The sequence below is a fragment of the Sturnus vulgaris genome, chromosome 2 (genome assembly GCF_052056855.1).
Source record: "Sturnus vulgaris isolate bStuVul1 chromosome 2, bStuVul1.hap1, whole genome shotgun sequence".
Lineage (NCBI taxonomy): Eukaryota > Metazoa > Chordata > Aves > Passeriformes > Sturnidae > Sturnus > Sturnus vulgaris.
The window spans coordinates 118210005-118268127 of record NC_142244.1 but is presented as its reverse complement, the minus strand read 5'-3'; the positions used below and the strand labels follow the sequence as shown (position 1 = coordinate 118268127).

Sequence of the window (58123 nt, the reverse complement as noted above, 5' to 3'; positions counted from 1 at the left end):
GGCTCTGCTGCCAGGGAACAGGGACAGGACAAGGGGAAACGGCGCCGAGCTGTGGTGGCTTCGCTGTGGCGGCTGCACAGCCCTGCTGCAAAGGGGTTCCCAGCACGGTTCTCTCTCAGCCGGGCTCCGCGGGCGCCTTTCGTTTGCCTGCAGAGAGCAGGGACAGCCCTGCCCTGCCGGCCCAGCCGGGAACTCTCCCGCTGCCGCTGGGGCTGAGCAGTCACTGCTCACAGGGGACTCCGTGGCACTGAGAGTGAAAATGCAGCAGCACCTCGGAGACACAGCAAACGAAATCCGGACACTCTTTTCTTGTGTCTTACAAACTTTATTGGAACATACACTAATTCTACACTAACTGGAACAGACTTAGGACCTTATCATGTATCTTAACTACAACCTATTGTATCATATACTGTAATGCAAACATACAATACTTAATAAAAAAAATTTGCTAATTTTACTTAGTCCTTAAATTTTATCTTCATTCTTGTATTCTTCAATTATTCTTCTGGTTGTTATTCTTCGTCTTCTTACTACTTTTTCTTACTACTCTTCTTCTTTGCTTCTTCTATGTATTTTTAAATTCTTATTCCTATTCCTATGCTTATTCCTATTCTTATTTCTATTCTTATTCTTCTTATATATATTTCTAAATCCTTATTACTCTTCTTCTTCTTAAATGTACTTTTAAATTCTTATACTTATTCCTATTCTTCTTCTTCTAAGTGTTCCTAAATTCTTATTACTATTCTTCTATGTATTCCTAAATAAGTCTTCTCCATCTTCTTTGTCTTCTTAGTCGGTCTTCTTCCTGTTCTTCTTTGTCTTACAGTTCTTCATTGTCTTCATCTCCTTCATCTGCGATGTTGTCTTGTCTTCTCTGTATTGTTTGTCTTCGTGGTCTCCGCCTTCCCTTTTCATGGCTCTGCCCGTGGCCTCAGGCAGGGGCAGCGGAGCAGCCCCCGCAGCGCCCGCAGCGCCCGCCTGAAGCGTGAGCGCCGTTTGCTGGGGACACACGGCTCCAGGGCCGGTTCCTCAACCCACGCCTCGCGAGGGACGGGCACTGGGAGCCCATCTGCAGCAAAAGCTTTCAGTTTTTGCTCTTTGTCCTCTGGTGGCAGCTCCAGGACACTCACATCATCCAATTTGTCATCGTCTGGGCAGAAGAGCTTGGTCTCAATGCTGGGCTTGATCTTGTCTTCCCAGTTCTGCAGGGGCTCCTGGTCGTTCTTGTCTTCCAAGGTGGAGTTTGCTGAGGTTCTGCTGCCATCCCCTCCTGTTACAATTTGGCCAACGGGTTCTTCCTGTGATAATTGATAAAAGATTGGTGTTAATCACAAAAGCATTGGGGTTTGTATAAACCAGAATACTAAGCTCTGAAGTGAAGCCTGGACACTAAATAAAGGAAATTATATGATTAAATCATTCTGTTTAAAATCACCTTGTTATGTTATATTATGTTGTATTATGGTACATTACATTATGCTGTATTATGTTATGTTTTTCAAATAAGTTGTATCAGCTACCAGCTTGCAAAATCGGATTTCCCAAAAAGCCCTTCCTGCCTTTGTCTGATCAATACTGCCTATCCCAAAAACCAGACTCCCAGAACTTCTCTGGTGGTCATCTCCAAGGACCAGATGGCAATCTGTGACTGATTATCACCCAAAGGCTTTGTGAATTTGTGGACAACAAGGAACCCCAGTATAAGAAGAGGCTGCAAACCAAGGTTGGGTGGAGCGTGGAGTGGGCAGTGACCCCTCACGTTCCCCAGCACTGCTGGCTCTTTCTATATCAAATAAAGCAATCTAAATTTTGCTGAATGTCGAGACTTTTGTCTCTCATTTATAACATTCCCAGCCAGAAATGTCCTCACAACTGATGACATCTCCATCAGCCAGCCCTTGTTCAATGTATTCTTCCCATTTGGAGGGGTCTTGGGAGCTGCTGGCTTCTCCCTGGGACAGATCTTTCTCCGTGCATTCTTCCCTGTCAGAAACTTCCTGGGACAGCTCTGGGTCACTCACCAGGGAAGGCTCCAGGTCATCCAAGAATTGCAGAAATTTCATTTCCTCCTTGGAGTCGTCCGTGGTCTGCTGCCCTGCCTGCCCTGACCCCGCTGCTGCCTCCTCAGCAGCTCCGGATGGGGCAGCAGCTGCCGGCTCGGCCTCCATGGAATTCTGTGGGGAAGGAGAGGCACTGCTTGGGGCACGGGCTGCCTCTGCTGCCACCTCTGTGCCCACACGGCTGCCAGAGCTGGGCCCCACAGGGGGACAAGGCTGGGGCTCCTTGTCACTCACAAGGGTCTGTCCCAGATCTTGGAGCTGCTGATGGCATTTCTCCCTTGGGACAGCTCCTGCCTGCTCACACGTTCCTCCCATTGGGACAGCTCTCACTCACTCCCATCGTCCCATCAGGGCCGCTCTTGGGGGCACCTGGTCCTTGGGACACTTCCTTGTCCCTGCTCTCTGTCACCTGGGACAATTCCAGCTCTGCTGTCTGTCCCATGGGGACATGTGGGAGTGCACATCTTCATCCCACACTCAGAATTCTTGGTACCTCTCACCTTCCCTCTGGGACAGCTCTTGCACATCGTCCCATTGGGAATCCTCTGGGACACTCCTATCTCTGCAAGGACACCTCATGGGATCCCTTGTGTTCTTCCCACCCCAGCTCCTGCTACCCTCGCACCTCTGTTTCCCACTGGACACCCCTTGTGCTGTGACACATTGTTCCCATTTGAGCACCTCTTGCCTTATCTCACCCTTCTCTTCCCATGGGTACAGCCCCTGGACTGTGACAGTTTATTCCCATTCACAGAGCTCTTGGTGTGTCTCCCCCCTGTACTGGGAAACTTCCTGAACTCTCACACGTACCTGGACTTTCAGTTCTCCTCCTGTCTGGTAGATCTCTCTCATGATGTCGTCTTCCCACTGGAAAATCTCTTCATCATTGTCATCGTCCTGCTGGGAATCCTTCTCATCACTGTCCTCCCACTGGGAATCCTCATCATCAGGATCATCCCACTGGGAATCCTCATTGGTGTCATCCCACTGGGAGTCCTCCAGGTCACTGTGCTTCTCCCACTGGGACAGCTCTCCGTCCATTTTGGCAAGGGGTCCCTCCTCCTCCTCAGTCAGTGACAGTGACAGGGCTGAGCTGCCCACTGCCCGCACCACTGCCCGCTGGGGGCTTCCAGCCAGCTGGGTAAGGGCTGGGGGACCGGGAGTTGGAGTTGCCCTGGCCCTTATCACTGTCACCTGCTGCTCTCAGTGACCGGAGCCGACAGAACCAGGGAGCGGCTTCCACCTCTGAGAGTGGCTCTCCTGGAACTGAACACTCCAGGGCTCTGCACCGCCTTACACACCCAGGGCCACGGTGGAACTCCCTGATGTCACAAGGGTCTCTGGCCACCACCACGGCCCCCAACAACAACGGCCCTGACACGAAGCTCCACCGTTACCAAGGGCCACCCCCGGCACCCCAACAAGAGTGGAGCAGACAGGAACTGGCACGGAGCAGCCCCCGGACTTTGTGGCCTTGTGGCCCCTGCTGTGCCCAGAGCCCTGAGAGGCTTTGGCCACGCTGCCACACGACAGCCCCAGCCCCACACTGCAGAGCCCTGCGTTTGCAGGCTGCGCTGCCCAGGGCACGAGCAATTGGCACAGGGACGTGCCAGGGACTTGTGGGCAGCGGCTGAAGTGCCGCGGGAGGCCGGGGAGCAGGGCTGTCCCTCAGGGCTGTGCCCGGGCACCGGGGCTCGTCCCTGCCTTTAGCAGTGCCAGCCAGGGCCAGCGAGCGCAGCCTGGGCGCCTTTGCAGGGCACGGGAAGCTGAGCGGGCCAGGGGCACCACGCGAGGCCGGGGCCATGCACGGGCACCTGGCCAAGCTGCACCAGGGGCACCACGAGAGCCTCGTGCGCTTCCACCAGGCCAGGGGCGGCTGCTGCAGCCGGCTCGGGGCAATGGCCGAGCATCGCAGCCGCTCTTGCAGGTGTCCCCTCTGTGTCCCTGCGGCGCCACGGGCACAGAGCCCGGGGCCGGGGCTCGGTCCCTGCTGCCCCCAGGGCGCTGCCGAGGGCTCCCCGCCCGCCGGGGCCGGGCCCGGGCGCTGAGGGAGCGGCGCCGCCATTGCTGCCGCCCTCAGGGGCTCTGAGGGGAGCGCGGCTCCCGCCAGCCCCGCTCCGCCCGCACGGGCAGCACAAACATGAAGCACAAAGACACACGGCGCTGAAATGCTGCCCGTGCCCTTCCCAATGCACTCGCACAGCGGCCCCAAGGGCTGCGCTCGGCTGCGGCACCATCGCCCCAGGACGCCGGTATGTGAGATGTGACACTAAACCCACAGGGCTCAGTCTATTTGGGCAAAAGAAACGAGTGTTTTCGGCTACTTGGCAGAGAAAACCACTTCTGATTCCATTATGCTTTTGTACACTGCTCTTGAAAGGCCGAACAAATACTAGAATGGTATAATTCCAGGTACATGTGGCTCAGAAGGCATAGAGGGGTAGTTCGGCACAACATCTCTACTGACAAAAGACAATAAAAGCAAAACTCTGCTAGAAAATCCTTACACAGTTTTGTCACTCGTTTTTCTTGTCTTCTTGAACTTTGGAAAGTGTTTGCTGTGCTCTGCTGTATTTTGGAAACCCTGAAGCAAAAGCGAGCAGCATCAGGGCAGCAATGCCCGGCTGCTCCAAGGCTCCAGCCTCGGTGTGGAGCTCCCGGAGCGCTCGCTCGCTCCAGACGGGCACAGAAGCCCCGCTCCTTTCCGAGGCTGCACGGAGCACACAGCGAGGAAATCACAGTTACTGCTCATGCCATGGCCTTGCTGGGCATCATTTATCCACAGCCTCCTCCAAGGCCGGGCAGTGAGAGGAGACAGATCAAGGGTGCTTCTGGATCATCTGTTTTCTCTCAGATTTTCTCACTCCTGGCACTGCTTTGAAGTGCCAACCTGCAGGTGGGACCACACCTGACATCTCCTAAGCCTCTGCTCTGGGCTGGAGCCCTGCAGGGCAGCTCCACCAGGAACAATTCCTTTTCCCATTGCACGAGTCTCCTTTGGTGTGGAAAAGAAAGAAAGGAAGGAGAATTCCTGTGTTTCCCTCTCTCAAGGCTGCAGAAGTGCTCAAACTTCCCTCCTGCTGCTCCCACAGACAGGAACGCTGCCCTAGGGACTCTCTGCTCTTGGGCATTGGGCAAGGGAGGGGGAGACACTTGGTTGTCCCTGTGGACAGAAGAAATGGGTGAACATCCCATCCCAAACACTCATGTGGGATTTGTCATCCTTCCGTGATTGTTATTTGGTTTTGGAAAGCAGAGGGGAGGAGGAGAGGCCCAAGAAAGGAACAATCCTTCAGTGACCCTGCCAGGAGGGGCAGTGAGGGGGGTCGGGCTCTGCTCGCAGGGAACAGGGACAGGACAAGGGGAAACGGCCCCGAGCTGTGGTGGCTTCGCTGTGGCGGCTGCACAGCCCTGCTGCAAAGGGGTTCCCAGCACGGTTCTCTCTCAGCCGGGCTCCGCGGGCGCCTTTCGTTTGCCTGCAGAGAGCAGGGACAGCCCTGCCCTGCCGGCCCAGCCGGGAACTCTCCCGCTGCCGCTGGGGCTGAGCAGTCACTGCTCACAGGGGACTCCGTGGCACTGAGAGTGAAAATGCAGCAGCACCTCGGAGACACAGCAAACGAAATCCGGACACTCTTTTCTTGTCTCTTACAAACTTTATTAGAAAATACACTAATTCTTCAGTAACAAATTGTTCTCTCCTTCTTTGGTAATTTCTTGGGAATAATATCTTGTAATTTCAACATTTTTTAAATATCATAGTCTGAAATGTCTAATGTTTATGGATTCTTAACTACTCTTCTTCTAGACTCCTTCTTCTTACTACTCTTCTTTTTATCTGCTATGTATTTTAAATTTCAAATTCTTATTCTTATAAATCTTCTTCCTCTATGCACTTCTAAATTCAAATTCGTATTTCTATTACTCTTCTCTTCCTATATTTTTAAACTCTTACTATTATTCCTATTTGTATTCCTAGTCTTATTCTTATGCTCTTCTTCTATTTCTATTTCTTCTTCTTCTACTACTTCTTTTCTTATAACTATCTTCTATGCATTTTTAAAGTATTCTTCTTCTTCATCTTGTCTTATTTCTTTTTGCCGTCTTCGTCTTTGTCACTGTCCATTTTTTTTTTAATCTTCTTCATCTTCATCATCTTGTCTTCTTCGTCTTTATCATCTTCATCGTCTTCTTTGTCTTCTTCATTTTATTCGTCGCCTTCTTCGTCTCCTTCGCTGTCTTTGTCTTCTGTGTCCTGGTTTTCCTCCCAGTGTTTGTGCCCCAACTCCCGTGGGTGCTGGCAGCCCCGGCTGTGCCTCAGCCGTGCAGGGAGGGAGGCTGTGGCAGCAATCCCTGCTCTGGGTGCCCGCTCTGGTTCACGGCTCTGGCCGTGGCCTCAGGCAGGGACAGCGGAGCAGCCCCCGCAGCGCCCGCAGCGCCCGCCTGAAGCGGGAGGGACGTTTGCTGGGGGCAGCCGGCTGCCCGCGGAGGGCCTGGGCTCCCAGCTGGGCAGGCCAGGGCCTGGGGGGGCTGTGCGGGGCACACACTGAGCTCCCTTCCCTTTTTGCTGGGACTGCTGCTTCCCTTTCTGCAGCAATCCATGGCTCCAGGCCAGCCCGTTCCTCCTGCTGCTGCCTCACAGCCTGCATCTCCAGGCCAGCCTGGCTCAGGCTCTCCCTGCTGCTGCTGTGCTTCGTGCAGAGCTGAGCCTGGCTGCTGGCCGCAGCATTGAGCAGCACAGGGAGCGGGCTCCGTGTCCCCAGTGCTGCCCAGGGCTCAGGGAGGACAGAAGGAGCTGCTGCCTTTTTGTGCTGCACAGCGAGAGGCTGGGGAGGCTCCTCCTCCTCAGGAGCTCTGCTCGGGGTCGCAGCTGCCAGCTCGGTGTCCGTGGCACTCCACAGGGCACGAGAGGCGCTGGGCAGGGCACGGGCTGCCTGTGCTGCCACCTCTGTGCCCAGCAGCTCTTTCCTTTGGGCCTCCAGCTTCTCCTTGTATTTCCTCAGTTTGGACAGCCTTTTGAGTACTCGAGCTCCGTCCTCTTCCATCTCCTCAGCACCACGATCATTGAGGAAATTGGCTTCCAGCCATTCCAGCACCTTCTGATGCCTGGGCATTTCCTGTTGTTCTGCCAGTTCGGGTGAGGAGCCTGAATCTGTGTTTGTGCCACCGAGCAGGGCCCTCCTCGTCAGCTCTTCCTGCTCATGTTCTTCCCAAAGGGAGAGCTGTTCGCTGTCAACTTCCTCCCATGGGGACATGTCTCGGACATCATGGTCTTCCCCCAAGCTCAGCTCTGTTTCATGTTTGGAATCTTCTGGGGAAAGCCTCTCATCCTCATAATAATCCCCTTGGGACAGCTCTTTGTCGCTGTCGCTCTCCCCTTGGGATGGCTCCTTTTCATGATTTTCTTCATCTGGGGACAACTCCTTGTCGCTCTTGCAGTCCCCTGGGAAGAGCTTGATGGCCTCTTCAAATTTGAAGATCGCCTTGTTGCTTGTGATGTCTTCTGGACCAACCTCGAGGGCCTCTTCCACTGAGGATATCTCCTTACCTGTCAGGCTGTCCCCTGAAATGACCATGAGGGCCTCTTCCAGCAGGGACAGCTCCTTGTCACTCCTGCTGTCCTCTGCAACAACCTCAATGTCCTCTTCCACTGAGGACACCTCCTCATCTGTCAAGTTGTTCCTTGAAATGACCATGAGGGCCTCTTCTACTTGGAACAGCTCCTGGCCACTTGTGCTGTCCTCTGGAACAACCTCAAAGTCCTCTTCCACTGAGGACAGCTCCTCATCTGTCAGGTTGTTCCCTGAAATGACCATGAGGGCCTCTTCTACTTGGAACAGCTCCTGGCCACTTGTGCTGTCCCTGGAAAATTCCTCAATGGCCTCTTCCACAGAGGACAGCTCCAGGTCACCTGTGCTGTCCCCTGAAACAACCTTGATGGCCTTTTCCACTGGGGACAGCTTCTCGTCACTTGAGCTGTCCTCTGGACCAACCTCAATGTCCTCTTCCACGGAGGACAGCTCCTCATCTGTCAGGCTGTCCCCTGAAACCACCTCAATGTCCTCTTCCACTGAGGACAGCTCCTCCTCACTTATGCCGTCCACTAGAAAAACCTCAGTGTCATCTTCCTTTGGGGACACCTCCTGGTCACTCCTGCTGTTTTCTGTACCAACCTCAATGTCCTCATCCACCAGGGACATCTCCTCGTCATTTGGGCTGTCCTCTGAAACAACCACGATGGTCTCTTCCTCTGACGACAGCTCCTCATCAGTCAGGCTGTCCCCTGAAATGACCTCCATGTCCTCTTGCACTGGGGACAGCTCTGGTTCAGTGTTGCTGTCCCCTGGAGAGAGCTCGATGGCCTCTTCACATTCAGACAGCAGCTCCTCACTTGTGCTGTCCACTGGAAACAAGTCGCTGTCATATTCCTTTGGGGACACCTCCTGGTCCTTTGTGCTGTCCTCTGTGCTGACTTCAATGGCTTCTTCCTTGGGGGACAGCTCCTCTTCACTTGTGCTGTCCCTTGAAGTGACCACGATGGCCTCTTCCACTTGGGACAGCTCTGGCTCAGTGTAGCTGTCCCCTGGAGAGAGCTCGATGGCCTCTTCTACTTGGGACAGCTGCTCGTCACTTGTGCTCCCCACTGGAGAGAGCTCGCTGTCATCTTCAACTGGGGACAGCTCCAGCTCACTGCCACTTTCCTCTTGGGACAGCTCGCTGTCACTGTCCCGTTTCTCTGTCCCTGTGCCCGTGAGGCTGCTCTCCATGGCTCCAGCCCCCGCGGGGATGGGCGGCACAGGCAGCAGCTGCCAGCTCGGGGACACACGGGCTGTGCCCTCCTGGGCCACCCTTAGAGGAGACAACACCACCCTGGGCACGGGGGTGTGTGGCTGCCGAGGACAGGGGCTGCTGCAGGGCTGCGGCCCCTTCTCCCGTGCCCTCGCCAGCTCTGTGCCCCGCCTCTGAGTGTCCCTGGGGCTCAGCAGGCACGGCCGTGCTGGCAGCCGTGGCACAGGTGCCAGCGGTGGCAGCCTGTCCCCACAGAGGGACAGGGCCTGGCTCCGGCTGCCCTGCGGCGCTGCCTGTGGCTGCCCGAGCTCCACCCGTGGGAACCTGAGGGGCTGATGGTTTTTTGGTCCCACCTTTGGCTGCCCGAGATGCACTGGCGGCAGCTTGATGGGCATCGGTGAGGATGGGCAGGATGAGGAGGAGGCGTGGGATGGAGATGGTTCCCTGGGCAGGGCAAAGATCCTCGTCCTCTCCTGCCGCTGGCCTCTCCTTCCTGCATCATCCCTCACACTCTGCCTCTTCCGCAGGCTCAGCAGTGAGCCTTGGGTGGTCTGGGAGTTGGGGTTCTTCTCCATCTTGTCAATCCTGTCCATTTTCCTCGAACGTAGACAGATCCAGGAGCTGCTTCCTCTTCACAGAGTGGCTCTCCTGGAACTGAGCGATCCAGGGCTCTGCACCCCTTAAACACCCCCAGCCAGGGCAGGGCTCCCTGATGTCACAAGGGTCTCTGGCCCACATCATGGCCCACATCACAAAGGGCCCTGAGACGAAGCACCCACGTCACAAAGAGCCACCCCCGGCACCCCAACAAGAGTGGAGCAGACAGGAACTGGCACGGAGCAGCCCCCAGACTTTGTGGCCTTGTGGCCCCTGCTGTGCCCAGAGCCCTGAGAGGCTTTGGCCACGCTGCCACACGACAGCCCCAGCCCCACACTGCAGAGCCCTGCGTTTGCAGGCTGCGCTGCCCAGGGCACGAGCAATTGGCACAGGGACGTGCCAGGGACTTGTGGGCAGCGGCTGCAGTGCCGCGGGAGGCCGGGGAGCAGGGCTGTCCCTCAGGGCTGTGCCCGGGCACCGGGGCTCGTCCCTGCCTTTAGCAGTGCCAGCCAGGGCCAGCGAGCGCAGCCTGGGCGCCTTTGCAGGGCACGGGAAGCTGAGCGGGCCAGGGGCACCACGCGAGGCCGGGGCCATGCACGGGCACCTGGCCAAGCTGCACCAGGGGCACCACGAGAGCCTCGTGCGCTTCCACCAGGCCAGGGGCGGCTGCTGCAGCCGGCTCGGGGCAATGGCCGAGCATCGCAGCCGCTCTTGCAGGTGTCCCCTCTGTGTCCCTGCGGCGCCACGGGCACAGAGCCCGGGGCCGGGGCTCGGTCCCTGCTGCCCCCAGGGCGCTGCCGAGGGCTCCCCGCCCGCCGGGGCCGGGCCCGGGCGCTGAGGGAGCGGCGCCGCCATTGCTGCCGCCCTCAGGGGCTCTGAGGGGAGCGCGGCTCCCGCCAGCCCCGCTCCGCCCGCACGGGCAGCACAAACATGAAGCACAAAGACACACGGCGCTGAAATGCTGCCCGTGCCCTTCCCAATGCACTCGCACAGCGGCCCCAAGGGCTGCGCTCGGCTGCGGCACCATCGCCCCAGGACGCAGGAATGTGAGATGTGACACTAAACCCACAGGGCTCAGTCTATTTGGGCAAAAGAAACGAGTGTTTTCGGCTACTTGGCAGAGAAAACCACTTCTGATTCTTTTGTACACTGCTCTTGAAAGGCCGAACAAATACTAGAAAGGTATAATTCCAGGTACATGTGGCTCAGAAGGGGCAGTTCTGCGCAACTTCTCTACTGACAAAAGACAATAAAAGAAAAACTCTGCTAGAAAATCCTTACACAGTTTTGTCACTCGTTTTTCTTGTCTTCTTGAACTTTGGAAAGTGTTTGCTGTGCTCTGCTGTATTTTGGAAACCCTGAAGCAAAAGCGAGCAGCATCAGGGCAGCAATGCCCGGCTGCTCCAAGGCTCCAGCCTCGGTGTGGAGCTCCCGGAGCGCTCGCACGCTCCAGACGGGCACAGAAGCCCCGCTCCTTTCCGAGGCTGCACGGAGCACACAGCGAGGAAATCACAGTTACTGCTCATGCCATGGCCTTGCTGGGCATCATTTATCCACAGCCTCCTCCAAGGCCGGGCAGTGAGAGGAGACAGATCAAGGGTGCTTCTGGATCATCTGTTTTCTCTCAGATTTTCTCACTCCCGGCGCTGCTTTGAAGTGCCAACCTACAGGTGGGACCACACCTGACATCTCCTAAGCCTCTGCTCTGGGCTGCAGCCCTGCAGGGCAGCTCCACCAGAAACAATTCCTTTTCCCATTGCACGAGTCTCCTTTGGTGTGGAAAAGAAAGAAAGAAAGGAGAATTCCTGTGTTCCCCTCTCTCAAGGCTGCAGAAGTGCTCAAACTTCCCTCCTGCTGCTCCCACAGACAGGAACGCTGCCCTAGGGACTCTCTGCTCTTGGGCATTGGGCAAGGGAGGGGGAGACACTTGGTTGTCCTTGTGGACAGAAGAAATGGGTGAACATCCCATCCCAAACACTCATGTGGGATTTGTCATCCTTCCGTGATCGTTATTTGGTTTTGGAAAGCAGAGGGGAGGAGGAGAGGCCCAAGAAAGGAACAATCCTTCAGTGACCCTGCCAGGAGGGGCAGTGAGGGGGGTCGGGCTCTGCTGCCAGGGAACAGGGACAGGACAAGGGGAAACGGCCCCGAGCTGTGGTGGCTTCGCTGTGGCGGCTGCACAGCCCTGCTGCAAAGGGGTTCCCAGCACGGTTCTCTCTCAGCCGGGCTCCGCGGGCGCCTTTCGTTTGCCTGCAGAGAGCAGGGACAGCCCTGCCCTGCCGGCCCAGCCGGGAACTCTCCCGCTGCCGCTGGGGCTGAGCAGTCACTGCTCACAGGGGACTCCGTGGCACTGAGAGTGAAAATGCAGCAGCACCTCGGAGACACAGCAAACGAAATCCGGACACTCTTTTCTTGTCTCTTACAAACTTTATTAGAAAATACACTAATTCTTCAGTAACAAATTGTTCTCTCCTTTTTTGGTAATTTCTTGGGAATAATATCTTGTAATTTCAACATTTTTTAAATATCATAGTCTGAAATGTCTAATGTTTATGCATTCTTAACTACTCTTCTTCTAGACTCCTTCTTCTTACTACTCTTCTTTTTATCTGCTATGTATTTTAAATTTCAAATTCTTATTCTTATAAATCTTCTTCCTCTATGCACTTCTAAATTCAAATTCGTATTTCTATTACTCTTCTCTTCCTATATTTTTAAACTCTTACTATTATTCCTATTTGTATTCCTAGTCTTATTCTTATGCTCTTCTTCTATTTCTATTTCTTCTTCTTCTACTACTTCTTTTCTTATAACTATCTTCTATGCATTTTTAAAGTATTCTTCTTCTTCATCTTGTCTTATTTCTTTTTGCCGTCTTCGTCTTTGTCACTGTCCATTTTTTTTTTAATCTTCTTCATCTTCATCATCTTGTCTTCTTCGTCTTTATCATCTTCATCGTCTTCTTTGTCTTCTTCATTTTATTCGTCGCCTTCTTCGTCTCCTTCGCTGTCTTTGTCTTCTGTGTCCTGGTTTTCCTCCCAGTGTTTGTGCCCCAACTCCCGTGGGTGCTGGCAGCCCCGGCTGTGCCGCAGCCGTGCAGGGAGGGAGGCTGTGGCAGCAATCCCTGCTCTGGGTGCCCGCTCTGGTTCACGGCTCTGGCCGTGGCCTCAGGCAGGGACAGCGGAGCAGCCCCCGCAGCGCCCGCAGCGCCCGCCTGAAGCGGGAGGGACGTTTGCTGGGGGCAGCCGGCTGCCCGCGGAGGGCCTGGGCTCCCAGCTGGGCAGGCCAGGGCCTGGGGGGGCTGTGCGGGGCACACACTGAGCTCCCTTCCCTTTTTGCTGGGACTGCTGCTTCCCTTTCTGCAGCAATCCATGGCTCCAGGCCAGCCCGTTCCTCCTGCTGCTGCCTCACAGCCTGCATCTCCAGGCCAGCCTGGCTCAGGCTCTCCCTGCTGCTGCTGTGCTTCGTGCAGAGCTGAGCCTGGCTGCTGGCCGCAGCATTGAGCAGCACAGGGAGCGGGCTCCGTGTCCCCAGTGCTGTCCAGGGCTCAGGGAGGACAGAAGGAGCTGCTGCCTTTTTGTGCTGCACAGCGAGAGGCTGGGGAGGCTCCTCCTCCTCAGGAGCTCTGCTCGGGGTCGCAGCTGCCAGCTCGGTGTCCGTGGCACTCCACAGGGCACGAGAGGCGCTGGGCAGGGCACGGGCTGCCTCTGCTGCCACCTCTGTGCCCAGCAGCTCTTTCCTTTGGGCCTCCAGCTTCTCCTTGTATTTCCTCAGTTTGGACAGCCTTCTGAGTATTCGAGCTCCGTCCTCTTCCATCTCCTCAGCACCACGATCATTGAGGAAATTGGCTTCCAGCCATTCCAGCACCTTCTGATGCCTGGGCATTTCCTGTTGTTCTGCCAGTTCGGGTGACGAGCCTGAATCTGTGTTTGTGCCACCGAGCAGGGCCCTCCTCGTCAGCTCTTCCTGCTCATGTTCTTCCCAAAGGGAGAGCTGTTCACTGTCAACTTCCTCCCATGGGGACATGTCTCGGACATCATGGTCTTCCCCCAAGCTCAGCTCTGTTTCATGTTTGGAATCTTCTGGGGAAAGCCTCTCATCCTCATAATATTCCCCTTGGGACAGCTCTTTGTCGCTGTCGCTCTCCCCTTGGGATGGCTCCTTTTCATGATTTTCTTCATCTGGGGACAGCTCCTTGTCGCTCTTACAGTCCCCTGGGAAGAGCTTGATGGCCTCTTCAAATGTGAAGATCTCCTTGTTGCTTGTGATGTCTTCTGGACCAACCTCGAGGGCCTCTTCCACTGAGGAGATCTCCTTACCTGTCAGGCTGTCACCTGAAATGACCATGAGGGCCTCTTCCAGCAGGGACAGCTCCTTGTCACTCCTGCTGTCCTCTGCAACAACCTCAATGTCCTCTTCCACTGAGGACACCTCCTCATCTGTCAGGTTGTTCCTTGAAATGACCATGAGGGCCTCTTCCAACAGGGACAGCTCCTGGCCACTTGTGCTGTCCTCTGGAACAACCTCAAAGTCCTCTTCCACTGAGGACAGCTCCTCATCTGTCAGGTTGTTCCCTGAAATGACCATGAGGGCCTCTTCTACTTGGAACAGCTCCTGGCCACTTGTGCTGTCCCTGGAAAATTCCTCAATGGCCTCTTCCACAGAGGACAGCTCCAGGTCACCTGTGCTGTCCCCTGAAATGACCATGAGGGCCTCTTCCACCAGGGACAGCTCCTGGCCACTTGTGCTGTCCCTGGAAAATTCCTCAATGGCCTCTTCCACAGAGGACAGCTCCAGGTCACCTGTGCTGTCCCCTGAAATGATCATGAGGGCCCCTTCCGCCAGGGACAGCGCCTGGCCACTTGTGCTGTCCTGTGGACCAACCTCAATGTCCTCTTCCACGGAGGACAGCTCCTCATCTGTCAGGCTGTCCCCTGAAACCACCTCAATGGCCTCTTCCACTGAGGACAGCTCCTCCTCACTTATGCCGTCCACTAGAAAAACCTCAGTGTCATCTTCCTTTGGGGACACCTCCTGGTCACTCCTGCTGTTTTCTGTACCAACCTCAATGTCCTCATCCACCAGGGACATCTCCTCGTCATTTGGGCTGTCCTCTGAAACAACCACGATGGTCTCTTCCTCTGACGACAGCTCCTCATCAGTCAGGCTGTCCCCTGAAATGACCTCCATGTCCTCTTGCACTGGGGACAGCTCTGGTTCAGTGTTGCTGTCCCCTGGAGAGAGCTCGATGGCCTCTTCACATTCAGACAGCAGCTCCTCACTTGTGCTGTCCACTGGAAACAAGTCGCTGTCATATTCCTTTGGGGACACCTCCTGGTCCTTTGTGCTGTCCTCTGTGCTGACTTCAATGGCTTCTTCCTTGGGGGACAGCTCCTCTTCACTTGTGCTGTCCCTTGAAGTGACCACGATGGCCTCTTCCACTTGGGACAGCTCTGGCTCAGTGTAGCTGTCCCCTGGAGAGAGCTCGATGGCCTCTTCTACTTGGGACAGCTGCTCGTCACTTGTGCTCCCCACTGGAGAGAGCTCGCTGTCATCTTCAACTGGGGACAGCTCCAGCTCACTGCCACTTTCCTCTTGGGACAGCTCGCTGTCACTGTCCCGTTTCTCTGTCCCTGTGCCCGTGAGGCTGCTCTCCATGGCTCCAGCCCCCGCGGGGATGGGCGGCACAGGCAGCAGCTGCCAGCTCGGGGACACACGGGCTGTGCCCTCCTGGGCCACCCTTAGAGGAGACAACACCACCCTGGGCACGGGGGTGTGTGGCTGCCGAGGACAGGGGCTGCTGCAGGGCTGCGGCCCCTTCTCCCCTGCGTGTCTCCCCTGAGTGTCCCTGGGGCTCAGCAGGCACGGCCGTGCTGGCAGCCGTGGCACAGGTGCCAGCGGTGGCAGCCTGTCCCCACAGAGGGACAGGGCCTGGCTCCGGCTGCCCTGCGGCGCTGCCTGTGGCTGCCCGAGCTCCACCCGTGGGAACCTGAGGGGCTGATGGTTTTTTGGTCCCACCTTTGGCTGCCCGAGATGCACTGGCGGCAGCTTGATGGGCATCGGTGAGGATGGGCAGGATGAGGAGGAGGCGTGGGATGGAGATGGTTCCCTGGGCAGGGCAAAGATCCTCGTCCTCTCCTGCCGCTGGCCTCTCCTTCCTGCATCATCCCTCACACTCTGCCTCTTCCGCAGGCTCAGCAGTGAGCCTTGGGTGGCCTGGGAGTTGGGGTTCTTCTCCATCTTGTCAATCCTGTCCACTTTCCTCGAACGTAGACAGATCCAGGAGCTGCTTCCTCTTCACAGAGTGGCTCTCCTGGAACTGAGCGATCCAGGGCTCTGCACCCCTTAAACACCCCCAGCCAGAGCAGGGCTCCCTGATGTCACAAGGGTCTCTGGCCCACATCATGGCCCACATCACAAAGGGCCCTGAGACGAAGCACCCGCGTCACAAAGAGCCACCCCCGGCACCCCAACAAGAGTGGAGCAGACAGGAACTGGCACGGAGCAGCCCCCGGACTTTGTGGCCTTGTGGCCCCTGCTGTGCCCAGAGCCCTGAGAGGCTTTGGCCACGCTGCCACACGACAGCCCCAGCCCCACACTGCAGAGCCCTGCGTTTGCAGGCTGCGCTGCCCAGGGCACGAGCAATTGGCACAGGGACGTGCCAGGGACTTGTGGGCAGCGGCTGCAGTGCCGCGGGAGGCCGGGGAGCAGGGCTGTCCCTCAGGGCTGTGCCCGGGCACCGGGGCTCGTCCCTGCCTTTAGCAGTGCCAGCCAGGGCCAGCGAGCGCAGCCTGGGCGCCTTTGCAGGGCACGGGAAGCTGAGCGGGCCAGGGGCACCACGCGAGGCCGGGGCCATGCACGGGCACCTGGCCAAGCTGCACCAGGGGCACCACGAGAGCCTCGTGCGCTTCCACCAGGCCAGGGGCGGCTGCTGCAGCCGGCTCGGGGCAATGGCCGAGCATCGCAGCCGCTCTTGCAGGTGTCCCCTCTGTGTCCCTGCGGCGCCACGGGCACAGAGCCCGGGGCCGGGGCTCGGTCCCTGCTGCCCCCAGGGCGCTGCCGAGGGCTCCCCGCCCGCCGGGGCCGGGCCCGGGCGCTGAGGGAGCGGCGCCGCCATTGCTGCCGCCCTCAGGGGCTCTGAGGGGAGCGCGGCTCCCGCCAGCCCCGCTCCGCCCGCACGGGCAGCACAAACATGAAGCACAAAGACACACGGCGCTGAAATGCTGCCCGTGCCCTTCCCAATGCACTCGCACAGCGGCCCCAAGGGCTGCGCTCGGCTGCGGCACCATCGCCCCAGGACGCAGGAATGTGAGATGTGACACTAAACCCACAGGGCTCAGTCTATTTGGGCAAAAGAAACGAGTGTTTTCGGCTACTTGGCAGAGAAAACCACTTCTGATTCTTTTGTACACTGCTCTTGAAAGGCCGAACAAATACTAGAAAGGTATAATTCCAGGTACATGTGGCTCAGAAGGGGCAGTTCTGCGCAACTTCTCTACTGACAAAAGACAATAAAAGAAAAACTCTGCTAGAAAATCCTTACACAGTTTTGTCACTCGTTTTTCTTGTCTTCTTGAACTTTGGAAAGTGTTTGCTGTGCTCTGCTGTATTTTGGAAACCCTGAAGCAAAAGCGAGCAGCATCAGGGCAGCAATGCCCGGCTGCTCCAAGGCTCCAGCCTCGGTGTGGAGCTCCCGGAGCGCTCGCACGCTCCAGACGGGCACAGAAGCCCCGCTCCTTTCCGAGGCTGCACGGAGCACACAGCGAGGAAATCACAGTTACTGCTCATGCCATGGGCTTGCTGGGCATCATTTATCCACAGCCTCCTCCAAGGCCGGGCAGTGAGAGGAGACAGATCAAGGGTGCTTCTGGATCATCTGTTTTCTCTCAGATTTTCTCACTCCCGGCGCTGCTTTGAAGTGCCAACCTACAGGTGGGACCACACCTGACATCTCCTAAGCCTCTGCTCTGGGCTGCAGCCCTGCAGGGCAGCTCCACCAGAAACAATTCCTTTTCCCATTGCACGAGTCTCCTTTGGTGTGGAAAAGAAAGAAAGAAAGGAGAATTCCTGTGTTCCCCTCTCTCAAGGCTGCAGAAGTGCTCAAACTTCCCTCCTGCTGCTCCCACAGACAGGAACGCTGCCCTAGGGACTCTCTGCTCTTGGGCATTGGGCAAGGGAGGGGGAGACACTTGGTTGTCCTTGTGGACAGAAGAAATGGGTGAACATCCCATCCCAAACACTCATGTGGGATTTGTCATCCTTCCGTGATTGTTATTTGGTTTTGGAAAGCAGAGGGGAGGAGGAGAGGCCCAAGAAAGGAACAATCCTTCAGTGACCCTGCCAGGAGGGGCAGTGAGGGGGGTCGGGCTCTGCTGCCAGGGAACAGGGACAGGACAAGGGGAAACGGCCCCGAGCTGTGGTGGCTTCGCTGTGGCGGCTGCACAGCCCTGCTGCAAAGGGGTTCCCAGCACGGTTCTCTCTCAGCCGGGCTCCGCGGGCGCCTTTCGTTTGCCTGCAGAGAGCAGGGACAGCCCTGCCCTGCCGGCACAGCCGGGAACTCTCCCGCTGCCGCTGGGGCTGAGCAGTCACTGCTCACAGGGGACTCCGTGGCACTGAGAGTGAAAATGCAGCAGCACCTCGGAGACACAGCAAACGAAATCCGGACACTCTTTTCTTGTGTCTTACAAACTTTATTAGAAAATACACTAATGCTTCAGTAATTTCAACACTTCTATCTTTTTTTGGTAAATTCCTAGGAAACTGAATGGACACAAGTGGGAAGTCTAAGAGATCTCTCACTTTCTCCTCAGGAAAGACTCTAGGTCATACAGTAATTGCCACCATTTCTTCTCCTCATCCGAGTCCTCCTCCTTGCTCTCTCGTACTGCCAGCACTGACCCTGGCGCTGTCTCCTCCTGGTGCTCCCTGAGAGCCTGGGCTCCCAGCCAGCTGGGCAAGGGGCTGGGGGCCGGGAGTTGGGGTTCGCCTTGTCCTCACTCATCACCGTTGTCCTCTGCTGCAGAGGGATCCAGGAACCTCCTTCCTCCTGAGGGAGCAGGACCCACGGGAGTGATGTCGTGGCTGGTTGTGTGCAATGGGACATGACACAAACAGGGTTCAGTCGCTTTGGGAGAAATAAATGAGTTTTTTAGTCGATTTGGAGAGAGAACTAGTTTCGATGGTGCTCGTCTATTGCACCAGGCGATGGTGCGGCAGCCGAGCGCAGCCCTTGGGGCCGCTGTGCGAGTGCATTGGGAAGGGCACGGGCACCGTTACAGAACCCTCGGCAGCGCCCTGGGGGCAGCAGGGACCGAGCCCCGGCCCCGGGCTCTGTGCCCGTGGCGCCGCAGGGACACAGAGGGGACACCTGCAAGAGCGGCTGCGATGCTCGGCCATTGCCCCGAGCCGGCTGCAGCAGCCGCCCCTGGCCTGGTGGAAGCGCACGAGGCTCTCGTGGTGCCCCTGGTGCAGCTTGGCCAGGTGCCCGTGCATGGCCCCGGCCTCGCGTGGTGCCCCTGGCCCGCTCAGCTTCCCGTGCCCTGCAAAGGCGCCCAGGCTGCGCTCGCTGGCCCTGGCTGGCACTGCTAAAGGCAGGGACGAGCCCCGGTGCCCGGGCACAGCCCTGAGGGACAGCCCTGCTCCCCGGCCTCCCGCGGCACTGCAGCCGCTGCCCACAAGTCCCTGGCACGTCCCTGTGCCAATTGCTCGTGCCCTGGGCAGCGCAGCCTGCAAACGCAGGGCTCTGCAGTGTGGGGCTGGGGCTGTCGTGTGGCAGCGTGGCCAAAGCCTCTCAGGGCTCTGGGCACAGCAGGGGCCACAAGGCCACAAAGTCCGGGGGCTGCTCCGTGCCAGTTCCTGTCTGCTCCACTCTTGTTGGGGTGCCGGGGGTGGCTCTTTGTGACGCGGGTGCTTCGTCTCAGGGCCCTTTGTGATGTGGGCCATGATGTGGGCCAGAGACCCTTGTGACATCAGGGAGCCCTGCTCTGGCTGGGGGTGTTTAAGGGGTGCAGAGCCCTGGATCGCTCAGTTCCAGGAGAGCCACTCTGTGAAGAGGAAGCAGCTCCTGGATCTGTCTACGTTCGAGGAAAGTGGACAGGATTGACAAGATGGAGAAGAACCCCAACTCCCAGGCCACCCAAGGCTCACTGCTGAGCCTGCGGAAGAGGCAGAGTGTGAGGGATGATGCAGGAAGGAGAGGCCAGCGGCAGGAGAGGACGAGGATCTTTGCCCTGCCCAGGGAACCATCTCCATCCCACGCCTCCTCCTCATCCTGCCCATCCTCACCGATGCCCATCAAGCTGCCGCCAGTGCATCTCGGGCAGCCAAAGGTGGGACCAAAAAACCATCAGCCCCTCAGGTTCCCACGGGTGGAGCTCGGGCAGCCACAGGCAGCGCCGCAGGGCAGCCGGAGCCAGGCCCTGTCCCTCTGTGGGGACAGGCTGCCACCGCTGGCACCTGTGCCACGGCTGCCAGCACGGCCGTGCCTGCTGAGCCCCAGGGACACTCAGGGGAGACACGCAGGGGAGAAGGGGCCGCAGCCCTGCAGCAGCCCCTGTCCTCGGCAGCCACACACCCCCGTGCCCAGGGTGGTGTTGTCTCCTCTAAGGGTGGCCCAGGAGGGCACAGCCCGTGTGTCCCCGAGCTGGCAGCTGCTGCCTGTGCCGCCCATCCCCGCGGGGGCTGGAGCCATGGAGAGCAGCCTCACGGGCACAGGGACAGAGAAACGGGACAGTGACAGCGAGCTGTCCCAAGAGGAAAGTGGCAGTGAGCTGGAGCTGTCCCCAGTTGAAGATGACAGCGAGCTCTCTCCAGTGGGGAGCACAAGTGACGAGCAGCTGTCCCAAGTAGAAGAGGCCATCGAGCTCTCTCCAGGGGACAGCTACACTGAGCCAGAGCTGTCCCAAGTGGAAGAGGCCATCGTGGTCACTTCAAGGGACAGCACAAGTGAAGAGGAGCTGTCCCCCAAGGAAGAAGCCATTGAAGTCAGCACAGAGGACAGCACAAAGGACCAGGAGGTGTCCCCAAAGGAATATGACAGCGACTTGTTTCCAGTGGACAGCACAAGTGAGGAGCTGCTGTCTGAATGTGAAGAGGCCATCGAGCTCTCTCCAGGGGACAGCAACACTGAACCAGAGCTGTCCCCAGTGCAAGAGGACATGGAGGTCATTTCAGGGGACAGCCTGACTGATGAGGAGCTGTCGTCAGAGGAAGAGACCATCGTGGTTGTTTCAGAGGACAGCCCAAATGACGAGGAGATGTCCCTGGTGGATGAGGACATTGAGGTTGGTACAGAAAACAGCAGGAGTGACCAGGAGGTGTCCCCAAAGGAAGATGACACTGAGGTTTTTCTAGTGGACGGCATAAGTGAGGAGGAGCTGTCCTCAGTGGAAGAGGCCATTGAGGTGGTTTCAGGGGACAGCCTGACAGATGAGGAGCTGTCCTCCGTGGAAGAGGACATTGAGGTTGGTCCACAGGACAGCACAAGTGGCCAGGCGCTGTCCCTGGCGGAAGGGGCCCTCATGATCATTTCAGGGGACAGCACAGGTGACCTGGAGCTGTCCTCTGTGGAAGAGGCCATTGAGGAATTTTCCAGGGACAGCACAAGTGGCCAGGAGCTGTCCCTGGTGGAAGAGGCCCTCATGGTCATTTCAGGGGACAGCACAGGTGACCTGGAGCTGTCCTCTGTGGAAGAGGCCATTGAGGAATTTTCCAGGGACAGCACAAGTGGCCAGGAGCTGTTCCAAGTAGAAGAGGCCCTCATGGTCATTTCAGGGAACAACCTGACAGATGAGGAGCTGTCCTCAGTGGAAGAGGACTTTGAGGTTGTTCCAGAGGACAGCACAAGTGGCCAGGAGCTGTCCCTGTTGGAAGAGGCCCTCATGGTCATTTCAAGGAACAACCTGACAGATGAGGAGGTGTCCTCAGTGGAAGAGGACATTGAGGTTGTTGCAGAGGACAGCAGGAGTGACAAGGAGCTGTCCCTGCTGGAAGAGGCCCTCATGGTCATTTCAGGTGACAGCCTGACAGGTAAGGAGATCTCCTCAGTGGAAGAGGCCCTCGAGGTTGGTCCAGAAGACATCACAAGCAACAAGGAGATCTTCACATTTGAAGAGGCCATCAAGCTCTTCCCAGGGGACTGTAAGAGCGACAAGGAGCTGTCCCCAGATGAAGAAAATCATGAAAAGGAGCCATCCCAAGGGGAGAGCGACAGCGACAAAGAGCTGTCCCAAGGGGAATATTATGAGGATGAGAGGCTTTCCCCAGAAGATTCCAAACATGAAACAGAGCTGAGCTTGGGGGAAGACCATGATGTCCGAGACATGTCCCCATGGGAGGAAGTTGACAGTGAACAGCTCTCCCTTTGGGAAGAACATGAGCAGGAAGAGCTGACGAGGAGGGCCCTGCTCGGTGGCACAAACACAGATTCAGGCTCGTCACCCGAACTGGCAGAACAACAGGAAATGCCCAGGCATCAGAAGGTGCTGGAATGGCTGGAAGCCAATTTCCTCAATGATCGTGGTGCTGAGGAGATGGAAGAGGACGGAGCTCGAATACTCAGAAGGCTGTCCAAACTGAGGAAATACAAGGAGAAGCTGGAGGCCCAAAGGAAAGAGCTGCTGGGCACAGAGGTGGCAGCAGAGGCAGCCCGTGCCCTGCCCAGCGCCTCTCGTGCCCTGTGGAGTGCCACGGACACCGAGCTGGCAGCTGCGACCCCGAGCAGAGCTCCTGAGGAGGAGGAGCCTCCCCAGCCTCTCGCTGTGCAGCACAAAAAGGCAGCAGCTCCTTCTGTCCTCCCTGAGCCCTGGACAGCACTGGGGACACGGAGCCCGCTCCCTGTGCTGCTCAATGCTGCGGCCAGCAGCCAGGCTCAGCTCTGCACGAAGCACAGCAGCAGCAGGGAGAGCCTGAGCCAGGCTGGCCTGGAGATGCAGGCTGTGAGGCAGCAGCAGGAGGAACGGGCTGGCCTGGAGCCATGGATTGCTGCAGAAAGGGAAGCAGCAGTCCCAGCAAAAAGGGAAGGGAGCTCAGTGTGTGCCCCGCACAGCCCCCCCAGGCCCTGGCCTGCCCAGCTGGGAGCCCAGGCCCTCCGCGGGCAGCCGGCTGCCCCCAGCAAACGTCCCTCCCGCTTCAGGCGGGCGCTGCGGGCGCTGCGGGGGCTGCTCCGCTGTCCCTGCCTGAGGCCACGGCCAGAGCCGTGAACCAGAGCGGGCACCCAGAGCAGGGATTGCTGCCACAGCCTCCCTCCCTGCACGGCTGCGGCACAGCCGGGGCTGCCAGCACCCACGGGAGTTGGGGCACAAACACTGGGAGGAAAACCAGGACACAGAAGACAAAGACAGCGAAGGAGACGAAGAAGGCGACGAATAAAATGAAGAAGACAAAGAAGACGATGAAGATGATAAAGACGAAGAAGACAAGATGATGAAGATGAAGAAGATTAAAAAAAAAATGGACAGTGACAAAGACGAAGACGGCAAAAAGAAATAAGACAAGATGAAGAAGAAGAATACTTTAAAAATGCATAGAAGATAGTTATAAGAAAAGAAGTAGTAGAAGAAGAAGAAATAGAAATAGAAGAAGAGCATAAGAATAAGACTAGGAATACAAATAGGAATAATAGTAAGAGTTTAAAAATATAGGAAGAGAAGAGTAATAGAAATACGAATTTGAATTTAGAAGTGCATAGAGGAAGAAGATTTATAAGAATAAGAATTTGAAATTTAAAATACATAGCAGATAAAAAGAAGAGTAGTAAGAAGAAGGAGTCTAGAAGAAGAGTAGTTAAGAATGCATAAACATTAGACATTTCAGACTATGATATTTAAAAAATGTTGAAATTACAAGATATTATTCCCAAGAAATTACCAAAAAAGGAGAGAACAATTTGTTACTGAAGAATTAGTGTATTTTCTAATAAAGTTTGTAAGAGACAAGAAAAGAGTGTCCGGATTTCGTTTGCTGTGTCTCCGAGGTGCTGCTGCATTTTCACTCTCAGTGCCACGGAGTCCCCTGTGAGCAGTGACTGCTCAGCCCCAGCGGCAGCGGGAGAGTTCCCGGCTGGGCCGGCAGGGCAGGGCTGTCCCTGCTCTCTGCAGGCAAACGAAAGGCGCCCGCGGAGCCCGGCTGAGAGAGAACCGTGCTGGGAACCCCTTTGCAGCAGGGCTGTGCAGCCGCCACAGCGAAGCCACCACAGCTCGGCGCCGTTTCCCCTTGTCCTGTCCCTGTTCCCTGGCAGCAGAGCCCGACCCCCCTCACTGCCCCTCCTGGCAGGGTCACTGAAGGATTGTTCCTTTCTTGGGCCTCTCCTCCTCCCCTCTGCTTTCCAAAACCAAATAACAATCACGGAAGGATGACAAATCCCACATGAGTGTTTGGGATGGGATGTTCACCCATTTCTTCTGTCCACAAGGACAACCAAGTGTCTCCCCCTCCCTTGCCCAATGCCCAAGAGCAGAGAGTCCCTAGGGCAGCGTTCCTGTCTGTGGGAGCAGCAGGAGGGAAGTTTGAGCACTTCTGCAGCCTTGAGAGAGGGGAACACAGGAATTCTCCTTTCTTTCTTTCTTTTCCACACCAAAGGAGACTCGTGCAATGGGAAAAGGAATTGTTTCTGGTGGAGCTGCCCTGCAGGGCTGCAGCCCAGAGCAGAGGCTTAGGAGATGTCAGGTGTGGTCCCACCTGTAGGTTGGCACTTCAAAGCAGCGCCGGGAGTGAGAAAATCTGAGAGAAAACAGATGATCCAGAAGCACCCTTGATCTGTCTCCTCTCACTGCCCGGCCTTGGAGGAGGCTGTGGATAAATGATGCCCAGCAAGCCCATGGCATGAGCAGTAACTGTGATTTCCTCGCTGTGTGCTCCGTGCAGCCTCGGAAAGGAGCGGGGCTTCTGTGCCCGTCTGGAGCGAGCGAGCGCTCCGGGAGCTCCACACCGAGGCTGGAGCCTTGGAGCAGCCGGGCATTGCTGCCCTGATGCTGCTCGCTTTTGCTTCAGGGTTTCCAAAATACAGCAGAGCACAGCAAACACTTTCCAAAGTTCAAGAAGACAAGAAAAACGAGTGACAAAACTGTGTAAGGATTTTCTAGCAGAGTTTTTCTTTTATTGTCTTTTGTCAGTAGAGAAGTTGCGCAGAACTGCCCCTTCTGAGCCACATGTACCTGGAATTATACCTTTCTAGTATTTGTTCGGCCTTTCAAGAGCAGTGTACAAAAGAATCAGAAGTGGTTTTCTCTGCCAAGTAGCCGAAAACACTCGTTTCTTTTGCCCAAATAGACTGAGCCCTGTGGGTTTAGTGTCACATCTCACATTCCTGCGTCCTGGGGCGATGGTGCCGCAGCCGAGCGCAGCCCTTGGGGCCGCTGTGCGAGTGCATTGGGAAGGGCACGGGCAGCATTTCAGCGCCGTGTGTCTTTGTGCTTCATGTTTGTGCTGCCCGTGCGGGCGGAGCGGGGCTGGCGGGAGCCGCGCTCCCCTCAGAGCCCCTGAGGGCGGCAGCAATGGCGGCGCCGCTCCCTCAGCGCCCGGGCCCGGCCCCGGCGGGCGGGGAGCCCTCGGCAGCGCCCTGGGGGCAGCAGGGACCGAGCCCCGGCCCCGGGCTCTGTGCCCGTGGCGCCGCAGGGACACAGAGGGGACACCTGCAAGAGCGGCTGCGATGCTCGGCCATTGCCCCGAGCCGGCTGCAGCAGCCGCCCCTGGCCTGGTGGAAGCGCACGAGGCTCTCGTGGTGCCCCTGGTGCAGCTTGGCCAGGTGCCCGTGCATGGCCCCGGCCTCGCGTGGTGCCCCTGGCCCGCTCAGCTTCCCGTGCCCTGCAAAGGCGCCCAGGCTGCGCTCGCTGCCCCTGGCTGGCACTGCTAAAGGCAGGGACGAGCCCCGGTGCCCGGGCACAGCCCTGAGGGACAGCCCTGCTCCCCGGCCTCCCGCGGCACTGCAGCCGCTGCCCACAAGTCCCTGGCACGTCCCTGTGCCAATTGCTCGTGCCCTGGGCAGCGCAGCCTGCAAACGCAGGGCTCTGCAGTGTGGGGCTGGGGCTGTCGTGTGGCAGCGTGGCCAAAGCCTCTCAGGGCTCTGGGCACAGCAGGGGCCACAAGGCCACAAAGTCTGGGGGCTGCTCCGTGCCAGTTCCTGTCTGCTCCACTCTTGTTGGGGTGCCGGGGGTGGCTCTTTGTGACGTGGGTGCTTCGTCTCAGGGCCCTTTGTGATGTGGGCCATGATGTGGGCCAGAGACCCTTGTGACATCAGGGAGCCCTGCCCTGGCTGGGGGTGTTTAAGGGGTGCAGAGCCCTGGATCGCTCAGTTCCAGGAGAGCCACTCTGTGAAGAGGAAGCAGCTCCTGGATCTGTCTACGTTCGAGGAAAATGGACAGGATTGACAAGATGGAGAAGAACCCCAACTCCCAGACCACCCAAGGCTCACTGCTGAGCCTGCGGAAGAGGCAGAGTGTGAGGGATGATGCAGGAAGGAGAGGCCAGCGGCAGGAGAGGACGAGGATCTTTGCCCTGCCCAGGGAACCATCTCCATCCCACGCCTCCTCCTCATCCTGCCCATCCTCACCGATGCCCATCAAGCTGCCGCCAGTGCATCTCGGGCAGCCAAAGGTGGGACCAAAAAACCATCAGCCCCTCAGGTTCCCACGGGTGGAGCTCGGGCAGCCACGGGCAGCGCCGCAGGGCAGCCGGAGCCAGGCCCTGTCCCTCTGTGGGGACAGGCTGCCACCGCTGGCACCTGTGCCACGGCTGCCAGCACGGCCGTGCCTGCTGAGCCCCAGGGACACTCAGAGGCGGGGCACAGAGCTGGCGAGGGCACGGGAGAAGGGGCCGCAGCCCTGCAGCAGCCCCTGTCCTCGGCAGCCACACACCCCCGTGCCCAGGGTGGTGTTGTCTCCTCTAAGGGTGGCCCAGGAGGGCACAGCCCGTGTGTCCCCGAGCTGGCAGCTGCTGCCTGTGCCGCCCATCCCCGCGGGGGCTGGAGCCATGGAGAGCAGCCTCACGGGCACAGGGACAGAGAAAAGGGACAGTGACAGCGAGCTGTCCCAAGAGGAAAGTGGCAGTGAGCTGGAGCTGTCCCCAGTTGAAGATGACAGCGAGCTCTCTCCAGTGGGGAGCACAAGTGACGAGCAGCTGTCCCAAGTAGAAGAGGCCATCGAGCTCTCTCCAGGGGACAGCTACACTGAGCCAGAGCTGTCCCAAGTGGAAGAGGCCATCGTGGTCACTTCAAGGGACAGCACAAGTGAAGAGGAGCTGTCCCCCAAGGAAGAAGCCATTGAAGTCAGCACAGAGGACAGCACAAATGACCAGGAGGTGTCCCCAAAGGAATATGACAGCGACTTGTTTCCAGTGGACAGCACAAGTGAGGAGCTGCTGTCTGAATGTGAAGAGGCCATCGAGCTCTCTCCAGGGGACAGCAACACTGAACCAGAGCTGTCCCCAGTGCAAGAGGACATGGAGGTCATTTCAGGGGACAGCCTGACTGATGAGGAGCTGTCGTCAGAGGAAGAGACCATCGTGGTTGTTTCAGAGGACAGCCCAAATGACGAGGAGATGTCCCTGGTGGATGAGGACATTGAGGTTGGTACAGAAAACAGCAGGAGGGACCAGGAGGTGTCCCCAAAGGAAGATGACACTGAGGTTTTTCTAGTGGACGGCATAAGTGAGGAGGAGCTGTCCTCAGTGGAAGAGGACATTGAGGTGGTTTCAGGGGACAGCCTGACAGATGAGGAGCTGTCCTCCGTGGAAGAGGACATCGAGGTTGGTCCAGAGGACAGCTCAAGTGACGAGAAGCTGTCCCCAGTGGAAAAGGCCATCAAGGTTGTTTCAGGGGACAGCACAGGTGACCTGGAGCTGTCCTCTGTGGAAGAGGCCATTGAGGAATTTTCCAGGGACAGCACAAGTGGCCAGGAGCTGTCCCTGCTGGAAGAGGCCCTCATGGTCATTTCAGGGAACAACCTGACAGATGAGGAGATATCCTCAGTGGAAGAGGACATTGAGGTTGTTCCAGAGGACAGCACAAGTGGCCAGGAGCTGTCCCTGCTGGAAGAGGCCCTCATGGTCATTTCAGGGGACAACCTGACAGATGAGGAGGTGTCCTCAGTGGAAGAGGACATTGAGGTTGTTGCAGAGGACAGCAGGAGTGACAAGGAGCTGTCCCTGCTGGAAGAGGCCCTCATGGTCATTTCAGGGGACAGCCTGACAGGTAAGGAGATATCCTCAGTGGAAGAGGCCCTCGAGGTTGGTCCAGAAGACATCACAAGCAACAAGGAGATCTTCACATTTGAAGAGGCCATCAAGCTCTTCCCAGGGGACTGCAAGAGCGACAAGGAGTTGTCCCCAGATGAAGAAAATCATGAAAAGGAGCCATCCCAAGGGGAGAGCGACAGCGACAAAGAGCTGTCCCAAGGGGATTATTATGAGGATGAGAGGCTTTCCCCAGAAGATTCCAAACATGAAACAGAGCTGAGCTTGGGGGAAGACCATGATGTCCGAGACATGTCCCCATGGGAGGAAGTTGACAGCGAACAGCTCTCCCTTTGGGAAGAACATGAGCAGGAAGAGCTGACGAGGAGGGCCCTGCTCGGTGGCACAAACACAGATTCAGGCTCGTCACCCGAACTGGCAGAACAACAGGAAATGCCCAGGCATCAGAAGGTGCTGGAATGGCTGGAAGCCAATTTCCTCAATGATCGTGGTGCTGAGGAGATGGAAGAGGACGGAGCTCGAGTACTCAAAAGGCTGTCCAAACTGAGGAAATACAAGGAGAAGCTGGAGGCCCAAAGGAAAGAGCTGCTGGGCACAGAGGTGGCAGCACAGGCAGCCCGTGCCCTGCCCAGCGCCTCTCGTGCCCTGTGGAGTGCCACGGACACCGAGCTGGCAGCTGCGACCCCGAGCAGAGCTCCTGAGGAGGAGGAGCCTCCCCAGCCTCTCGCTGTGCAGCACAAAAAGGCAGCAGCTCCTTCTGTCCTCCCTGAGCCCTGGACAGCACTGGGGACACGGAGCCCGCTCCCTGTGCTGCTCAATGCTGCGGCCAGCAGCCAGGCTCAGCTCTGCACGAAGCACAGCAGCAGCAGGGAGAGCCTGAGCCAGGCTGGCCTGGAGATGCAGGCTGTGAGGCAGCAGCAGGAGGAACGGGCTGGCCTGGAGCCATGGATTGCTGCAGAAAGGGAAGCAGCAGTCCCAGCAAAAAGGGAAGGGAGCTCAGTGTGTGCCCCGCACAGCCCCCCCAGGCCCTGGCCTGCCCAGCTGGGAGCCCAGGCCCTCCGCGGGCAGCCGGCTGCCCCCAGCAAACGTCCCTCCCGCTTCAGGCGGGCGCTGCGGGCGCTGCGGGGGCTGCTCCGCTGTCCCTGCCTGAGGCCACGGCCAGAGCCGTGAACCAGAGCGGGCACCCAGAGCAGGGATTGCTGCCACAGCCTCCCTCCCTGCACGGCTGCGGCACAGCCGGGGCTGCCAGCACCCACGGGAGTTGGGGCACAAACACTGGGAGGAAAACCAGGACACAGAAGACAAAGACAGCGAAGGAGACGAAGAAGGCGACGAATGAAATGATGAAGACAATGAAGAAGACAAAGAAGACGATGAAGATGACAAAGACGAAGAAGACAAGATGATGAAGATGAAGAAAAAAATGAAGACAGTGACAAAGACGGAGATGGCAAAAAGAAATAAGACAAGACGAAGAAAAAGAATACTTTAAAAATGCATAGAAGATAGTAATAAGTAGAAGAAGAAGAAGAAATAGAAGTAGAAGAAGAGGATAAGAATAAGAATAGGAATAAGAATAATAGTAACAATTTAAAAATATAGGAAGAGAAGAGTAACAGAAATACGAATTTGAATTTAAAAGTGAATAGAGGAAGAAGAAGATTAATAAGAATAAGAATTTGAATTTTAAAATACATAGGAGATAAAAAGAAGAGTAGCAAGAAGGAGTATAGAAGAAGAGTAGTTAAGAATCCATAAACTTTAGACATTACAGACTATGATATTTAAAAAATGTTGTATTTACAAGATATTATTCCCAAGAAATTACCTAAGAAGGACTGAACAATTTGTCACTGAAGAATTAGTGTATGTTCTAATAAAGTTTGTAAGAGACAAGAAAAGAGTGTCCGGATTTCGTTTGCTGTGTCTCCGAGGTGCTGCTGCATTTTCACTCTCAGTGCCACGGAGTCCCCTGTGAGCAGTGACTGCTCAGCCCCAGCGGCAGCGGGAGAGTTCCCGGCTGGGCCGGCAGGGCAGGGCTGTCCCTGCTCTCTGCAGGCAAACGAAAGGCGCCCGCGGAGCCCGGCTGAGAGAGAACCGTGCTGGGAACCCCTTTGCAGCAGGGCTGTGCAGCCGCCACAGCGAAGCCACCACAGCTCGGGGCCGTTTCCCCTTGTCCTGTCCCTGTTCCCTGGCAGCAGAGCCCGACCCCCCTCACTGCCCCTCCTGGCAGGGTCACTGAAGGATTGTTCCTTTCTTGGGCCTCTCCTCCTCCCCTCTGCTTTCCAAAACCAAATAACGATCACGGAAGGATGACAAATCCCACATGAATGTTTGGGATGGGATGTTCACCCATTTCTTCTGTCCACAGGGACAACCAAGTGTCTCCCCCTCCCTTGCCCAATGCCCAAGAGCAGAGAGTCCCTAGGGCAGCGTTCCTGTCTGTGGGAGCAGCAGGAGGGAAGTTTGAGCACTTCTGCAGCCTTGAGAGAGGGGAACACAGGAATTTTCCGTCCTTTCTTTCTTTTCCACACCAAAGGAGACTCGTGCAATGGGAAAAGGAATTGTTCTTGGTGGAGCTGCCCTGCAGGGCTGCAGCCCAGAGCAGAGGCTTAGGAGATGTCAGGTGTGGTCCCACCTGTAGGTTGGCACTTCAAAGCAGTGCCAGGAGTGGGATAATCTGAGAGAAAACAGATGATCCAGAAGCACCCTTGATCTGTCTCCTCTCACTGCCCGGCCTTGGAGGAGGCTGTGGATAAATGATGCCCAGCAAGCCCATGGCATGAGCAGTAACTGTGATTTCCTCGCTGTGTGCTCCGTGCAGCCTCGGAAAGGAGCGGGGCTTCTGTGCCCGTCTGGAGCGAGCGAGCGCTCCGGGAGCTCCACACCGAGGCTGGAGCCTTGGAGCAGCCGGGCATTGCTGCCCTGATGCTGCTCGCTTTTGCTTCAGGGTTTCCAAAATACAGCAGAGCACAGCAAACACTTTCCAAAGTTCAAGAAGACAAGAAAAACGAGTGACAAAACTGTGTAAGGATTTTCTAGCACAGTTTTTCTTTTATTGTCTTTTGTCAGTAGAGATGTTGCACCGAACTACCCCTTTATACCCTCTGAGCCACATGTACCTGTAATTATACCTTTCTCGTATTTGTTCGGCCTTTCAAGAGCAGTGTACAAAAGCATAATGGAATCAGAAGTGGTTTTCTCTGCCAAGTAGCCGAAAACACTCGTTTTTTTCGCCCAAATAGACTGAGCCCTGTGGGTTTAGTGTCACATCTCACATTCCTGCGTCCTGGGGCGATGGTGCCGCAGCCGAGCGCAGCCCTTGGGGCCGCTGTGCGAGTGCATTGGGAAGGGCACGGGCAGCATTTCAGCGCCGTGTGTCTTTGTGCTTCATGTTTGTGCTGCCCGTGCGGGCGGAGCGGGGCTGGCGGGAGCCGCGCTCCCCTCAGAGCCCCTGAGGGCGGCAGCAATGGCGGCGCCGCTCCCTCAGCGCCCGGGCCCGGCCCCGGCGGGCGGGGAGCCCTCGGCAGCGCCCTGGGGGCAGCAGGGACCGAGCCCCGGCCCCGGGCTCTGTGCCCGTGGCGCCGCAGGGACACAGAGGGGACACCTGCAAGAGCGGCTGCGATGCTCGGCCATTGCCCCGAGCCGGCTGCAGCAGCCGCCCCTGGCCTGGTGGAAGCGCACGAGGCTCTCGTGGTGCCCCTGGTGCAGCTTGGCCAGGTGCCCGTGCATGGCCCCGGCCTCGCGTGGTGCCCCTGGCCCGCTCAGCTTCCCGTGCCCTGCAAAGGCGCCCAGGCTGCGCTCGCTGCCCCTGGCTGGCACTGCTAAAGGCAGGGACGAGCCCCGGTGCCCGGGCACAGCCCTGAGGGACAGCCCTGCTCCCCGGCCTCCCGCGGCACTGCAGCCGCTGCCCACAAGTCCCTGGCACGTCCCTGTGCCAATTGCTCGTGCCCTGGGCAGCGCAGCCTGCAAACGCAGGGCTCTGCAGTGTGGGGCTGGGGCTGTCGTGTGGCAGCGTGGCCAAAGCCTCTCAGGGCTCTGGGCACAGCAGGGGCCACAAGGCCACAAAGTCCGGGGGCTGCTCCGTGCCAGTTCCTGTCTGCTCCACTCTTGTTGGGGTGCCGGGGTGGCCCTTGGTAACGGTGGAGCTTCGTGTCAGGGCCGTTGGTGTTGGGGGCCATGGCGGTGGCCAGAGACCCTTGTGACATCAGGGAGTTCCACCGTGGCTCTGGGTGTGTAAGGGGGCGCAGAGCCCTGGAGTGTTCAGTTCCAGGAGAGCCACTCTCAGAGGTGGAAGCCGCTCCCTGGTTCTGTCGGCTCCGGTCACTGAGAGCAGCAGGTGACAGTGATAAGGGCCAGGGCAACTCCAACTGCCGGTCCCCCAGGCCTTGCCCAGCTGGCTGGAAGCCCCCAGCGGGCAGTGGTGCGGGCAGTGGGCAGCTCAGCCCTGTCACTGTCACTGACTGAGGAGGAGGAGGGAGCCGTTGCCAAAATGGACGGAGAGCTGTCCCAGTGGGAGAAGCACAGTGACCTGGAGGACTCCCAGTGGGATGACACCAATGAGGATTCCCAGTGGGATGATGCTGATGATGAGGATTCCCAGTGGGAGGACAGTGATGAGAAGGATTCCCAGCAGGACGATGACAATGATGAAGAGATTTTCCAGTGGGAAGATGACATCATGAGAGAGATCTACCAGACAGGAGGAGAACTGAAAGTCCAGGTACGTGTGAGAGTTCAGGAAGTTTCCCAGTACAGGGGGGAGACACACCAAGAGCTCTGTGAATGGGAATAATCTGTCACAGTCCAGGAGCTGTACCCATGGGAAGAGAAGGGTGAGATAAGGCAAGAGGTGCTCAAATTGGAACAATGTGTCACAGCACAAGGGGTGTCCCAGTGGGAAACAGAGGTGCGAGGGTAGCAGGAGCTGGGGTGGGAAGAACACAAGGGATCCCATGAGGTGTCCTTGCAGAGATAGGAGTGTCCCAGAGGATTCCCAATGGGACGATGTGCAAGAGCTGTCCCAGAGGGAAGGTGAGAGGTACCAAGAATTCTGAGTGTGGGATGAAGATGTGCACTCCCACATGTCCCCATGGGACAGACAGCAGAGCTGGAATTGTCCCAGGTGACAGAGAGCAGGGACAAGGAAGTGTCCCAAGGACCAGGTGCCCCCAAGAGCGGCCCTGATGGGACGATGGGAGTGAGTGAGAGCTGTCCCAATGGGAGGAACGTGTGAGCAGGCAGGAGCTGTCCCAAGGGAGAAATGCCATCAGCAGCTCCAAGATCTGGGACAGACCCTTGTGAGTGACAAGGAGCCCCAGCCTTGTCCCCCTGTGGGGCCCAGCTCTGGCAGCCGTGTGGGCACAGAGGTGGCAGCAGAGGCAGCCCGTGCCCCAAGCAGTGCCTCTCCTTCCCCACAGAATTCCATGGAGGCCGAGCCGGCAGCTGCTGCCCCATCCGGAGCTGCTGAGGAGGCAGCAGCGGGGTCAGGGCAGGCAGGGCAGCAGACCACGGACGACTCCAAGGAGGAAATGAAAGTTTTGCAATTCTTGGATGACCTGGAGCCTTCCCTGGTGAGTGCCCCAGAGCTGTCCCAGGAACTTTCTGACAGGGAAGAATGCACGGAGAAAGATCTGTCCCAGGGAGAAGCCAGCAGCTCCCAAGACCCCTCCAAATGGGAAGAATACATTGAACAAGGGCTGGCTGATGGAGATGTCATCAGTTGTGAGGACATTTCCGGCTGGGAATGTTATAAATGAGAGACAAAAGTCTCGACATTCAGCAAAATTTAGATTGCTTTATTTGATATAGAAAGAGCAAGCAGCGCTGGGGAACGTGAGGGGTCACTGCCCACTCCAGGCTCCACCCAACCTTGGTTTGCAGCCTCTTCTTATACTGGGGTTCCTTGTTGTCCACAAATTCACAAAGCCTTTGGGTGATAATCAGTCACAGATTGCCATCTGGTCCTTGGAGATGACCACCAGAGAAGTTCTGGGAGTCTGGTTTTTGGGATAGGCAGTATTGATCAGACAAAGGCAGGAAGGGCTTTTTGGGAAATCCGATTTTGCAAGCTGGTAGCTGATACAACTTATTTGAAAAAAATAACATAATATAATGTACCATAATACAACATAATATAACATAACAAGGTGATTTTAAACAGAATGATTTAATCATATAATTTCCTTTATTTAGTGTCCATGCTTCACTTCAGAGCTTAGTATTCTGGTTTATACAAACCCCAATGCTTTTGTGATTAACACCAATCTTTTACCAATTATCACAGGAAGAACCCGTTGGCCAAATTGTAACAGGAGGGGATGGCAGCAGAACCTCAGCAAACTCCACCTTGGAAGACAAGAACGACCAGGAGCCCCTGCAGAACTGGGAAGACAAGATCAAGCCCAGCATTGAGACCAAGCTCTTCTGCCCAGACGATGACAAACTGGATGATGTGAGTGTCCTGGAGCTGCCACCAGAGGACAAAGACCAAAAATTCAAAGCTTTTGCTGCAGATGGGCTCCCAGTGCCCGTCCCTCGCGAGGCGTGGGTTGAGGAACCGGCCCTGGAGCCGTGTGTCCCCAGCAAACGGCGCTCACGCTTCAGGCGGGCGCTGCGGGCGCTGCGGGGGCTGCTCCGCTGCCCCTGCCTGAGGCCACGGGCAGAGCCATGAAAAGGGAAGGCGGAGACCAGGAACACAGAGAATACAAAGAAAACAAAGATAACATCGTAGATGAAGGAGATGAAGATAAAGAAGAACAGGAAGAAGACAGACTAAGAAGACAAAGAAGATGGAGAAGACTTATTTAAGAATACATAGAAGAATAGGAATAAGAATTTAGGAACACTTAGAAGAAGAAGAATAGGAATAAGTATAAGAATTTAAAAGTACATTTAAGAAGAAGAAGAATAATAACGATTTAGAAATATATATAAGAAGAATAAGAATAGGAATAAGAATAGGAATAAGCATAGGAATAGGAATAAGAATTTAAAAGTACATAGAAGAAGCAAAGAAGAAGAGTAGTAAGAAAAAGTAGTAAGAAGACGAAGAATAACAACCAGAAGAATAATTGAAGAATACAAGAATGAAGATAAAATTTATTTTTTTTTATTAAGTATTGTATGTTTGCATTACAGTATGTGATAGAATAGGTTGTAGTTAAGATACATGATAAGGTCCTAAGTCTGTTCCAGTTAGTGTAGAATTAGTGTATGTTCTAATAAAGCTTGTAAGACACAAGAAAAGAGTGTCCGGATTTCGTTTGCTGTGTCTCCGAGGTGCTGCTGCATTTTCACTCTCAGTGCCACGGAGTCCCCTGTGAGCAGTGACTGCTCAGCCCCAGCGGCAGCGGGAGAGTTCCCGGCTGGGCCGGCAGGGCAGGGCTGTCCCTGCTCTCTGCAGGCAAACGAAAGGCGCCCGCGGAGCCCGGCTGAGAGAGAACCGTGCTGGGAACCCCTTTGCAGCAGGGCTGTGCAGCCGCCACAGCGAAGCCACCACAGCCCCGCTCTGGCGCTGCCCGTGGCCAGCAAGCCAGGCCGGGTGTGTTCGTGCCCAGCCCTGCCTGCCCTGAGCCGCCCTGTGCAGGGCAGGAGGGGTTCCCTCAGTGCAGCCCCAGCTGAGGCAGCAGCAGCTCTGGGCTGTTCTGACACATCCCTGTGGCAGCAGCTGCACGGCGCTGTGCAGCCATAGAGCCAGAGCAGCACACACAGCACTGCAGCAGCATTGCAGCTCTGGGGCTCTGCTGCTCCTGCTGGGCGGCCCCACAGGGCTCAGGGCTCAGCAGCCGTGCCTGGAGCCCGCTGTTGGCACCTCCAGCCTCGGGGCTGCTCCTGGGCTGCTCCAGGGCACGGCCTTTCTCCAGGATGATGTTTTCATTCCTCTGGGATAACTTTCATAGCATCCCTGAGTCCCCGAGGCTGGAAAAGCCCTCCCAGCCCATGGAGTCCCAGCTGTGCCCCATGCCCACCTTGTCCCCAGCCCAGAGCACTGAGTGCCACCTGCAGGGATGGGCACTCCAAACCTCCCTGGGCAGTTCTTCCTAATGTCTGATCACCCTTTCCACGGGGAAATTCCTGCTGCTGTCCAACCCGAGCCTCCCCTGGCCCAGTTCGTGGCCGTTTCCCCTTGTCCTGTCCCTGTTCCCTGGGAGCAGAGCCCGACCCCCCTCACTGCCCCTCCTGGCAGGGTCACTGAAGGATTGTTCCTTTCTTGGGCCTCTCCTCCTCCCCTCTGCTTTCCAAAACCAAATAACGATCACGGAAGGATGACAAATCCCACAGGAGTGTTTGGGATGGGATGTTCACCCATTTCTTCTGTCCACAGGGACAACCAAGTGTCTCCCCCTCCCTTGCCCAATGCCCAACAACAGAGAGTCCCTAGGGCAGCGTTCCTGTCTGTGGGAGCAGCAGGAGGGAAGTTTGAGCACTTCTGCAGCCTTGAGAGAGGGGAACACAGGAATTCTCCTTTCTTTCTTTTCCACACCAAAGGAGACTCGTGCAATGGGAAAAGGAATTGTTCCTGGTGGAGCTGCCCTGCAGGGCTCCAGCCCAGAGCAGAGGCCTGGGGACATCAGGTGTGGTCCCACCTGCAGGTTGGGTCAATCAGGGGCTGCTGGGTCAGGGCAGTGAAGCAAAGAGAAACCATCCAGTCAAAGGTGAGGTTTGGCAAGGACTGTGAAGCAGAGACCAGAGGCAACTCTAATGACAGGTTCAAGGTATTCAAACAGGCCTCTTTCTTCTCAAAATGCAGCTATTTAGTCTGTGCTATTGCTGTAAGTGTGTGACCTACACTGTGTCCCTAAATCCTACAAATCCTTATGATTGATGGATGCCTTTTCCTTGGAATGGACAACCATGTTTCCTGCTTGCAAGACACACAAACACACACACACGTAATTTAAGAAGGAGTAAATAATGCAATATAATCATTATAAAAGGATTGGCCAATAACAGAACTTGAAATCACACCACAGAATCTCTGCTGGTTTTTTCTTTTCCAGCTTGGCTGTTGCCCATCAGAGAAGCAATAAACAGAGGCATCTTCTGGTTACTTCATCCTCTTTGCCACATCCAAATATGCATATTCAATCTCCTGGTCAGCAGGGCACGTGTTTGTAAATTCATCTCTTGCATATGCGTTTTTCAAGTATCTCGAAATCCCTGTCATTTCAGGTGGGAAATGAAAATTTCGGTATTTTTTGGCAACAACCTTTCAATAAAAGAAAAAAAAAAGAAAAAGAAGAAAAACATCATTACACATGTAATTTGCAAAAACTCCCAAATATTCCAAGCGTACTCTTTATGCCCATTTTTAATTTCCAGTGTGTGAGTCTGGTGGTGTTGGTGACCAAGGGGAAAGAAGAGGGAAAGACATAAAGAGAAGACATGGGATGAAGAAAGCTGCAGAAATCCTTGCAAAGGATTTGTTTTGTATCCATATCTGTATTTATATCTATATCTTGATAAAGATATACAAAACCATGTGGACCAGTAGAACAAACTGGGAGAGATAAAGGTTAACCCAGCAAACTTAAGCCAGAATTAACAGAATAATCCTACAGGAATAAATTGGCCCACACTTGGAAACTTTCATTGAAACAGGAAAAATTTATATTAAAACCCTTAATTTCAAATGATCAGGGAGGACAACTCTTGGCTGAGCCTTAATCCCTGCCTGCAGGCAGCAAGGGTGATGTGACAGTGTGACATTCCTCCTCTGTCCTTCTCCAGACATTCACCTGACCCGAGGGGATTCTCCTCTGTGCTGGCCCTGGCTGCCTCCCAGGGCCTGAGTGTGGGAAAGGCTCATCCTCGGCTGCTGCCTGCAATAGGATCAGCCAGGAGGAGATGGCTGGGCAAAGTTTTCACTTGTGGAGGTGCTGGAAAGTGATTGGATTCCCTCTTCCTCTGACAGAGCTGGAGCCTAACAGGAAACTCCCTGAAGTGACCTTGTTTGTTTGAAAACAAATGAAATTCCAGTGTGGTCATTTTTCTTCTAGAGCCTTGCAGAGTAGAATCACAGAATGGTTTGGGTTGGAGGGACCTTAAAACTCATCCCCATCCCATTCCATGGCAGGGACACCTCCCACTGTCCCAATGTCCAGCCTGGCCTTGGGCACTGCCAGGGATCCAGGGGCAGCCACAGCTGCTCTGGGCACCCTGTGCCAGCCCTGCCCACCCTGCCAGGGAGCAATTCCAGAGTGCAGCCATCCAAGTGAGGATGACCCCGAGGAAATGGCCTCGGTGTCCCTGGCTGTGCCCTCAGAATAGAGAAAGGATCCCTCTGCCATTTCAGCTGCCAGGCTTCCTTTCACTCCAGGAGGCTAAAAAAGCAAATGCAAACCTTGATTATGTGGAGCTTTGGTAGGAGGTTGCAATCTGCTAAAGTGAGCTCATCTCCATCCAGGAATTTCCGGCTGGAAACAGCGATCTCCTCCGTGCTGTAAGCATCGATTTCATCAGGCAGGGGGCTATTTAAATAGTTGTCCAGCTTCTTCAGGGCTTTAAGCAAAGATTTTTCCAAATCTGGGTTAAGACAATAAAAAGATCATTCAAGCCTGTACCAAGGTCCCTGGGACACCAAGCAACTCCTGCATCCTGTCTCCTGGCACCAGCCCAGACATGTGGTTGTGCCAACTCCTGAATTCCTTGATCCTAGGCTTAAACCTTAATGCTGGGATAAGGGCTCTAAGGAGCTAAAAGCAGTTCTGGGAACAACCATCCTGGGGCTGTGTTACCAGGAATGGCTCCTCAAACCCCTCTGTGGGGCGGGGTTTGGCACCGTGGCCTGGCCCTGCCCTCACACTGACTCCTGCCCTGGGGCCAGTGCTTGCCCAAGGCAGGGCAGCACAGCTGGGGTGACAACACCAAGTCCCTGGGATGCCACTGCAGGGTGTTCAAAGCCAGCCCAGGGAACAGGCCTGAGAGCTGAAGGACAGAGAAAGAACCCTGGAATGGTTTGGGTTGGGAGGGACCTCAAAGCTCATCCAGTGCCACCCCTGCCATGGCAGGGACACCTCCCACTGTCCCAAAGTCCAACCTGGCCTTGGGCACTGCCAGGGATGGAGAGAACACAACCAACCTGTGCCAGGGCCTCACCACCCACACAGGAAAGGATTTCTCCCTAATATTTCCTCTCACCCTGCCTTCCTCCAGCCTAGGGCTATTCCTGGTCGTCTTGAGGGATTTGCTTTAGGGATGTGCCAAGGGGCTGGGATCCCCATTATTTATGGAAATAGGGAATGTCTCACTTCCAGAGGGCTGTGCTTTTGGCAAAGCTGTGGGGAAGGTGCAGCCTCACAGAGCCCAGAGCTGAAGGAGTGAGGAGAGGCTGGAATTGGTGATCCCATGGTGACAGCAGTATCTGATTTCACCAACTCTTGGAATCCTCGATTAAAGGAGGGAACTAGCACAGATTTCCAAAGCCTCCACACTCTGGAATATCCTTGTTTAACCTGAGCTAGAAATGGGACATCTCCAGCAGTGTCCTACAACTGCACAGGTCTGGTTTCTCCCTCCCAGGGCTGATGACAGCACTGCAGCACCTACTTTCATTTGCATCTTTTCTCGGGTTCTTTATAAATGCAGAGAATTTTGCAAAGACATCATTTCCTGCAGAGTTTGACTCGGGGTGCTTCGGTGCAAGTTTGGGATACCTGAGAAGTTCAGAGAAACAAAAAGAAGTGACCCAATTATCCTTTATTTTTGTCTCCACTAGTTAATACACATTTATTTGGAGGGTGGCCACATACAGCCTCAAAGGGAACCATCCTAAACTAAAAATCACTTATTTTCAACTCTACCTAAATAATCTTTTCCTGAGGGCAATGAGTCTTATTGCTGCAAACAATACCCAAACATCTCAGGGTGTCTTCCAGGCTTTCTCCTCCAGAGGTGAGGAACCTGGAATGTGGCTCCTGCCATGAGGAGGAGTGAAGGGAAAATCCCCACTCGCAGGAGCTGCTGCTCCTCTCAGGCTCCTGGCCCAGCCCAGGGCATCAGCAAACTGACAGCAGCCATCCCAGGAGCTGTGGCTGCCAGGGGTGCATAAAAATGGAAGAAAGTGGAGGCAAAGATGGATAAAAAATGGAAGAAGGTGGAGGCAAAGATGGATAAAAATGGAACAAAGTGGAGGCAAGCAGCTGCTTCCCTGGTTTAAGTCAGGTTTGGCTGCTTGAGAAGGGAGCACAGGGAGGGGACTGATATCCCAGAGGAGAAAAGATCTGGGGGGTAGGGGATACAATGCTGGGACAATGGAGGGACAGAGGGGTTTGGGGTGAGGTGGGAAGAGCTGCTGGGGTAGGGGAGGAAAATCAAAACTCAGACCCTCCTGTGCAGCCTGATGGAGCCACTGGACACTCTGAAAGAGCCCCAGCACGTCCCTTGTGTTCACTGCCCTTGGCTTCACAGAATCCCAGAGTCACCAGGCTTGGAAAACACCTTCAGCACCATCCAGTCCCACCATCCCCACCCCAAACCATGTCCCCAAGCACCACATCCAGGTGACTGGAACACTTCCAGAGATGGTGATCCACCCTGGGCAACTCATTCCAATGCCTGACCACTCTTGAAGGGAGAACATTTTTTCCAATCTCCAATCTGAACCTCCCTTGGCATAACCTGAGGCCATTTCCTCTCATCCCTTCACTTGGGACAGGGCACAAGGGCCCGACCCCACCTCACTGCAGTGTCCTTCAGGTGGCTTTAGAGACCAGTGAGGTCACCCTGAGCTTCCCCCTCGCTGCACCAATTATTTGTGTGGTGTGAAGAGGAAAGCCTCAAACAATCCCAAGTCAGAGCAGGGAAAAAGTCAAATTTCTACAGCAGCTCCCAGGTTTCCATGGGCTGGATTCCATGCCCTGGGAATGACCCAGCAGTGAGCTCAGGATGAAGGACAGCAGTGAGAGCAGCACAGCCCTGACTTGGGGACAGCCTGGGGACACCCCCAGCTCTGTTTCCAGGTCCCCCCTGAGCTGGACCAGCCCTGGGTTCCCCCCATGTGCAGCCCTAAGGGGATTGGGAATGCGGTACCGGGGCGGTGCCAGCTTTTCCTCCAGGAATTCCTCGATCTTGTTGACATCGGTTTTCACTTCCCCATCAAAGGTCATGAACGGGGGGTTGGTGCCCGGGGCCAGGTTCTGCAGGTCCGCTGGTTTTCTGGGAAAGAAAAAGCCATTAAAAGTCTTCTCTCCTTCCTTTTTATCAGCCCCTTTAGGCACTGGAAGGGTCCAGGCTGGACACACCCAGCTCTCCCAGCCTGGCAGAAAAGAGTCACCCTTTAAAATCCCCGTTTTGGAAAAGATGTGCTACAAAGTGAAAATCTCAGAATGAAAAGTTACAACCTCACCTTTTCAGATCCACGGTTGTGACATTAAATATGACACCTTTGAGCCACAGGATCATAAAGAGGCGCTGAGAGAACGGGCAGTTCCCAATACTTTCCCCATCACTGCCAGCCTGCAATTGGAAAAATTACAAATTACAAACACATCTGTGTATAAATCACAGCAGTGCCTCCAAAGGAAACAGCCTCCAGCTCATTTGTCTACATGGACATAAATCTGCACAAGTCACTGCAAGATGAAAATAGGTTAAATCAATTTATGACCACAGGAAAGGAACAGAGAAATATTTACCAGCCTAAACAGAGATATGATGTCTAAAGCACTGAAGGTAACAAGCAGAATAAATCAATTAATTAAAAATTTCAGCCTAAAGGGCTGAAAAGTGGGAGCCCTGGAGAAGGTGGCCATGAAGTGTTGCTCTCAGGTAATTTATATTGCAATTTGTTAAGGGGCTTTGTTAAAGTCAGGCAAAGTCTTGCAGAAGAGCTACTGAGTGAGACTTGGTGTAACACTGCAAGACATCAGGAGTCTCATTTTTAAGCCCTTCACATGATTCTCCTAAAGCACAACTTAAAAATTTAGATTAAATCAGGGTCAAAAGCATTAAAACCCAAGTGTCTCACAGTTAATAGGTTAGTTCATTAAGCCTTGCAGCCCTTTTAACCCAACAAAACACACGAATCAAACCAGTTCTGTTTCTCCTTTTTCCTTTGCTCAATGCTATCAAACAAATGTCAAATTCAGCAAAACCTCCTCCACAAACAAACACACAGTGCTCACCTTCACAAAGAGCTCGATGGTTGGAAACAAGGGCCTGGTCTGGAGCAGGCAGGAGCTCCAGGCATGCATGGCAAGGACTGGATAAATTGTCTGGTTCTCCCTATGAACCTGAGGAATCTCCCTGGAAAAACCCTCTCCTCTCTGCCTTGCAACCACTGGGAGAACCAGGAGTGCCTCCAGCACTGCCAGAGGATGAGAACTCTCAAAAAATGCTGGAACAGCTGGACTGCTGGCTTAGAAAAGCCTTGTTTCTGTCAGGAGAGCCTTGTTTCGTAGGTGGCAAAGCTGAGAGCTGCTCAAAAGCTGCCTTTGTGGTTTTCCTCCTACTCAGAGCAGTGCTCTGCAGCTGCCAGCAGCCAGGAGACACAAAACTGCTGTGGAACTTGCAAAAAATATCAGCCTGAAACGCTGCCAGCACGGCTTAGAATGGAGCTAAATGCACAGCAGCTCCATTGGGTCTCATCCTGCCTCTGGAGGCAGGTGTTACCCACCCTGAAGGGAAAAGGAGGGCAAGAGTCTGATGGTGACCCCTTGGTGTGGCCATGGGCACCCCCACCCTGTGCCAGGCTGTGCCCAGGGCAGAAGCAGCAGCCTGGGGACACTGTTGGGGACAGGGAGCATCTGGAGAGGAGCTGGATCCCACCAGCTCCTTCCCAACTGCATCTCTGGCAGTGTTGGAGTTGCCACAAGCCTGCTGCCCTTGCCCAGCTGTGCTGCCAGATGTGTAGCCAACACCATCCCAGACTGGTTTGGATTGGGAGGGAGCTCAAAGCCCACCCAGTGCCACCCCTGCCGTGGCAGGGACACCTCCCACTGTCCCAGGCTGCTCCAAACTCCATCCAAACCGGCCTTGGGCACTGCCAGGGGTGGGGAATCCACATCTCTGGGCACCCTGTGCCAGGGCCTCAGGGGCTGTGCTGGCTCCCTGCACATCCTCTGAGCTGGAGGGTGAAAAAAATCAGAGGAACTGAGACACTTTGGGCTGAGGCAGCCATGGCAGAGCTGAGGTGATTTTCTGAGGATGCAGGGAGGTGTTTGTCCCCCTGCAGCAGCTGTGGATCAGCAGGACCCTGCTGTGGGCACCTGGCACTGCCTTTGGCACCAGCTGGGCCCTGGCTGAGCTCGGGGACAGGGAGAGGGAACAGGGAGAGGGGACAGGGAGAGGGGACAGGGAGAGGTCACCCACAGGGATGTGAGCTCTGATGGGAGAACCTGAGGGGATTTTGCTGATACCAGCACAGGAGCTCAGACTGATCACACAATCTCACAATTACTGAAGGCAGGAAGAGCCCTCCAGGATCCTCCAGTGCCACCCCAGTGCCAGCAGCATCCCCCAAACCCTGTCCCCAAGGGCCACATCCAGCCTGCTCCTGAACACTCCCACAGACAGTGACTGCAAACCTCCCTGGGCAGCTCATCCCAAGGCCTGACCACTCTGCCAGGGAAATTTTCTTTGCCAATCTCCACCCTGAGCCTGCCCTGCTGCAATTTGAGGCCATTTCCTCTCCTCCTTTGCCTGCCCCTCCTGGCAGGGACTTGTGCAGAGCCACAAGGTCCCCCCTGAGCCTCCTTTTCTCCCCTTTCCCAGCTCCCTCAGCCCCTCCTGGTGTTTTTTAGACCCTAAATATCTAATTTCTAGATATAACCATGTTCTGGCAGTGTGCTGTGATAGATACCCTCTTTTAACTATTAAAAAAAAAAAAAAAAAGGTTTAATTTTAATTTTTTCTTTCATTTTAAAGGTTGCTCAATGCCCCTCTCCATCCCTGGCAGTGCCCAAGGCCAGGCTGGGACAGTGGAAGTGTCCCATGAACCACTCTGGGATTCCATGAACAAAATATCCCATCTACTCCTGGAGGACACAAGGTGGTTTTTAAACTTTTGATGACTGTACAGTATTTCTGCAGATTTCTACACTATTAAAACACTGAAAACCCCACCAAATTTACTTTTGTTTCAGCAATATTAAAATATATATTAAATACATTAAATTATATCGTGGCTATATAAAACCTTTTAAAAATCCGAAATTACTTCCGTCTGGCAATAGTACTGCTGTTAAAAAAACACCACGAAAATTAAAATTACAATTAATTTTTGTTCACTCAATGCAGCTCTAATGCACTTATTAACATTTTATGTTATGTTACATTTGGGTCAGGTCACATCCAATCCAAAGCTTTTTGTCAGGAAGGGATCACCTGGAATTTTCTCTCTGTTTTTACTCCGTGGCTGAAGAACAAACACCCGAAGATTGAATTTCACAGAATCCTTTTGATGCCACCTACTGGGCTCAAAATGTTGCTCTTGAGAGCATTTGAGATGCAGAAATTGTAACTCCGGGCTGAATTTTAAGACACAGCAGCTGCAATTAAAAATAAGTTTTTAGGGAGAAAGTACCAATTTTGTCACTTATTATTCCAATGCTTTTCAACAGCCCCAGAATTCTGCCTACCCACCAATACCCACCACTAAAATTGTAATATATATGATTTATAGATATTATAAATATTAAATTATTAATATAGATATTTTAGCTGTTCATTTTCTCAGCCAAATAGCAGGGAAAAAAAACCTCCCATGTTTAAAATATGGCTGATGATTCCTGCAGATAAATTGTATTTTTGGTACTTCTTGCTGTGTGTGACATCCTCAAAGGGAAGCTCAACAACAGAGGTGTGAAAACAGCAGCTGGACACCCCTTCAGTTAAAAAAAAAATAAAAAAATTCCTTTTTTCTCAAGAGCAAAATAAACACTTTCCACTATCCCAGGTTGCTCCAAGTTTTATTTGAGTTTACCTTGGGCATTTCCAGGGATTGGGGAAATTCCATTCCAGGGCCTCACCACCCTCCCAGGGAAGAGGGAAAATCAAATTTTCCTTTTTCCTCAGGAACACAGGACAAGAAACCTTCAGAGCAGCATCCAGGCACTGTGAACTCAGTACTGAGCAAACATGGGATGAAAAGTCTGCTCCTCACTGAAAATCAAACACAAAATCTATGCCCGGACCCTCTGCAGGGGTGTGGCAGTGCAGGAGGATTTTTGCACGTGTTTTAATAAAACTTTGTGTAGATTAAAAGACTTTTGGCCAAAGCTGGGCCTAAAAGTGATGCCAAGGGGAAGGGGATGAGAGGAATTGAGAGCAGGTGAATGAACTTTACACTGGAGGTGGAAAAGGAATTACCTTTACACTGGAGGTAATAAAGGAATTAACTTGGCACTGGAGGTGATAAAAGGAATTAATTAACTTTACACTGGAGGTGATAGAAGGAATTACCTTTACACTGGAAGTGATGAAAGGAATTAAATTTACACTGGAGGTGATGAAAGGAATTAACTTTACATTGGAGGTGATGAAAGGAATTCCTTTACACTGGAGATGATGAAAGGAATTAAATTTACACTGGAGGTGATAGAAGGAATTACCTTTACACTGGAAGTGATAAAAGGAATGAACCTGACACCTGCCCAGCTTCAGTGAGCACAGGACTCCTCTGAGCTGGGTGTTGGTGATCTGGGATCAGCAGAATTGGCTCAAGGCTGAGTTTATCTCAAACAGGGGCTTTGGGCTGGGACCCCACCTGCAGGAATGAGGAAAATCTTGCTCCCTTCACACATTTTAAATCTTGGGCAGGTTTATCCTGACCATTGATTATCTCCTAACAGCCAACAATTCCATTTTTAAGTCTTGCCATTCTGTTTGGTTTCTGGAATTTGATATTCTTGCTTTCATGCAGTGTTGGAGTCAATTTACTGCCATTTTTTTATTTTAGGTTTCATGACTTGAATGGTCAATAAAGCCCTCAAGTAGAAATTGTTCTTCGAATGCTCCTGGTCCTCAGGGCACGATCAGGATTAAAAATGTGTTGGATATTTATGGGATGTCTCCCTCAGCCCTGTTGATATGTACTGAGCCGTGCTCACAGCTCAAGGGGGCGACATCCATCTGGAAATTCTAGTTCTCTCTAGAAACAGAGAGGAAAATGAGGCTGAAGCTGTAATTCCATAGAATTATGGAATGGTTTGGGTTGGAAAGGACCCTAAAACTCATCCAGGGACACCTCCCAATGTCCAACCTGGAACTGAACATTCCAGGTACCCAGGGGCAGCCACAGCTTTTTGGGAATTTTATTCCTCCCACACTCCCAGGGAAGGATTTTTCCCTCTGGATTCAGCTCCTTCTCTCTCCTGTGTGCCAGGAGCCTCCTCGGGGCAGAGAAAACTTCTTTTCTCCTCTCCCTGCTTTATTTAGTGCCCGGGGGCTGCTGGGTAAGTAATTATTGCAGAAATTAACTTAATCACCCTGTAAGTCATTAAATGGTTTCGATGCAGAGGGAGAAATTCTCCTTCTTTGTGGCACTCAGCTTTTTACTTTTGGCCAGTTGTTTTATAAATAATGAGAAACAAAAGGCCCAAACTCAGATCTAATCTTCGATTTTATGCCCATTTAAATTTGATTTTGAGATTAAAACCTGCACAGTATTTCTACACCCTTCCAGTTCTGCTAAAGGTAATAAATAAATGAATTATTAAGTTTGTAAAGTGAGCAAAAACCAAGGGAGTGCAGTTGAAAATTAAAATGTGAGATGTCCTATATTGTATTTTTAGAGGCTGTGGTTTACTAAGTCACCTTATTTAATTAATTAACAGATTAAATATTAAATTTATGTGTGAAAGCACTCTTTACAAAAGAAGAAAATAAATAAATTCTGTGATTTTATAACTCTGCTGTTGCCTTGGGCCAGGCCCCTCATGGTGTCACAGGAATTTCCAGCCACAGCCATGGCTCTCTACATTAAAAAAAAATAAAAAAAATCCCTCAAATCTAATGAAATTGCAAAGGCAAAATGCAAATTCCAGGTTTCTTTTGCCAAATGTGTCTCCCTACACCAGACCTGCATTTAAAACCACTGCAGTAGCTACAGGATTTAGCAGAGCATGGGGCAGTGCAGGGAAAATAAATGGAAAAATAAGTGGGGAAATGGAATTGTGGACTGAAAGACTGAAAAACTGAAACTGCACTTGAGCAGAGCTTAAATAAATCTTGCCCAGTTTGGGAGTATCCTACAGGAATAATTGTGATTTTGCAATTTTGCTTTGCATTTTGAGTTCCCCTTGGTCTGTGTCTCGCTCAGCCCAGCACTGATTGGAGTCAGGATCATTTATTTGTTTTTTCAGACATGATGAGAAGGGATTTTTTTTTCTCTTCTTTTGGGAGGAAATTCCTCCCTGTGAGGAGGACACCCCTGGCAGTGTCCAAGGCCAGCTCAGCCCTCTTTGATCACTCCCTTTAATCCTTACCCAGCCTTTTATTTGAATTTTCAAGATTATTTTCAAGCCATTGCCAGGAGTGGAAGAAAAACTCCAAGGCCTTTAACCAAAGCCAGGTGAAATTGGAGCTGCCCAGTTCCAGGTCAGTGCTTTGGATCTGCCCCCAGCTATTCCCAAAGTGCCCTGGGAATTTTGGGAATTTGCCCCTGGGAACATTCCCAGGTCACAAGCAGCAGCCCAAATGCTATTAAACATTTATCCTGTTACAGGAATTATGGAATTATGATGGAATTATGATGGAATTATGATGGAATTATCCCTCCCTGCTATTCCTAATCCCCATTTAATAAGGTGGGGAGGTGCCAGCTCATCCTGGAGACAAAAAAAAAAAAAAACCCTCAGAGCCTTCAGAAATTCTTCCAGGGAATTATTTCAACAAAAGGGTTTTGTATTCCTGAACATGTTCTGGGAAAAACGGATTACAGGGGATTTCTGTGATCCATCCTGGCTGACACTGCACTTCCACTCACCCTGCAACACTGCCGGGCTCTCCAAGCTCAATACAAAAACTGCATCAAAATGACATCTAAAAACGATCTACATACTTCTAGGTAGATAAAAACTATCAATTAGATTTAAAATTTGATATATATATATATATAATATATAAATTTTATATCCATAAAAACTATCTACATACTTCTAGATAGATAAAAACTATCAATTATATTTAAAAATTGATATATATATAAATTTTGTATCTATAAAAACTATCTACATACTTCTAGATAGATAAAAACTATCAATTACATTTAAAAATCGATATATAATATATAAATTTTGTATTTATAAAAACTATATATTTCTAAATAGATAAAAACTATAAATTCTAACATATTTATAAATCGATATATATATCAGTTTTATATCTATAAAAACTATATCTATGTCTAAATAGATAAAGACTATAAATTATATTTATAAATCAATATATGTATCAATTTTATATCTATAAAACCTATCTATATACTTCTACATAGATAAAAACTATAAATTATTAATTATATCTATAAATTGATATAAATTTCATATTAAAAAACCTATCTATATACTTCTACATAGATAAAAAGTATAAATTATTAATTATATCTATAAATTGATATAAATTTTATATTAAAAACCTATCTATATACTTCTAGATAGATAAAAACTATAGATTATATTTATAAATTGATATGTATATAAATTTTGTGTGTATAAATTTATTACATAAATTATATGTAATAAATTCAGTAAAAAACCCTGCAATTATAAGTTAGATGTATAAATTAATACATTTAAACGGTGTACAATGCACATAAACAAAACAATATCTCTAAATTATCTGTATAAAATATCTGTGATTTGTGCTGGAAACTACTAAGTAAATAAATAAGAAATACTCAGGTAAAGAAGCTCTTTTGTACAGCTTCAGATAATGATATTCCTAAATTAAATCAAGAGGTAAAAGTGAAATATTAAAAGAGTGAGGGAGTTTTTTTTTTCACCTCCAATAATTTGTGATCTTTTGGTCATAGAAAAGAATAAAGAATAAAAGAAAACCTGTCAGCTGCAGTGGGAAGGTGCCCTCCAAGAATTTCAATTCAATTCAATTTAAATTTTTTTTTTTTTTTTTTTGGTATTTACAAAATGCTCCTCTTCTTTTCTCTTCTCTCTCTCTCTTCTCTCGTATTTAAAAAAATGATTTTAAAAATCATTTCCCAAACAGCCACCAGGGAAATGTCAATGATTCACCAAGACACAAATGGGAATTTTTTCTGAAATTGGAGTCAATGTTTAACCTGTTTGTAGCTGCCCCATTTGAATAATTCAGGGAATGTTTTGCTCTCTGCTGTTTGACTTTGGGCTCTGACAACTCCATTTCTGAATATCTGCAATATTCTCACATGTGCTCAAATGTCAGCACATGGAGAGGAATGAAACAAAAAGGGAAATTTCACCTTTGTCCTTCTGCCCCCACCAGCAGGGACAGGCTGGTCCCAGCTGTTTGCTTGGAGAAATTCAATATTTTTAGGGTGGAATTAAAACTTTACAGTGCTGTCATCGAGAGCAGCTGGAATGGAGTCACTTGAGCTGAGTTTTTATCAGGAAATCATCAGCCACATTGTCACATTTTATCATTTTATCATCTCAGCAAGGAGATTTTGGGTCACCTTCCCAGGGCATTCACTTAGGCAGAGGCAGAGGGGACAAGCCATTAATTTTTAAATAATCAGGGAATATCCTGAGCTGGAAGGGACCCCCAGGGATCCCACCCTGCCCTGCCCAGAACCCCCAAAAATCCCAGCCTGGGCATCCCTGCTGGAGCTGTGGCAGCTTTGCCCATTCCCTGGTCCCAAAACCTTCAGAGAGGAAAAAAAAAAAAAAAAAAAGAATCTGTAGGACTTTTCCAGGGAAAACACAGGGAATACACTCAGTGATGGCACTGGGGGATGTCTCCACACTTCACTTCCCCTTTCATAAACTCTCATTTTTCCTTTCTCTGCCTGATTCCCTTTCCCAGCTCTGAAGAGTCTCTCTCTGGTTAAAAACCATAAAATTCCAGGTGGCATCACCAGGAAAAAGTATCCTAAAAAAAAACGCTGGGCATGCTGAGAAATTCCTCATTCCATTATCACTTCTGCCTCACAGAATTTAAACTAACAAAGAGTCATGAATATGGATTTGCACAGTCCACACAACACTGGAAGAAAAGCTTTACACTGGCAGGTTTTATTTCCATAAAAATCCCACTGAGGCACTCAGGGAATGGTTTGGGTTGGAAGGACCTTAAAGATCATCTCATTCCAACCCCCTGCCATGGGCAGGGACACTTTCCACTACACATTTTTATTTAAAGAAGGCCCTTTCCAAAGCTTCCCCTGATGTTTTTAATAATTTGATTTTAGTATAATTATATTACCCAAGTAATTGGTCAAATCACTTTCCACAAAATCACTCCCCCCACTCTCTAATGTTTTATATTTGTGAATGCCACGAGTTCTCTAGACTGCTTTGTTATTCCCCTACAGGAAACATCAATCAAGGCTCAAATTCAACAGACAGGGTGAAAACTCCGTGGCAGAGCTGCAGGATGATCCTCATCCCGAAATTATCACATTTGGAAGGGCCCTTCAAGCTCATCCAGGCTCACCATCACCACCTCTGAACACATCCCACATGCAGAGAACACAGCCAGGGCAGCTCCTGGGGAAGGCTGAGGTTCCCCAACAACATTTAGGGACTGAAATTTAATTTTCAGACAACCTGAAAGGGACTGAGGGCAGAGAGCAGCCAAGGAAAACTCCCCCCTTGGCCCTGCTCTGTGCTGCTCACAGGTGAGAGCAGGTTCAGAAAAACAAAATTCAGGAGCAGAGGCCCCACGGGTGGAATTTGGGCAGCTGGCATGATCTCATCAGGAGACTCTGCTGGTTCCAACCAGCACAAAATCCAAGCTGTGCCCTGGGCCTGGATCAGGAAAGGTTCCCTGTTTAATGAAGGGCTTAAACAGCACGTGACTTTAAGCTTGTGCTTAAAGCAAAACACATGGTGTGGGGCTTTACTGCAACAGGCAGCTGGGAGGAAATAAAAATAGGAATAGGGCCAGGAAGCTTTGAAGATCTTGACTTTGTCTCAATTTTCTTTTTTTTTTTTTTTTTTTTATTTTTTTTTGGGTTTTTTTTGCCTAGAACCAACCTTCAAACCACAGAGATGAGCCCTGGGGATGAACAGAGGCTTGCACAGTCCTGGGGGCAAACAGAGATTTAACAATTCCAGGCAAAGGATGGTTCCAGGATGGTTTTTATTTACACAAAGCTGTGGTTCTGTTATCCCTGCCAGTGTCCAGAGCCAGGCTGGACAGGGCTTGGAGCAGCCTGGGACAGTGGGAGGTGTCCCTGCCATGGCAGGGGGGGCACTGGGTGGGATTTGAGGTCTTTTCCAAACCAAACCAATCAGTGATTCTGACTAAATTACAAAAAACTAACTTTGATGCAACTGATCACTGATTTTTATCTGTTGGTTTATGTCAATCTGGACAAGGACATTGGTCTGACAATTGTCTAAATCCCAGAATCACCAAGGCTGGAGGAGCCTCCAGGATCCTCCAGTGCCACCCCAGTGCCAGCAGCATCCCCCAAACCCTGTCCCCAAGGGCCACATCCAGCCTGCTCCTGAACACTCCCACAGACAGTGACTGCAAACCTCCCTGGGCAGCTCATCCCAAGGCCTGACCACTCTGCCAGGGAAATTTTCTTTGCCAATCTCCACCCTGAGCCTGCCCTGCTGCAATTTGAGGCCATTTCCTCTCCTCCTTTGCCTGCCCCTCCTGGCAGGGACTTGTGCAGAGCCACAAGGTCCCCCCGAGCCTCCTTTTCTCCCCTTTCCCAGCTCCCTCAGGAATTTTTGGAATCACAGAAAGGTTTGGGTTGGAAGGGGCCTTAAAACTCATCTCATTGCAACCCCCAGAAAAGCTGCTGCTCACGGTGCCCCCAGCACACACAAGAACCCAGAGAGTTATGAATGGAATTTGTAATTCCACTTCCTCTTAAGCTGCATTAGGGAAGCTGGAATTGCCATATTCCAGCTGAAAAAAAAAAAATAAATTCAGAGGGAGCTGTGAGAGGACAAACACTCATGGGAAAGGAGCCAACTTCCTGCTTTGGCTTTGGAGAAATGCTGATTTTGGTACAGCCAGGGATCCCAAATCACAGCACTGCCCCCAAATCACACAGCACTGCCCCTAAATCACAGCACTGCCCCTAAATCACAGCACAGACCCCAAATCACAGCACAGACCCCAAATCACAGCACTGCCCCTAAATCACAGCACTGCCCCTAAATCACAGCACTGCCCCCAAATCACAGCACTGCCCCTAAATCACACAGCACTGCCCCAAATCACACAGGATTATATTTTCCTTCCTCTGGGATAACTTTCACAGCATCCCAGATTCCCTGAGGTTGGAAAAGCCCTCCCAGCCCGTGGAGTCCCAGCTTGTCCCCAGCCCAAAGCTTTCATAACTCCTCAATTAAAAAAAGCAGAAAGGTCTCACTCACAATGCAAGAGAAAATACCCAAAGGAATGGTGGAGGGAAGTAGCTTACAAAAAAATGACAGGATTTTAAATGACAGGATTTTTAAAGTTAAGATTGAACTTTTTTTTTGCAATTGGCAGTGATGTGGCACCTGAGACAAGGTCCTGCAGGAGTGGAGCTCAGGAAGGATAAAAACAGGGAGTGAGGAGAAGGGAGCAGAACTCAGTGTGGGGAGCTGGTGGAACTCTGCACGCAGAAATCTTAAATTTCACTTATTGAGACCATCGAAATTCTGAGCTCCTGTGGTGAATCTGCACTAAAAAAGGCCCACAAACATCTGCCCCCCTGGGTTTGGGCACACACAGAAGTTATTGCCTGGATAACCAACACTCACCTCACTGCCTGACTCACTCACACCCTGACTGAGGTGGAAAAATCCAGATTTTCAGCACCAGCACCTCCTCAGTGCTGACAAGTGCAGCGTTTACACCAAGCACAGACTCCACTGAATGAGCAGCCAGGTGTTCCAGGGAGCTGAGCTCCTGCTGCCCACGGATTTCTTACCCACAGCACTCAAAATTCAGTTGTTCTTTTATAATCCAAGTTCTATTTAAGGCCCAGATTCATCACATCAGAGAAAATAATTATTATTTTTTTTTCTTTTTTGTAGGAAAGCCCCATTCCCATTTTCAGCTGGGTTTACTGACTCTGGAGGCAGGGATGAAGTTGTTTCCATTTCTGTGCTCCCAGTAAATCTTTTCTTTTCTCAGTTTTTAGCCCTTTCTGTGACTCTGCACAGCTCTGTGTGAAGTCACTCAAGGATATCTCAGGAGTGGTGCAAGGAAATTCTGCTGCACAGAGTCAGCTCTGCCTGTGATGGGAATGAAATCATCCTCTGAAAGGAGATAAATAATTCAGAGACCAAAAATGTCACCAAACTGGATAAATCCCCCTGATTTTCCTTGGATAAAATCTATCACCCTGTGCTCATGGTCAGCTTTGACTAAAATCCATTTAACCCTGAAACTGAGGAAGAAATGTTTTGGGAAATGAGCAAGGCCTTGTGCTCCAACTGGGTCAAGTGTTTGTGGTACAGAGAAATCCATCCTTAGGAATCTTTGGAATTCTGAAATCTGCAGCTCTGATTCTGTTGAGTTTTCCATTTATAATTAGATAATTTCAATTTAGAAATAAACTCTTAAGTTTTAGATAAATGTTCTACTGCTTAAAATCAATGGAGTGAAGTTTAGTGAGAGTTCCAAGAGGTAAAAAAAAAATAATTCTGACATTTACAGAAGTTTTCTGAACAATAAAGAGCTTTTGCTACAGAAGGGAAAAGAGCCCTTGAAGAGCAGAGAACACAAGGTACCAGGGACACTGAATTCCCAAGGAAAGGATATCTGGATGACCTTTGGGAAGGAACATTTGCCTTTGAAACACCTGGAATAATGGGTATTGTTATCTAAAGAAAATAAATGATATATAATTTAATGTTGGCCTAGGATAATATTCCCTAGCAGGGGAAGTGCCAGGATTATTCCAGCACTGTTCCTGTGTTGTTTTCTTGTGCATTTTCTCCCATTTTGGGATTTCTTTTTACATTTCTCTGTATTTGTGTTGTGCTGTCAAACCATGGCATGGCCATTTTGGTGCCTGGGGAGATACTGAGCCCTCCAGTTGGCTTTTTTTTTTTTTTTCCCTTTTCCTGGAGAAACTCATGCCAACCTCTAAATAAAAACTAATCCAATCCCAGCTACAAAATTCCAGCTCCAGGTGAGGTAAAATACTCAAGCTTTGTAATACAGAAATAATTAGAAAAGCAGCTGGATTGTTTTCTAGGCATTCTTAAATTACCAATATTAAGCCCATCATAAAAATGCTCCTCCCTTCTCCTTCTGCCTTTATTGAGTCACAAATATTTTCAAGGCCCATGTATAATCCAGTATTTGGGAACCACAGAATCACAACAAATGCACTTAATTCTCTGGGCTGCTCTCTCATTTTGGACACGTTTTTTCTCCCATAAAGTGAAAGGCACCAAGTGTTAATTTTAATTTTATTTTTATTTTAGGATGAATTCTGGCTGGCAGAAGCAGCCTCAGCCAGCTCAGGAGGTACAGGATGGGATGGTTTGGAGAGGAGAAGGTCCCAAATGCCTTCTGCTTCCCCAGCTTTATTTCCTTAGCTTTATGTTTATCCCAGCCTGCTCCACATTTTAGTCCAGAGGGGTCAGAGAAGAGGGAAGAAATCACCTTCAGATGCTTTCTACACACTGAAAATCCCATCTGATAAAGACTCTGTGCATGGCTGCTGTTCCCATGCCAAATCCCAGGGGTTTTGGTGGGATTCCAGGGACAGGATAGAAACTGCTCTACTCAATAAAATACCAGAAATCAGCTTTAGTTTCCTTCTCCTCTCCCCCGCCTTTTTTTTTTTTTTTTTTTTTTTCCCTCCTGTAACTCAAATCTTCCCTTCAAACAAACACGAACTGGACAATTACAAGGGATGCTCTTTACCAGCTGTGAGTTCAGCCTCGCCAAAATTTGGGACGATTCTCTAAATGTCACCCACAATTCATGTCAGAAAATGCCAGCATCCCATTTGAAACGACATTTCCCAGGTTCTTCCCTCTCGGCCCCTCTGATGAGAATCCCTCTCCCTGCATTTTGGAGATCTGAAAATCCACGGTGAGCTCCTTATGCCAGCGATTCCTGAAGGAGTGAGGAGCAAGAGGCAAATTTATTTTGGGCGTTAATAACCAAATCACCTTGGTCACAATTAAATGCCTCCCACACAGGGATCCTGCAAGAGGAGATTCCCCACGGAGATTCCCCGGCACCCCTCACCCCTACCTTGACGAAGAGGGAAATGTCGTGTTCCTGCTTCTCCTCCTCCTCCTCTTCCTCCTCTTCCTCCAGGGCTCCCGGCGAGCCCGTCCCGTCCTCCTGGAGCTGCTCCCGGTCCCTCTCCCCGTTCAGGTTCGGATCCGCCGCGTCCCGCCCGCCCTGGGGGTCCGGGGCTCCGGTCCCGGCCGGGGCTGGGGGGTCCCGCTCCGCCCCCGGGGACCGGGCACGGCCAGAGGGGACCCCTCGGGTGGGCAAGGCCACCTGAGCTGTGCCAGGGCTCTGGGCAGGGACTGGCACATCGGCCGGGGCTGGCACCGCGTCCTCGGGGACTGTCCCAGCCAGGGCTGGCTCCTGCACCTTGGGGACATCCTCAGGAACTGTCACATCAGCTGGGGCTGGCACCGCGTCCTCGGGGGCATCCTTAGGGACTGTCACATCGGCCGGGGCTGGCACCGCGTCCTCGGGGACTGTCCCAGCCAGGGCTGGCACTGCATCCTCGGGGGCATCCTTAGGGACTGTCACATCAGCTGGGGCTGGCACCGCGTCCTCGGGGACTGTCACATCAGCCGGGGCTGCCATTGCGTTCTCGGGGACATCCCTAGGGACTGTCACATCGGCCGGGGCTGGCACTGCATCCTCGGGGACATCTTTAGGGACTGTCCCATCAGCTGGGGCTGGCACCGCAACCTCGGGGACTGTCCCAGCCAGGGCTGGCTCCTGCACCTTGGGGACATCCTCAGGAACTGTCACATCAGCTGGGGCTGGCACCGCGTTCTCGGGGACATCCTTAGGGATTGTCACATCAGCTGGGGCTGGCACCGCATCCTCGGGGACTGTCACATCAGCCGGGGGTGGCACCGCGTCCTCGGGGACTGTGACATCAGCTGGGGCTGGCACTGCATCCTTGGGGACTGTCACATCAGCTGGGGCTGGCACCATAACCTCGGGGACTGTCCCTGCCAGGGCTGGCTCTTGCACGTTGGCGACATCCTTAGGGATTGTCACATCAGCCGGGGCTGGCACTGCGTTCTCGGGGACATCCTTAGGGACTGTCACATCAGCCGGGGCTGCCTCCTGCACCGCATCCTCGGGGACATCCTCAGGAACTGTCACATCAGCCGGGGCTGGCACCGCGTCCTCGGGGACATCCTTAGGGATTGTCACATCAGCTGGGGCTGGCACTGCGTCCTCGGGGACTGTCACATCAGCCGGGGCTGCCTCCTGCACCGCATCCTCGGGGACTGTCCCCAGCACCTCCTCAGAGATTGTCCCTGCCTGCGCTGCCTCCCGCACCTCACCCTTAGCGAGTGTCCCCAGCGGGGCCGCCCCCTCCTCGGGAACCGTCCCAGCCGGGGCTGCCTCCTGCACCTCATCCTTAGGGACTGTCCCCAACGCCTCTTCGGGGACTGTCACAGCAACCGGGGCCGCCTCCTGCACCTCATCCTCTCCAACTGTCCCTCCAGCCGAGGCTGCCTCCTGCACGGCACCCTCGGGGTCTGTCCCCACCGGGGCTACCCCCTCCTCAGGGACTGTCCCAGCCGGGGCTGCCTCCTGCACCGCGTTCTCGGGGACTGTCCCCGCTGGGGTTTCCTCCTGCACTTTATCCTCGGGGAATGTCCCCGCTGGAGCTGTCACTGCAGCCTCCTCGGGCTCTGTCCCCGACCGGGCTTCCTCCCTCAGAGCTTCCTCGGGATCTGTCCCGGACGGGGCTGTCGCGACAGCCTCCTCGGGCTCTGTTCCCGCTGGGACCGCCTGTCCCTGCGCCTCTCCGGGCTCTGTCCCCGCCGGGGCTGTCACCTCTGCTTCCCTGGGCTCTGTCACCTCTGCCTCTCCGGGCTCTGTCACCTCTGCCTCTCCGGGCTCTGTCCCCATCGGGGCTGTCACCTCTGCTTCCCTGGGCTCTGTCCCCACCGGGGCTGTCACCTCTGCTTCCCTGGGCTCTGTCACCTCTGCTTCCTCGGGCTCTGTCCCCATCGGGACTGTCACCTCTGCCTCTCCGGGCTCTGTCCCCATCGGGGTTGTCACCTCTGCCTCTCCGGGCTCTGTCCCCGCCGGGGCTGTCGCCGCAGCCTCCTCAGGCTCCGGTTCTGCCGGGACAGCCGTCGCCGCCTCCTGGGGCTCTTTTTCCGTCGGGGCTTCTCCCCTCACGGCCTCTCTCACCTGGGGCTCCGTCCCCGCCGGAGCCACCACCAGGTCCTCGGGCTCCGTCCCCGCCGGGGCTGCTTTTTCGGGTTCCGTCCCCGTCGGAGCGGCCACTGCGCCCTCGGGCTCGGTCCCGGCCGGGGCCACGGCGCCGTCCTCGGGCTCTGTCGCTGCCGGGGCCGCCTCTCCCAGCGCCGTCCCCGCCGGGCTCACAGCCGCGTCCTCGGGCTCCATCCGCCCCGGGGCTGCCCCTTCAGGCCCCGTCCCCGCCGGTGCCACCGCCTCTCCCTCGGGCTCTGCCCCGTTCGTTGCGGAGCCCTCGGGCCCGTCCATCACCCCCGCGGCCCCCGGCTCCCCGCCCGGCTGCCCCTCGTCCCCCGGGCTGTCCCCGCCGGGGTCCCGCCGCTCCGCGCTCGCTGTCCCCGGGCTCTCGGGGGAGCCGCTGTCCCCGGGGGGCTCCGGGCTCGGCTCCGCGGGCCCGTCCGAGGGCTCGGGGCACAGCCCGGGCCGAGCCCCCGCTGCCGCCTCGTCCTCGCCTCCGTCCCGAGGGACATCGCTGCGCTCCGGGGCCCGCCCGGGGCTCTCCGCCATGCCGGGACCGCCGCCACGCCAGGGACGAGCCGGAGCAGCGGAGCGGCCGCGGAGCAGCGCCGGGCACGGCCGGGGGGAACGGGGCGGGGACAGCCCGGGGGGAACGGGGGCGGCGGGGCCGGGGCTGCGCTCCTCCCACCGCACCTGCCCTGCTCCGGGCACTGCCCCGGTACAGTCCCTGACCCGCTCCGGACACAGCCCCGGTACAGTCCCACCGCTCCGGGCACAGCCCCTGCCCCGGGTACAGCCCCCGCTCCGGGCACAGCCCCTGCCCCGGGTACAGCCCCTGCCCCGGGCACAGCCCCTGCCCCGCTCCGGGCACAGCCCGTGCTTCGTCCCACCGCTCCTGCCCGGGGACAGCTCCTGCCCAGTCCCGCAGTGGAACGGGATCACGGCACACCGAGCGCTGCCCCCGGCCGCCCCCGGCCCGCAGGCGG

General features: G+C 53.6%; 1 protein-coding gene across 2 annotated transcripts; it reads right to left on the bottom strand.

Moving 5' to 3' along the window:
• Positions 1-35961: 35961 nt before the first annotated feature.
• Positions 35962-57686, bottom strand: CLIC6 (CLIC family member 6). 2 transcript variants are annotated; one of them, XM_088160695.1, is made up of 7 exons: positions 55257-57686; positions 54960-55157; positions 40984-41093; positions 40668-40793; positions 39186-39292; positions 37981-38162; positions 35962-36846 (listed from the first exon to the last, which is right to left on the bottom strand). In XM_088160695.1, the coding sequence occupies exons 1-7, from the start codon at positions 57684-57686 to the stop codon at positions 36685-36687; spliced, it is 3315 nt and encodes a 1104-aa protein (XP_088016821.1). In that variant the 3' UTR covers positions 35962-36684. The 2 variants fall into 2 exon arrangements, with proteins under 2 accessions (XP_088016821.1, XP_088016822.1); XM_088160696.1 differs by lacking the exons at positions 54960-55157; positions 55257-57686 and adding an exon at positions 41762-42321 and having other exon boundaries at positions 35990-36846.
• Between the last annotated feature and the right edge of the window lie 437 nt (positions 57687-58123).

Coding starts and splice junctions, on each gene's coding strand:
- CLIC6 (XM_088160695.1), bottom strand. CDS start 57,686: ATGGCGGAGAGCCCCGGGCGGGCCCCGGAGCGCAGCGATGTCCCTCGG. Junction 55,158..55,256: donor AGGACGCGGTGCCAGCCCCG/GCCGATGTGCCA, acceptor CCGGGGGCGGAG/CGGGACCCCCCAGCCCCGGC. Junction 41,094..54,959: donor ACATTTCCCTCTTCGTCAAG/GTAGGGGTGAGG, acceptor TTCCAATTGCAG/GCTGGCAGTGATGGGGAAAG.